Raw genomic sequence first — 70,157 nt, 5'->3', positions numbered from 1 at the left:
TGCTAGTCTACTCTAAGGGATTTTATCAGAGAATTTCCACAAAAGTCTGCAGTATGGCTTGCTTCCACATGCTGAAGTGCTTAGAGGTGCAAGTAAGCTCATAGCGAGGAGACTGCTTGCCGTCTGATAAAGGCTGTCGTGACAATCTTTGTCCTTGCAATGCCAGTACAGGTAATAAACTGTCGCGGAGTGCGTGTATCTGTGGAAATTACCTTCCAGAGTCACACCTATAACACTGCTTGCTTCCTGCTTTATGGTAGCAGATTTCTGACCACGAGATCTTTCAGTTTCCTGTATACGGGTGAAAAAATAGCTCAAGTTAACAGCAGCAGTCGTTTGGAGTGGACTGCTACAAATGAAATACAAAAAAACCCAACTCTTTCTGGAGTCTTCCACTGCACACCCGTATTGTTTGTTCTTCTAAAGCAGCACATGAAATCAGAATGAGAGAAAAACTCTGAAAACTTGAGCAAAGATAAAATGGTGGGGAGGGTTTTTGTTTTCTTTTGGTCTCTTGGATATTCATCTTGAAAGTACAAAAGGTTAGAAGAGTTTAATAGGGGAGTGTTTGGATCACAGCCTCTGCTTCCTTGTCCTGGGGAAGCTGGCGCTGCTTTGGCAAGTCTTGGCTTTCCTTCATTCGTGTGAGAGAGCTGTTAGATATGACACACAGCCATTACATTTTCTTAGGCTCCTAGGCAGATTTCTGTACAGGATATTGCGTTTGCTGCTCTGTCACCTTCTCACCACTTGCTGAGCGGTCGCTCCTCAGAGCTGTCACTGTGTCTTTGAGGTCATCGTGGCGGGAGCAGGACGGACAGTCCCCCTTGGCTAGGTCTTGGTCCATCCCTGCCTTCTGGAGAGAAACCTAATAAAGGAAAACAGTAGCTTGTCTGTGAAATAAGACCCAAAGCAAGAACAAGAAGCTCCAATAATAAATTTGTAATTAAACCCCTAGTCTTTGGGACATTCCAAACGAGATCCTGTGCCTTGCCTCTCTCCTTAGCATTTCACCGAGCTTACTCCCCTCCCAGTGTACTTACGCTTTTGCTTTTGGTACTTTAACAGCAGGCAGTGTAGGCCCTCCCCTACTCTACTCACACAGTTTTGTGCTAATAAAGCTGTAGGGTGTGTATTTGCCACCGAGTTTCTTGTTTTCTGTCAAGATCTGGGCTCCGTGGCATCATGCCTGGCTGCCTGCCATGGAAGTGCATTTGGTAGGACCGGGTTGCTCCCGCGCTGCGGCACAGCCTTAGGTGTCGCCACAGTTCTGGTGGTCACTGCACTAAGACTGGCCTCGGTTCTCATGTTGCGATGTGGTTGCTGCGTTTAACCCCAGAAACGTCTCTTGAGACAAACAGCAAGACTGGCTGCCTAAATACGGAATGCACGGAAGGTTTTTCTAAGTTGACGTCTTCTGATGCACCCAGAGTGATCTCTTTGTTACTGCAAAGGACATGGAGTTGTCAGGTTACTGCAGCGGCCTTGCCCAGATCTCTAATAAAAGGTCTCAACTTCCTTTAGTGGTCTTCTCTCTAACACCAGTCAGTTGCACTTTATTCTTACGTTTCATTTTGTAGTAAAGCATCTGGCAAGTGCATACTCTGATGTGGATACTTCATTGCAGAGGCTCCTACAAGCCTTGGAAGCGTGGAATCCTCTTTCTGCTTCTCTCAAGCACTTGTAGCATGTCCCTGGCAGAGTTCTCAGCAGAGCTTTTATGTAGGTTTGTAAAGAGGTTTTCTTTCGGTTTCATTGCTCCTTTACCCATAATGGGAAATTGGAGATGGAAGAAACTTGTGGTGCTTGCATCACCCTGTACCTCTGCCAAAGGCTGTCTGCTTTCCAGTACCCCAGTTTGTCTGCTTCTGCCCAACTCTGTCTGTACCTATTAATGAAGTAAGTGCCATTCCACTCAGAAGCATTGATTAAAATGTGAATAACGTGTACCTGTCTGTTACAGGCACAATTACTGTTTTTTATTGTTTTTTTCTTCCCTTTAGGTGGATTCACAGCAGAGCCTAGAGTTACCCCAGTGGTATCCCGTTATAAAGCAAGAAGAAGAAACTGAACCTCAGCCACCCTCCTTTTTCCATCCCAGGTAACTGAATTTCCTGTGCAGAACTCAGCATCGTATGCACGGGTTAAATTCTTTTAACTATTTAAAGATGATTTCAACTGAAAAAAAAAGTGTTTGCAACCTGAACTGGTAGGAAGAATAATTGAACCCTAACTTTTTATCCTTTTCTTAGTGTAAATATTAATGAATTGCTTATGAGTGAATTATTGGTACAGGACTTGAGCTGTGATGTATGAGTGTTCTTCAGTAGGAAATAAAATTGAAATGTAATTACAATTTCCTTTCTCAGAGTAGAAATGGCAGAAGCTAATTTTTAATCTTTCCTATTGTAATGTAACTCATGTCTGTGAAAGGCTGCATAGGGCCTATTTACCATGAGTGCAACTTAATTTTCTTTTAAAAAAACTTGCAAAAACTGTCTGAGGACTTTATCCCACGCTGAAACAATGACTGCAGCTGAATTGTTGGTTGATTAGTTTCCTGGTTTTAGAAACCAAGTGCATGTTCTTCACATGGTGTGCACTTTGTATTCTGCATCAACCACAGAAACAGTCTTTGTTGAAGTACCTCTTACCCCGCATCCCTGCGGGGCAGTGCATTTAGTTTGTATGGGTGAGATCAGGCTCTTCTGACGGCAGCATGCAGCAAAGCGACACAAATACACACTAGCTCCATGCGGACACGTGAATGGTAGAACATTTCTGATGGTCCCTGTTTGCTCTTTCTATTGGTGCCCCCTTCAGAACCAGGAGGAAGGAAAGTGGTGAAGGCAGCTGTGTTGACTCCAACATCGTGACAGTAATTCTCTTGGCACTGACCTTAACAGATCTGGCAGTTTTTCCTTCTGTACTAGACGAAAGTGAAGTGGCTAGGTTAGGGAAATAGGGACAAATTCTGCTAGAAGTCAGGAGCTGTGAAAATCCAGACAGATTTGTAAATGTACGTGAGGAAAAAAGGTCGTCCGATGCTGGTCGCAGGTCTGCCCTGGCACAGCCAGCACACAGCTTTGCTGTTTAAAGAGCAGTTTGCTCATTCCCACTGCACTGATCCCTTCCACCATTCTCCATTGTTAATACGAGGATAATGAAAATGCTAGAGTCTGGATCTGGTGCCATTCTAATTTCACTCTTTGCATTTAAATGAAGACTTCAAATGATTTTTGTATGATTTTTTTAATCTGTCATGTTTGAAAAATCTGGTTTTTGCTGGCCGTAAAACTGTATCTAGATGATCTAGTCAGTAAAGATGAAGTAGGTCATTATTTTCTTTTGTGGAGGAAAAAATTTGAAAGGATATGCTTATTTTTCATTGGAACTTTTACTGTTTGAAATCAGATTAAATTAAACTTACTGCTCTCATTCATCATTTGTTACACGTTTTCATGCTTGATTGTACTGTTCTACTGTTGCAGTTACTACCTTTATATGTGTGATAAAGTGGTTGCCCCAAATGTGTCCCTTGCATCACAATACAAGGACGTTGCAAAAACAGCAGTCAAAGCTTCAGAAGTAATTAAATCTTCACCTGGACAGCCAGAGAAAAAGCTCAGTAGCGGAAAGCACAAAAAAGTTGCCTCCTATCCAGAGCTTTCTCTTGAAGAACAGGAAAAAATTGACTTGAAAACTAGCATGGAACAGCATAAACGTTTAGGTGAGTGGATAAACTATAAAGAAAATTATGTTGAAATGTTTTCAGTTTTTATAGGATATAATTTTGGAAAGCTCAACACCAACCCAGTATTTTCTGATCGTTTCCACTTCAGTTTTCCAAAAATCATTTTGACCTTTTCTTAATCTTCAGTTCCCTTTGCATTTTTTTCACTGTAAGCTTAGTTTCCTGTGATTTTTGTGCTGTGTTCTTCTGTTATCTCTAGATCCACCTGTGTCAACTCATTCTGCAAGAGGTGGAAAATCCGAGCGCATTTCTACCAAAAGCACTAGAGACTCTAGACGCATTGAAATAGGTAATGTGAGAACCTTGTCCCCCACTCTCATGAAAGACATCAGCTGTGAAGACGACAAGGGAAGGATCATGGAAGAAGTAATGAAAACCTACATCAAACAGCAAGAAAAACTAAATACTATTTTGCGGAGGAAACAGCAGCTTCAAATGGTACAGTGCCAGTCTGAATGCCTTTAATTTTTGCCTACAGAAAACTAATGTTAGATTTTTGGTTCTAGAATCAATCTCACGGGTGACTTTCATGTAGAAATGCCAGAACACACAGTTTTCCACCAGCTTGAATCCAGACAGCAAATATTTAACATCCTGTGTAATTAGGTTGGAGTTCATTAATAATTGATGTGCTTTCAGTTTGTAACTACTGTGTTCGAGGAGCTCCTTTTATGTTATCCATATGAAAACTACCTTAAAGTGTTTTCCAAACATTTAAGTATTTTGGCAAATACAGTTTAAGTCCTCTAAAAATTTCTCAATTTTTAGGATTTTAAAGATGCAGACGTCAATATCCTAGGAACGATGTTATCACTGTCATGTGTAACAAGAATACCACCTTCCTATTTCTATTTGATAAACTTTGTCTTTAGGGGATTTTATTGATCTTTTTTAATAATGGATGACATTAGAAATTGATGTTCATTTGTGATTTTGCCTCGTTTATATTTTCTGTAATAACTTAGGTAAGTACTGTCTTTGCTGCTTACATTCATAACCCAGACCTGATTTTTTTTTTTAACATCAATCTCAGAATTGGTCAGCTCAGACCAATGGGTCTCAGGGCTGCTCCTTTTAAGGTGTTCTGTTGGAGGTAAAGCGTAGAGAGAAGTTGAAATATATATGTGTATTTTGGTATTTTTCAAAAGGTCTTAATGTTAACAGAAAAAGAAACCAAACTGTTTCTGGAAGCTTGGTGTACTTGAAAATATAAATAATGCTGTTATATTGAATGGAGTGCTTGCTACAAAATTCCTTGCCAGCACTGATAAGTAGATAAGTACCACTACCAGGCTGTTACCTTAACATAAATGTGCTCTTTTTGGCCTCGTTGTTTCTAGATACACATTTAAATTACAAGACCAGTGTTTTGCTTCCCTGGTGTTAGAACCAAGGTGTATGTAATCCTGATCTGTCTCCACAGGAAGTGGAAATGTTAAGCAACTCTAAAGCTATGAAGGAGCTAACTGAGGAACAGCAGAATTTACAAAAAGAACTTGAATCTTTGCAAACTGAGCATGCTCAAAGAATGGAAGAATTTTATTTTGAACAGAGGGACTTGGAGAAGAAACTGGACCAAGTGATGAAGCAGAAGTGTACCTGTGACACCAATTTAGAAAAAGACAAAGAAGCGGAATATGCGGCACAGGTGAGAAGCGTATCAGTAAACTGCAAAGTTATTGCTCATCCAATGTAAGGTTTCATCTTCTCCATATCTTCTGATGCCGTAGACTAACTCCAAAATAAGGGACAATGGCAGCCTGTTTATTTCCCTGTCCCTTGACTGAAACTGAGGCAGAATGCAACTTAAGAAACACTTCACCTGTCAGGTGCTGCATGGTTCCATTTCAGATACTTGCATGATATTGCTGGTGAAATAATTAATCTTAAACATAAGATCTACAATGTTTTCTTTTAAAACAAATCATGTTTTTAATGTATGTAGGCTTGTCCATGTTACAGAATTAAGCATTATTAGTCTCGTTCTAGAAATAAGCTGTTAATCTTTTTCTTCTTTTTATTGGGGTGGAGAGTGGGGGAAGTACCAAACCTCTTGACTGCTTTTGTGTCAGGTTAGTAGCATACCTTGCTGCTCTTTGTGTTCCTTGGTGGTACCATCTTCTGCACCATCTCATGAAACCCCTTCTGTGCTCCATCGAAGTATTTGATCAAGAATTCTCTTTTGGAAATTTTGGGGGGATTTTTTTTCTCCCTATTCCTGCCTCTTGGGTTCAAATATCGTAACCTATGGAGGTATTTTTTTCTTTCACCTTCTTTTTGACTTCTACTATTGCTTCTTTATGATGGAGGTCACACATGTCATTCCAATAGGAAAAATCCATCAAATGTCCAAGACATTTGGCCCTTTCCAAAATTTGTTGCAGTTATGATTAAATGTGTAGCGAAGTTCTTTGTACTGTCACAGAAAACATAGTATTTTAAAACAAAGAAAGTCTAAAACTTAAGCTCAGTAAAACTTTGTGGTCATTTGATCATAGTTTTATCTGTTCTTATTGTCTCAGAATAAGAAACAGGCTGTACTTGAGTGACTGGTTTTGGTATTTTTAGGGAGTAGGGCAGTGACTAGCATCATAAATCCTTCTCATGAATTTAATTTCTTGACATCCCGCTCCACAGATTCCTAGCCTTTGCTGCCAGAACTAATCCTCTCTGACTAAGGTCTGATTTACCAAACATCTGGTACAAGCCCTATTACTACAAGTAACAACATGTTCTAATTTATGAAGATAATCGTGCATAGTGTGTTTTGTATGGCTTGTGTAGTCGACGTTCTTTAGAGGATAAAGAACAGATTATTCCCCAAGAAGATATATCGATTGTTTCTTTTGATGTTGGAATACTAAATATGTTCCTTCCATGAACGTATGCTTGGTTATTAGTTGTATAACTATCTGGAGCATATCATTTTACTCTTTTTTTCCATTTATCACATCTATATTTTGGACCTCAGGTTCCAAGCAAAAGTCAGAAGCATCTGAGTTAAACAGAGGTCCTGGCAACAGTTAATTTTCCAGACCTGTCTATACAGCACTGAAAACAGCTTTAATCTGATGTCTTCCTGAAGCCAGTTGCCCCTTTCTCTCTGAGAACTGTGGCCTGAGAAGAACCCTCTTTGTACATTAAATGAAATTAATGAAAATAGGGGGGTTGGAATTTGGGTAAATGTTTGCTTTTCTGTCTAGCCCTGCCTGAAGATGTACTAAGTGTTTTCTCCTCCTTTTTTTTACTCCTTTGTTGACTTGCCTAGTTTAATTGCTGCTTTACCCTGTCAATCACAACAGGGCAGTATAACCAGTACTGAAGCCTTTCCTTGCAGCTGGAAACCAAAGCTCAACCAGAGACCTGCTTATGTAGTACGTGCTGGGACATGCAGGCACTGGGCTTTACTGTGCTGCACCGGTCTACATAATCAAAGCAGTGGAGTCAGAAGATACATGTTAGTAGGCTAGTGCTGTCTAAGAACTACTTAAATATTTCTGATTATATTAGGAACCATTTAAATGGTTCTGATTATACAAGTGAAGGTTCATGTCCATGGAGCAGTATGTTTCTCTAAAATCTGCACAGCAGGTTCTTTGCCCAGGATGTTGTATAGCGATCAGCAAACACCAGGGTTCCTGTATGCTCCTCCTTTTTTCATTCTCATGAGCTGTTTTTATTTTATTTTATTTTATTTTATTTTATTTTATTTTATTTTATTTTTTATTTTATTTTATTTTATTATTTTATTCTGTTTGTTTGTTTTGTTTTTGTTTTTTTGTTTTTCAGTGAGATGTACATGCAGTGATTATTTAGATAGATACCCGTCATCATCGATGCAGATGGAGTTTTTAGATTCAGCGAGGTCTTTTCATAAGAAACAAACATGTAAATGAGTGGTAGAGGAGATAACTGGTTTCTAGCCTCCCTGTTGTAACTGAGGGTAGTATACATATAAGCAACTTGACATGAACTTTTTGTCACACTTGAAAAATTCCTTAGACTTTTCCAGATCTCACTGTAAAGAAGTTTTGATGGGAAAGAACCCACCCCAATAAATTCAAAGTAGTTTCTTAATTATTTAAATCTAGGTGCAATATTTATACGTATATAAACAAAATGTGGTTAATTTTTAAAAATTACTTTGTCTCATATATATGTAACAGAAATAGCCTTTCTGCAGTGGCTGGTATCACTTCGTCTACTTAAGTCTTTCTGATGGTCTGGCAATTTTCATGTTTATGGTACACCAAAGATGAAAAACGTATTTAATTTTCTGCATTGAAACACAAAATATTTCATAAGAAATCCAGGAGAGGCTCGTGTTTATATTTGAACACACATAAATGTGGTTATGTTCAGGATTTTCTGCATCTCATTTCTCTTTCATTTATGCTAAAGAATACCAAAAGCAGTGTTGGTAGTTTTTGTGTGTGCTAGAAATGCATTAAGGCTTTGAAAAAAAAAAGTAATATTTTGTAAGGTAAGAGAAGTTAGCTTGGGAAGTGGAAAAGTGCTATTTATTTGGGGATTTGTCAAACATCCGATGCAGACATCATCACGGTCTTCCTAACATATTATTGATATGGGCTGATGTGGCAGTTCATCTAACTAGAATTTATATGTATTTAAAAATCAGTGTCTTCCATTTTTTTGATTATAATATAATGTTTATGGAACTTTCCTTATTGGTGTCATTTGCTACTGGTGTAGTAGGTGTAGCATAATTCTTGATAACTGTAGAAAATGTACTGATAAATAACGATGAAAAATATATTTATCTGATTGATAGGGTGGTCATCAGTGGGGTCTTGAATGACTGATGTTTACAAATATGTTTTCTAAAATTAAATGTCTGTCTTCTCTTTTACAGCTAGCAGAACTGAGACAGAGATTGGATCATGCAGAGGCAGATAGACAAGAGCTTCAGGATGAACTGAGGCAAGAACGAGAGGCAAGGGAAAAGTTAGAGATGATGATAAAAGAATTGAAGCTACAGATCTTGAAATCTTCAAAAAATGGAAAAGGAAAATAGAAATTCAAAGAGGAAGCATGACTGTGTCTTTCAAACAGGGTGTTTTGTTTTTTAACGAATTGTCAGCTGTTTCTGTGTGATAAGAGAATGTATTCTCTACAGGTTTCTATTTGCCAGACAAGTCCAGATGAAAATATACATATATATAAATAGATAGGTATACATTTTTAGATTTTCCTAACTAATGAAAATCTGCATTTATTTGTACTGGTGTTTCTCAAACTACGAAAAAAAAAGAAACTTATGATTCAGAGTGACCAGTTTCTGTTTATTTCTAATGCAGTCTTGAGGACCCTATACCTTTTAACATTGTCTGTTAAAATATATTTGGTGATCTTTATTTTAGTATCAGTTGCGCATCCAGTTATAAAAAAATAAAAATTTAAAAATCCTGATTTCTTCAAGGCCAAGAATAGTTTGGGTTTCAGTGAGAATTTTGTGTTTTCTAGTTGGAGAAAGTAAAGGCAGCTTTTCATCTGTAAGGTAATACTCAAAATCACCATGACAATAGATGGATGATCATCAGAAGTGATTTGCCAGCATGAGTTTTTCCCATAATTTTGTTACGTGAAATCAAGCTGATCTTTTCAGTATGTTCTATTTAACAATTCATTCACTCTAAAGCATTTTACAGTCATCATTTGGTTACCATGCTAGAAGAAGAAAACATTAGGCTTTTTTTCATAAATTAAAAAAAAAACAGAATCAGAAATGAAATCTTCTGAAATGTAAAAATCACATTTTCTTTTATTGTCTATGATACTGCAGGTAAAGCAGACTGTTTACGAGGGCTTGTAGTGACAGGAGAAAGGGCAATGGTTTAAAAATGAGAGAAAGTAGATTTAGATAGGATATAAGAAAGATTTTTTTTTAATGAGACACTGGAACACGTTGCCCAGGGAAGTTGTGGGTGCCCCATCATTAGAAGCATTCAAAGTTAGGTTAAACAAAAAAAATTTTAAAATGAAATAAAAAAAAAAAAAAGAAAATAAAAAAGTATTGGTTTGTTTGGTACCCCAAGCCTCCATACTTTGAGCTTCTTGCTAACTAGTGGATTTTTCTTTCATCACATAAAACAGGCCTTAACTGACATGATGATAATTGCTTAGAAAAATCAAATTCTAAGATATGGCACTTTGAAAATCATTTTGATAGTTTCTACATTTGAATGGCATGGTAATGTTACCATGAATTAAGAAATACAGCATGTTCGTTGAGCTATAACATTTAAAAATGTGTAATTGTACAGAATTTCTGTTTTATGTATATATAACATTTACTTGAGTACTTCAGAAGTCTGATTCCTGGTAGATTCAATGCATGACTACAGATTAAGATGAAGTACTTCTTTGCACTTCTTTCCAAAAAGTTTGATATAGCTGACAGGTGTTAGCTGATTATGTCGATGGCTAGAAATGTCTTAGCAGTTTTGTTATTTCACTACATAATTTTAAACTGTGCTTTAGCTCCTGTTACATTTTTTAAGGTACTTAGGTTTATAACTCTCTTAATAATTCAGTTAGTACTGGTGAAACCACTAGTAAAAGCCTACTAGCATCGATTTTTATTCTGAACTAGTGAAACTGAAAACTTCTAGTTCTTCCTTATCTCTTTTAGTGGTATAATAGGATTGAATATCATAGAGAAAGATAAAATTGCACACATCTTTAAACTGAATGAAAAATTAGGTGATGTCATGGAGTCATAGAATAATTCTTTTATAGCTGTATATAATTTTGTCTATGGACTCTATGTCATATTTACACTGATAATCAAGGCAGGTTAGGTGAAAAAATATGAAACACTTTTCTTTGACAATGTTAATCAGAAAAGAGGATCCAGATTACATTTTTCCCTTCTTCCTCAACTCCATCTCCAAATTATTACTTAAAGAAAAAAAAAGAAAAGACTGTCTTTACAGCATAGTGATGGTTTGGAACAAAATGATTATAAATTATTCTTCTTGTACGTTCACCACTTGCTTTAAGAATTTAAGAGTTTAAGAATGTTTTATTTTAATAACCACCAAGAACATGGTTGTAGGGGGAGTGGGCAAGGATGTCGGTAAAAGCGTGATTATTAGGCATGGCAGCTTGAAGTTGGGTTAGCTAAACTGATAAATAAGGAAACACCATCCTGGGGAATGACAAAGTTTCTTCTGGGTATTATCAGAGGATCAAAAGAGACCGTTTGGAGCTGCTTCTCAGTATCAGTGTTTTGAACCAAACTTGTTCAGTTGTCAGCGTAGAGAAGGCCACACGGCAGGGCTGGAGTAACGGATTTACCGCAGTATTTATAGCTTAGCTGTCGAATGTATGGCATCCTCACGGGGTTAGTATACCAGAGTACTGTATATTCACTTTTCATTAAGGTCTTGTCTACGTTACGTGACTTCTGCTCCAATTTCCCATTTTGCCACTGGTTGCAGTGGGGGACCAGTACAGCCGGGGGTCCGTGCCTCGGGCAGCGCTTCCACCGCGTGCCAACCAGGCTCGCTGGCTCCTGCTGTAGACCAATAAAATGCTGGTGGCCGTAGTTTGTACTAAAATGTCCACTGCTGCAAAAACTCGAGCAGCTTATAGCAGTTCTAGCAATTCCAGCTGCAGGTAAGGCCTCCTAATACTTCAAAAACATCTGGCTGAAAAAGCTAATTGAGCATTTATTAAAATGACTTAAAAAGTAGCTTTGTAAATATTCAATTTAGTTAATCTGAGGTTAGGATGCATTTTAAATTATTGTAATCCTCTTAAAATTCTTAAATATTACTTTCAGGTTCTTTACATAACATAAATAATTTTCATATGTGTAGACTTAATTTTATACTGATTTTAAGTAATAATGTATACATAAATGTGCCATAGATTTTGTGTCTTCAGTCTTTGAAAGATAGTTTTTTAGTAAATTGTAAATAATACGATGCAAGTTCCAGAACAAATATATGTTGACCTTTTTTCACTACCTTATGCTAGTTAATACTGAGCGGTTTATTTTACAACCCAATATAGGAACGTGGATTGAACGCTTAAGGGCCTTCACTTAAGTGCACACCTAATGGTAGAAATGAATTCTGTCACTAGGTGCTTGCTTTTAGCCATGGCATGCTCATTGTATGTATTATTGTTTGTTCTGCCTTCAGGTTTTGGTTGCCGACCATTTAGGCAGGATGTTGTTTTCTCAGATAGTTGTGACATTAAGTCTTTAGGGAAAAAAAAAAAAATCCTGGAATTGTTCACAATTTTAAATCTTCACTATTAAACACCTAGACTGAAATCAAAGTTGCTTAGCGCACCTTTTGGAACAAAGTAGGATTCAGGCTGAAATAGCTAAATTGCTCCTGCGCTTTTTGAAAAGAACTTTCACAAGCTTTGTGTGCTCTGATGAGCAAGAGAATATAAGCATTGAGAGAAATTTTGCCAGTCTGAAAGCACCCTCATTCCTGGTGTAGCCATGTGTCCCTAGACAAAAGAGATTTTATCTAAAGTCTCCAAACTTGAGTCCGTCTGTGTTTTAGTTTTTGTAAAGCATATTGTTTAGCTTGAGAATCTAGGTGAATGTAGTTATGTTTCACATCCTTCAACTAATTTTATTCTATATTTAATATATTAATAGCCTAGGTGTAAAACCGTTTGTATATAGTAAAGGCATAATGCAATTAGTGAAGTAGGAAAAGTGGAGTGGGAGCATAAAGCTACCGGTGGCCTGAAAAAATACGGCTTGGTCCATATTTTAGAAGTCACAACTGTTTATTCATACATTCTTGATTTATACTGGGGGTTGGATAGCTATAATGTGTTAAGGAATTTTTGGAAAACTTTCCTAGCATTAGTTGTGAAGTTGGCCTTGAAATGCTGTCACGGTCAGCTTCCTAGAATTCACTTGTTTGTAGAGTATATATTTTGACTGTCAGCAAAGATAACAACTTTGTATTTTTTCTGCACTTAATTCATGTAATTGATCCACACAGCAGAGTTTTCTATAATATGGTGACGTCAACAAACGACATAATTACACCTACCTGCTAATCTGTGCTTGAACTGTATCAGTAGTTTTATTTAAGCTGTCAACAGCAAGCAGCAAGAAGCTGCAAATGTTGATCTTTTTGCTCATTTGTAGTGGGAGAAGTGTTCATCAGTGTTTTCATTACAGAAAGCTTGTAGAATTTTCTGTTTATTGCACATCTATCTCAAAAGATCCTTTTTTTTATTTAGCTTTTGTGAAAGCAGTCATTGCATGACAAGTTCACTGTGTGTCTCTATTATTTAGATTTTTCCATTATTTAGATTTTTTTTTTTCCCAGAGTTAGTGGTTCAGTTGGGAAATGCTTGAAAAATGAGTTTTAAGCACTTCATCAAGCACAGCAAATGGTTAAAATTTTGTATTTGGAAAATTGATTATATGTAACAATACCAACTGATTTTCTTTTCTTCGAATATAGATACCTCACTTAAAGGAAAGCACAGTTATACTGTATTTAAAATAATTCTAGGAAGTAATAAAAAGTTGGTCTAAAATATTTTGTTGCAGTTACGTTGCTTTCTGTGATGGACAAAACCTGTTCTTGTGTTTTCATACTTGCTCTCAGAAGTATTTATGGATGTTGACATGCCAATACGATTATCTGAAATTCCAGAAAGTGGTTGCAAAACACCAGTCTGTTTAGCTCAAGGCGACAGGTTGGATGACTATTCCGAAACCATAGTAAAAGCCTGTGAAAATAATCAGTGCATTCAACAATTTTTAATACTTTGCCAATGATGTACAGTCTTACTGCTAGCGTTGCTGTGGTTGCATTACATGACACACAAAACTGTCCTCTACCTCACGTGAGATTAACAGATATTTTATATGGTTTTAGTAAACAAGAGGCTTCTATCTGGTCACTTAGTTTACAAATTTTGAATTATATTTATTGAAACATGACATACTGTGCTCTTAGCTTATACCTCAATTGTATTTTGTGCTGTTATCCATTTTCATGCCGTGTAAATACATGTACAGATTGTGGACTCAAAAACGAATAAAAAAACTGTAATGTCACAGCACTTGTCTTTGTAGTGTTTTTGTACACGGAAATACAAATGTGACTTTTTGAAGGTGTTTAACAATGGTGCTTTTTTTAGAGAGGACAGTCTGCCTTGCTTTGATTACAATAAATTAAGACCTGATTACACCGAAGCTTTGTTAGCAGAACTCCCACAGCCTGCAGCAGCTCCCCACTTTTCTAAAGAGCATTTTTAGCAAAATCTACAAGATCTACAAGGTCTCCCTCACAGTGAGTCCATTTCCTAAGCCTCACATGGCTCCTTGAAGATACCGACAGTAACATTTCTCTATCTTGACATGGAGTTGGTGTTTGTATGTGTAAATACAACCACTTGTGTATTTGGCATGTTCTCCGGTGCACAGCTTTTGTTGCTGCTTAACTACTCCAGCAATGTTTGAGTCGTTCACACCTCTCCTTATTAGATTGGTAATGAAGAAAATAACACACATCACCGTACAAAATGCTGAGATGTAGAACCATTTAAAATCAGAAATGATAATTATATTTTATCTGCTGAAAAATATTTTCGTTTACTGCTGATGCAAACTCTGCCCTACAGTGTCTCTAAGGAGTTCCCAGGTTTTGTAAAACCCACAGGATGATGTGGTTTCAAATCAGGAGATGATGCTGTGATCTGTCGAACACAATCGTGCCTTCCAAGAAGTGGAACAATACTAGTTCCACTCGAGAGGTGACACATTTATCTCCTGAATAACAAATGAGCAAACATATTTTGAGGGAAAGATTAAATCCAGCTAGAACCAACCCCTAGACAACGTGGAGATGGCACTCGGACATAAATAACAGCAGTAAGCATCAAGGAAGTCATGAAACGTGAACATGAAATGACAAGGAGCGTAGGCAACAATAAAATGCAAAAGTAAACGTTAAATTTGTGTTTATTATAAAAGCTACTCTTCACAGGTGATTTCCAGCCCGGTAGTGCTGTTTAGGTAGTAACTACGGTGTTCATATGAAGCTGTGATAAAACAAAGCTGTGGCCTTGTGTCCCTGAATTGTGATGCTCAGGAATGTGAAAAATAAGGCTCTGCACGGTCTTGTTTGTTGTTTTTACTTTATTTGCTAAGGAATGGGGAAAACAGCATTGGATGAAGAGCAGGATATATTTAATTCACCACTTACTAATCCTGGAGCGTGGTTTCCATTATTTCTGTTTCATTAACAGCCACAGGAATGGATCAAAGTCACTGCTCTGCATTTTTCACCAGACCTTTCCCCTGCCCGATGCAGTGCTGGAGGCACTCCGCTAGTGGTCTCCCCAGGCACGTTTTTTTTTCTGTGTGAATCCAAACCCTCTGCGAAATCAGAAGCTGTGGTGGACACGCGGGGATGAAATTTCATTCGGGATGTGTCGGTGTTCAATAGCATAAATGTGTTTGCAAAAATACAAAGTGAAAACGGGAGAATAGCATGACTGCGTGTTTGTGCAGATACAGGATGCTCTGCGATGTTTTCCTCTTGACATTTGGAAATGGGCTGTTCTTTGTTTCATGAGGTGGGCTAAAAGTTACACCCGCAATGAATCCGAGTAAAAAGCCAACTATTCTAAATGCTATCACTTAAAAACGGAAATAAGGTGGCTGCCAAAAGCAAACTTAAGACTCTGAGAGTGTTAATTAAGACTTTTGAAACCTCAGGCACGAGAGAACGAAGAGATGGGTCTTTTATGTTTTGCAGTTACTGAAAACATCAGAAAAGAAACAAGACTGATTGTGTGCATTTACTGCAGGAGTGCTGGTGGCTCTGGGGAGACAATCAGTTCCATCTCTCGGGTAACTCTGTCCACAACGTTTCTTGCCTTATTTTTCCATGAAGAGACAGAAGTGTGATCATTTGTCTTCAGCTCAAAAACACTGCTTCGATTTTTATCTTGAGCCTGAATTTTCAGCAGCCAGGCTGCCTGCACGTGAATAAAGTAGCCTGTTTTGTCATCTGAGCACTGTCAGAGGCAATTCTGCATCCCCTGTCCGCATCCTCCTCCTCCTCCAGCTCCCTGCGATGAGCTGGCAGAAGTTGGGGCTCCCCCCTTGCTCCTCCCATGCGCTGTGGGGCTGGAGGCAGCTCTGACCCCTCCCAGGGAGGGAGCTGGGCAGAGGCAGCCCGATGTGTGCTCGGGGACCTCTTCCCACCAAAGTCCAGTCCCTCCCGCTCCCAGCTGGCGGCAGGTCCCAGCAGCACGCATCCTGCCCTGCCTCGCACAGCTCCGCAGCCGCCTCTGCCAAAGCTTTGCCTCTGCTCTCGGGTCCAGCTCCTCGTGAGACCAGGGCGTCATCGACATGGTGGCCACCTGCCTGCACCTGGCTGGATTTGTCTGCAGTTTCATAGGGTGGATCGGGGTGGTGGTGGCGACCGCCACCAACGACTGGGTGGTGACGTGTGGCTACACCATTACCACCTGCAGGAAAATGGACGAGCTGGGGTCCAAGGGGCTGTGGGCAGACTGCGTCATGGCGACAGGCCTCTATCACTGCAAGCCCCTCGTGGACATCCTCATCTTGCCAGGTACGTGTCCCCTCCGTGCCCTCGTCCCTCCTGCCCCGAGGCTCTGCTCCATGCAGTTCTGCCGTGGGGTGAAGTGCTGGCGAAGCTCCTTCTACTTCATCAGCCCGGGAGATGGTCCATTAAGTATGCTAAGGAATTTGAGTGATAGCCCTTAACATGATACCCATTAAGTTCTACCTGGTTTTAATCGTGCCTAGGTATGATGTGTTATCTCTGGCTATTAAAACCCACTTAATGCTATCAATCATTGCCCTTAATAAACACTCGCTGTTCCTTTCACATCTCATTTCCAAGTTGTATTGTAAAACATGTATAGTATATTGAAATCTAAGAGAGGATTTTTGAGTTTCGCTTTGAGATGATGATGAACTGTTACAAATGTTAAGGATCAATTCCTTGAAATGATTTTAAGTATAATGAATCTTTTGGCATCTATTATTAATGCTGCTATGGCTTTTTATCTTCTGAAAGATTGTAATTGGTCTTGACAGTCTTGTGCTTCAGATATGTTCTACCACAAGACAGAGGTTTTACACAGTAAAGAGATATAACTGCACTTAATTTGTCATGATACTTTCTAATCATATAGTAATTTTCATCTAGTTTACTGCAAAGCAAACATTAAGCAAGGTGTTTCATCAGTGTTAGTACATCTTTTGAGCTAACTAAACCTGTCTTTGTGTGATCCTATCCCTGTAAGTTCAGTTAATTATTTTACCTAATGATTTAACTTATTTAAATTACTGGTAACTCTGTGGTGTTTCTTTGTTCTGCTACATTTTAGATTACACCTCATTAAGAATTTCAGAGGTGCCCCTTCCAAAGCTGACAGGGCAGAAATAACTGTTCCTTGTAGTTGTCATTTATTTTTCCTTATTCATTTGTTTAAATAATTTCACAGCTGTTAGAAAGATTATTTCTGAAATACTCTCTAATTTAATGCCTAGTCAGTATTACATAGTGTTTGGCAATTTTGAAACTCTCAGACCAGCTCCTATTTTTCCTTTCTGTGCATGTTTAGTTATATTTTAGTAGATTTACCTTCCTTATAGCCGCTATTGTTCAGCATGATCCAGCACATAAGAGAAAGAAAAAGCTTGCCCAGAAAAAACAGTATTGAATTAAATTTAATAAATGAGTAAATAAGTCTTTCATCAAAAGAAAGCAATGTTTCTTTTCAGCAGAAACAGATCACAAAGCAAGATTCTTCTGCTTGTAACTCATCTGAGACCCATAGCTGTCCACGAGAGAAATTCATCCTGCTCTGCCTGCTCGCTGAATTGTATTTAGAGTCTTTCATTGACTGAGACAAGTCCTTAAACTGGTGTGTTTGTGTGCATGTTTGATTGAGATCGATTACACAGAAACCACACTGGGCATTGCCATCTTCTTTGTTTTCTCATTTTCTGCCCTTAACCCCTTAGAGAACTTTTTTTGTTCAGTTTCCTGCTGAAAAATCAATGAAATGTTTGTTATACCTGGGCTCTGCCTTTTCGGGAAGAGTGAAATCCTCATTGCTGCTCTCTTATCCATATGTTGGTGGGATTTGCTTGAGGCCCTCATTTGCTGCTGTTCTTTGAGGCATCACAAAAACACCGTGTCTGCTTGTGGCAGCTTCATCTTGTTAACAGGAGGGGAAAGAGAGCCAGCACTGTCACTCCATGAGGGCTGTCCCGAGAGCTATACGTACTCAGAACTCAGTATGTTCTGACATGGTCCCTTACAGACCGGTAGAAATAGCCTGCCGTGAACAGCCCCTGTTGTCCCTCATGGCCTTGTGCTGTCTGCTGCTGCTGCAGGGGACAGGAAGGGCGCGGTGGTGACTGATGGAAGGCCAGGGGGAACCCGTGATGTCCAGAGGGGCCCAGATGAATAGTTTGGCTTTGGCTGTGAGAGGTCAAATAACTCTACAAAATGCAGTTATTTCTCTTCCTCTGTCTGTGCCAGTGGCCAGCTGGACTCCCGGTGCATGACCCTCATTGCTGTTCCTCCTTCTGCCCAGTCCTCAGCTTCCCCTGGTGGCAGCATCTCACAAACCTGTGTGTTTCAGTGGTGGGTCTTCAGCTCTGCAGCCTACCTGACTGCAAACCTCGTCTGGTGGTAGCAAGCTGATCTCCGAGTCTTTAAATTCTAGTTATTTAATCAAGGCTGAAGAGATTCAGGAAAACTCCTTCCTCTCTGTTTCCTTTGCTGTCCCTTCCCCTATTTCCCAGCTCCATGATCTTACTGTGAAGGCTTTGTGTTTTCCGGGCAGTGCTCCTTACGCCAAGGAAAATTTTGCGCTTGAACACCCTGTTCATGCACTAACCATGGTACTGTGGGCTCACTGTCAATATTTATTCACACAATGGCTTGAACCCGTCTCCAATACTCCATGCACGTGTTCTGAGCTCATCAGGCAGAAACCTTCACCCGAAGTTTTCCTCTTCTTGAGCCGAATAATCAAAACCCCATTTCCTTGCCTCGCCAACAGGGTACGTCCAAGCGTGTCGAGCACTGATGATCGCCGCCTCCGTCCTGGGCCTTCCTGCCATCTTCCTGCTGATAACGGTCTTGCCCTGCATCCGCATGGGCCACGAGCCCGGAGCCGCCAAGTACCGCCGCTCCCAGCTGGGAGGAATCCTCATCATCCTCCTGGGTAAGGCGCGCGTGGTGCCGCCTGGTGCCACCTCCAAGCCTCCAAGCGGGCCGGGTTAGGCTGGGCTGGGCCTCACGTGCTCCAACCAAAGGCATGAGCAAGGGGAGCACCGGGCAGAGTTAGCTGAGACATGTGGGAGGAGAAACCCACGAGTCAGGGGGTGCTCTTCTGTGGGGACATCATGGGGGAGAGCATGGATGTGTCCCCCCCGCCTCCTGCCAGGCTCGCCCCCGGCCTCCGAGTTCCCCAGGGAATTTCTTCCTGTCCTCGGGGCCCGTGGAGGACATTGTTTGGAGCAGCTCAGACTGTGGAGCTCATTGTCCTCCACGCAACACCTGCATGTTCTTGAGGCCTCGTCATCTCAGCAACAGGCTGCGGTGCCTTGTTTTTACCCGTTTGTTTGGCAGAGGAGGAGGGGAGAGGGAAAGTGGCCTCTTTGTGTGGCTCTGCTGCTCGCTGGCAGCCAGCGCTGACATCATCCTCGTCTTTTCTTCTTCTTCTCCTTATTTTTTTCAAGTGGGCACCACATATAGATGCCATGAAAGAGGTATTCGGTGCTGCAGCTTGGGGAGCTGCTGCCTGCGTGTACCCAGGTGGGGAAGAGCCCATGAGGCAGGCAGTGGTGAGAAGCATTTAGGAGAAGTCAGTATGTCGGAAATCCAAGGGAAAGCACAGAGAGAGTGAAACCAAGGTGCCCTTTTGGTTGCCACAGCTGGAAATCCTACCACCAGCTGGACAGAGCCTGTTCAGGACATCCTGGTCAGGAGCAGCCACTCCGGAGAGCTGTGGGAACACGGCCCTGATCCCTATCCTGAAACCTTGAGTCACAGATTTGGTCTTGGCAGAGAAAGAAAGTGTTTTTTTTCTTGTTGTGAATGAAATTTTAGAGATGGAGGAGTCTGCTCTGCCTGACATCTTAGTCCTGGGAAGTGGGGGAGTGCCAGCAGAGCTTCATTTTGTAGCAGACAACTGTGAATTTTTGGTTTTGGTTAAGGAGAACTGTGCTGTAGATCAGCCCCATTTAGCATGGCTGCAGATGTGGAGCGGAGAGCATTGCCCCAAATTCTGCTTTGCTGAAGGACAGCAACAGGGTTACAGCAGCAGGGCAGCAGGTTTGCGGGACCAGCTGTTGTGCCAAACAAATTGCAGTGATAATATTGAGTTATACAGGAACAACTGGTGGTTTTTGGGGTCTGGTGTGCCACCTCCTGCCCTGGTCCTGTCATGATGTAACACAGGTGGGGAGAACAGACATAAGAGGAGGAGAGGGAAGACATAAGAGAAGGAGAGGAGCTGCAGTGCCCCACAAGCTGGACGAGCAGAAGTGAGGCCACCAGCACACCAGGCTCAGTCGTGCAGCTCCTCTCTGGCTCAGAACGTGCTTTCCCACTAAGCAGATTCTATGAGAATGGCAAGTGTGTATTTACAGAGACTCACTTTACAGGGATTTGCTCACACCACTGATGTACTGCGTGAGCTGGGCAGGGGCAGCCCCAGGTCCTGGGAGCTGGGCACCACACTACCCTGTCTGCACCATCCAAAGGAGTTTTAGTCACAGTTGCAATAATGCTCTTTTTGTCAGGTTACAGATAAAGAATTAATGTGTTCCTTTTGCTCTTAAACGTTTCAAAAAACATAACCAGCCTAAACCCATATTTATTTTTACAAACACTTTTTTTTTTTTTTTTTTCCAGTCTGATTAGCAAGACAATCTCTTTGGAAGGAGAGTAATGTACAGAGCTTGGTGACTTTGACATTATTTAAGCTGATTAATGATCTGTTGTTTGAAAAACGAGGTGTTACCATTCCAGAGCATTTAATAAGTATGAATATCAGGCCTCAAAACACATAATACTTACTTAAAAGTCACTAAGTGCTGGAATGTTCTTGTTTACTCTCTGGCCTCTGAACCCTCACTTGTGGTTTTCAGTGTTTGCTCCCCAACCTGAAGGGCTCCAGCCTTTTCCTCTAAGTCAAACCCAGCTCCCAGAGGTCTGCAAAAAGAAAGCAAATCCAAAACCACTCACAAACGTAGCAGATATATTGAGAGTGGGGATGTGATCATGGAAGTTGGCCTCACGGTAAAACATCGCTGGTTGCTCAGGGAGGGGATGGCAGTTTATCACTGAAATCGTTAAAAAGGAAAAAAAGGAAAGAAGGGGTTGAAACAGTGTGGAAACAAACAAAAAAAGAAGAGTTGAAAACTTGCCAGGAAAACCATGGGCTCAGATATTCCATTGATTTTTCTGTCCACTGATAATAGCAGGCTGCAAAGTGCAACATGTGTGCACACCCTCCTATCCTGCCTGCTGATGTATTTATGTCTTTGCTTGATCCTATCTGACCAAGAGAATTGATTTATTGCTGAAAACAACCATCAGCAGTGGTTTGCTCTGAGCTGGTATGAAAACATTTCATACGCTAATGTTGATGGAAAAACCCGGGCCCATCCTGCGTTGTTGATACTAATTCAGGGGACCCCGTGCTGGTACCCAAGCGGTGATTTTCCTAGGGGAAGTGAGGGATCTGAGAGACTGAAAACCAGATGGAAAATATGTGAGTTATTGGGAATTACCACCACAAAGTGACATTGTTAGCTATTTTGAACTAAATAAATTGTATTAATAGGTTCTTCTTGACATGGCTTTTGCTCAGAGGACTCTATCCCAAGAAAACCAAGGTTTGAAAGCATTTTTTTCTTTTTTCTTCTGGGAGGCTGTGGACATTAAAAGACCTTTGTAAACCACACTGTTCCCCCTAGAAGAAATCACAGAATCATTGAACCACTTAGGCTGGAAAAGACCTTCAAGATTATCAAGTCCAACCAATTAATCGCTTTACACTGCAACACTCAAACTGTGGCTTGAGCTTCAAAACTTGCTGCGTTCCCAGGTGGGCAGGTGGCTCGGGTAGGAGGGAAAGCTGGCATCAGAGCAAATACGTAGACCTGCGTGTGGTCCACTGAAAACTGCTGTGCTGTGCACAGGGTAAAATGGCTTTGCAATTTGGAGGCCAGACCATGAACTCCAGCACTCTCAGTGGATACCGTGCTGTTCTGTGATGTTGTTTAGCTGGAATGAGATTTATTTGTACAACCACCGATATCAAGATAAAAAGACTGCCTTTCAAAGAGAAACAAAAAATCACATATCCATTATTTCATTCTGCAAGACCAACTGCTTTGGAAAAGAAATCTTGACTTTGAGTTGGCAACTCAGGATAATTAAATTTAGCCGTGAAAGAGAAGCATTCTTTCTTCTGCAGATAACTTGTAACTTACTGTTAGGAAAATTGGCAGGGACTCACTGTCCCGTGAGCTGGGGCTGTCGTGCTCTATCCTCCCCACTTTCTGTCCATGTGTGCCTCCATCAGCTAGTTAAACCATGCATACAATGCCCAATGTTAAGAGATTCAGCTCAATGGATTGAGCAAGAGCATTGCCAAAAAAGACTCAGGCCTGCTGGCAGCCTGGGATGTGGCCCCATGGGCTGATGGCAATGGGTGACCCCAGTAGATAAAAGCTTTCATGGGGCTCGAGCTGCAGAAAGGAGGCAAGCTTTTCAGTGTGCATGTGCTTCTGATTCCAGCTAACCTAGCTGGCCTAATGAAAAGTATTCCTTCTGTTTGCAGGCCTTCTCTTATTTTCTGCTGGACTGTGTCGACAACAACAGCTGTGCTATCTGTACTCATTCTTTTTTAGGGAGAGGCAGAGTCCCTCAGCATTAGCACAAAGGAGAAGCAGCAACAGTTCCTACTCAAACAGCTCCTCCTCATAGGGAGCCTGTCATAAAGTGCACTGAAACATGCCCTACAATGCCTTTTGCAATTCTTTTGGGTTCCTTGGCAAAACAGCTTTTCTTCAGTCTTTCTCTGCGATACTAATCTGAAATTTGTGCCCAGCACCTGAATGAAATACCGCAGTTCCAGGCCATCCTTTTCACACCTCGGAGGAGGATTTACCGTGCCCAATCCAGGCGGAGCAATGAAACCCAGCGCAGTCTCAGGGCAATCCTCCTCCTGGCAACTGGGATCACTGGTAACTGACAGCAGCTGGTAGCCTCCAGAGGCAGAGAGGCCAAACCAACCCCTGCAGAGCCCTTGGCTGGTGTTTCAGCTTCCTAGTATTGTCAGCATTAAAATAACGTGCTTTCACATGTGGCTGATCCATATGCACAAGAGCTGCTATTGTCTGAGCATCCCTGAGAGCTCTTCTCAGCCCTGTGCAAGTGTTTTCTTCGGTCCCGTCTCGGGGGGAGGGCTGGAAAAGATAAGGCTCTTATATTCTATGGACATAAATATATATATATATTTACTGCTGACAGAAAAAGAAGAGATGATTGTGTCTTTTTGGACAACAAAGACGCTTTTTGTCCGGAGCCCATCAGAATGCTTTGCAGATTCTCATCTGATACATTTTTGTTCTAAAGCACTGAGGCTCAGGAGCTGGGAGCAGGACTGATCCCCATGCAGAACAGCTCTTCTCCCTTCCTTGCCTTCTCCAAAAATTCCATCCAAAGCCACAGGGTCCTTGCTTTGAGAAGGCCCAAAATTATTGCTGGCTTTATTAGCATCCTCCGATGTTCTCCTCTTTTCCATAAGAAAATATTTTTTCTCATAATAACTGCAGCTATTGGGGATGGGTTTTCTGCTATACCGGCCAGGAGCTATGGTTTGTTCTCCACTCTAACTAAACAATTTTATTTTTTCTCTCACCCCTTTTTTTTCCCCTCTTGCAACCTTAACTTTTTGACACCGCCCCCAGATATCTTTTAACGCGGTCGGTGGAAATCTGTACCGCTGCCACAGTCCTGTTATTGTTTTGCTCTGATTCTCTGATAGCCACAAGGATGGAGTCCTGCACAGCTTGTCCCGGAGGCAAGTAAATATTGATGGATTAATTCTTGTCAGATGTACCGGCCATAAAGGAGTATTGTTTTATTTAAGACCTGCTCCTGTGAGCTGGTTAACACAGGCGCTCCTGTTGCACACGGGGGCTTTGCAGGGTGGAGGAAGGACCCTTGGTGAGAGCGAGGAGCGGTGTGAGACGAGCAGGATGCAGGGCACGTATTTCCTCCATGCTCTGAGCACACCACACACGGAAAGCTCTGTGCTCTCCAGCCTGGCTGCCTGAAAAGTCCTGAATTTGAACACTTCACTGTCCGGAGGGCATCTCAGCTGCCACCTGCCCAGCAGTCTTCCTGCTTCTCACGTAAAAATCTGAGCAAAACTTGAAGCTTGAAGTCCTCAGTCATTTTTTGACCTGCTTTGTAGACTCTGGATAAAGTCCCTTCTGTTCATTTCAATAGGTTTCTGGGAAGCCTTGGGGGGTTTGTCAGATTGTTTGACAAGAGAAATTTTCCATAGGGAAGTAGAATTTTCCTTCCAGATTTGGGAGATGTTTCCTTCTCCATAAAACAAACAAACAAACAAAAAACCAACACCCTGCATGCTTCTTCTTTTATTCCTGCCCATTTTCTGCCTGTATTTTGTGAACCCTGCCCTGTCTTGCTAAGCACTGGGATATTTTGTAAATGTTTGTGGCCATTCAGTTAGAGCAACTGCAGTGATGCTGACAGACGTGGGCTGAAGCTGTAGCACATGAGTTCATGCAGAAATAGTGATTTAGAGGAGTTAACTCTGAGCTCCACATTTTACTCCCTTATCAACATGTTTGGCTTTTTGTGGTCCTAAATCTGCAGCTCCTCAGATCATCAGCATCAGGGCTGACTTTCCCTCCTCACCCCGTTCCCTTGTTCTGGGGAAGAAATCCATTTCCCCTGTAATGTACCAGGTTGTGTCAAGCAGCAGTGTCTTTTCTTGTTCATTGATGTCAGGGGGAGACTGCTGTTCCCTCTCAACCTCTCCCCAGCTCAGGCCTCCCCACGCTGCCTCCTGCTCTGGGAGCACCCAGCCCAAGAGCGATGCTGAGTGCCCCCATGGGGACTGCACAGGCAGGGGGCCAGGCTTCCTCTCTGTGCTGTGGGGCCAAAACAGGACGCAGGAGGTTAAAGCCAAGCTGCTGCACGCAGGACATCAGCTGCACCTTGTGGGTCCGTCTCGGGATGCCAGGGGCTGACAGATGCTCGCTGGGTGCCCCTGGTGTGCCCGCAGTCAGCATGGGGCCGAGGCCCGCAGTGACTCTCCCCTCCTGTCTCCCCAGCCATGTGCGGCGTCGTGGCCACCATCTGGTTCCCCGTCTGCGCCCACCGCGAGACCACCATCATGAGCTTCGGCTACTCGCTGTACACGGGCTGGATCGGCTCTGCCCTCTGCCTCTTCGGTGGCTGCGTCATCGTCTGCTGCTCGGGGGACGCCCAGACCTTCGGCGAAAACCGCTTCTACTACGCCTCGGGCTCCAGCTCCCCGACCCACGCTAAGAGCGCCCACGTGTGAGGGTCCCCGGCACCTCCACGGCCGCCGCCGGGCGCGTTGGCTGCTGGCACTGCGTGCACTGCGCTCGCTTCTCCTGGCAGGCGCCGCTGCCAGGCCCCCGGGGGAAGACCTTAGAAAAGCAGCCCCACTGCCCGGTGGTGCCAAGTGTTCCCGTCCCCACCTGCGTTGTCCCAACCCTTCTCTAGAAAGGACACCCCGGCCAACCCAACCCCTCCCTCCTGCCTGTTTCGTCCTCACCACATGCCCCATCTTCCTGCAGCCGGGATGGTTTGGGGTCTTCAGGTGGGGTTTAGGGGCTTTATTTTACTGCCTAGCTCACCTGGTTATAGGAGAGTTTAAAGCAACAAAACAGACACGAGAGAGACCCTTCCCTGCTGTTGAGAGGCCTCCAGCAGCTCTTTGCTTTCCCCCTTTCAAGGTCACTGCTTTGGCAAGGTTCGGGTGGGAGGGCAGGGAGGAAGGCTGCATCCCTCCAGCCAGGCAAATGTTTCTCTTTCGGAAGAGTAGGGAAGTTTTTCTGCCTTTCTCTGTAAATACTTTTGTACGGATTTGATCATTTTAGTAACAGTATTTCCTGCACTCCCCCGGTCATCAGTATGAAGGAAGCAGAACCCAAAGTCCTAACCACATGGTAAATAACAGTGCCTCTGTACATAGTTTCAAATGACTTTGAGGGCTCTAATCTCTGCATTCTCATTCTTTTCTTTTCTTTTCTTTTCTTTTCTTTTTTTTCCTTCTCTTTTTTTTTCTTTCCTTTGTACAGATCTGTTACTAAAAAAAGTATTTTTACATTTAAAAAAAATCTTTGCTTTTGTCCCACAAGTTTGTGTTCTGTCTTGCATCATTAAATAGCACGTTTTTAACTCAACGTAATGCACCTGTTACAGCACAATTCTGGTGAGTACTGATGATGCCTTTGTACTTTAAGTGAAATACTGTACAATAAATAACAGAGTATCTGCAAACGCTGCCTTCTCTTTTTCCTTCCTTCCCGTGTGTTTCCGTAGCTGGCTTTTCCATGACAAAGGTTTCCCAACAATTTTGAAGTTTTTTTTTTTTTTTTTTTTTTTTTTTTTTTTTTAAGCAATTCAGGACGAAAGATTTTGCTGTGGAGTTAAGTGTTAAGTTTTAAGCCCCTCTTTTTTTGGGGGAACATCTAAAACTCGAGTAGCCCCCTGTATGGTACCGACTGCTGCCTTGCACATTCGTTCTTTCAATGTTCCCAAGAGTGGCTTGCACCAGGGTAAGGATTTGCTGTACTCTTCACATCTGGGAGAGTTAGAAACCCACTGGCGCGATGGAGGTACAGCCCCAGCACTGCCTGAGCATGGTGAAGTCCACAAGTCATGATGCTCTGAGCTAAAATAAGAGTCTGATCTGTGCTCATCACTCTCTTTGATTAAAACTGTAAGATGGAGATCTAGCTCTGTCCTTACTAGAGGCTGTGGCAATTTAATTACGTTGATACCAAATCCCATCTGTTCCCAGGGACGTTAACTCGGTTCAAACAACTGGTGTGAGCTGGGCTTCAGGCCCAGGGAAAGAGCAATGGCCAGGGGCTGCTGCGTGGAGCAGGAGAGGAGGAGAGCTCCGACCTAGTGCTTTGGGGCGGAGGGCAAGAATTTGAAAACAAGGCTGCAGGTTGAGCCATGGTGGACTGGGGTCTGTCTGCTCATCTTGGTCTGCTTCGGTTGGAGAACCCCACCATTTCCACAGGCAAGGATGCTGCAGCTCCATGCCTCACCCTGCCAGCTGCGAAGCCAGGACAAGGAGCATTTAAAAGGAGAGGAGGAGGAGGACGGCAGTGGAAGTATCTGCCTTGGAGCCTGGGCAGCCTTGAGCACGGCCTCTCCTGCCCGCGGTGCCCTGCGGCACACACAATGTGTGTGCCAGCCGTGGGACACTTGTGGCCATTACATCAGGGGCAGGGCACAGTCGGTTGTTGTGTGCGCCGCGGGGACGCCGTCAGTGCTGCCATTGATGTGTGGGTGCCACGGGCCGGGGCAGCGCGGGGACGTGCCAGCTTGTGCAGGCGGCCGGGATTGTGGATTGTGCGCCCGTTAACCCCGGGGCTGGCGGCGAGGGAGCCCTCGGATCAGGAACCCGCTGCGACATTGCCCTGTAAATGGAGGGGAAAGCTCAGAAAGTCCTGCTGGTGCAGCAGGAGGAGGGAGGATGGGCCGAGTGGTGTCAGAGGGCTTGTTTCCCAGCACACTGTTGGTAGTGCAATGAGGCTGTGCTGGTGCAGGACCCTTTGGGGAGTGAGCCCTTCCAGGCAGCACTTGTGTTTTTTATTATTATTATTATTATTTGTTATGTTTTGGGCTGCAACTTGGCACCTTTGGGCATGCAGAGCTGGGGACACACTGCCACACACAACCCCAGTGGGGCTGGCAGTGGCACTCATCTCCCTGCCCTCCCCGTGCCCTGCCCATGGTCACTGGGTACCTGCAGCTGATACCAAATCCAGCCCCTGAAAGGCTCCGGGCAAGCTGCTCAGAGGAAGGAAGATGCTTTATTTCAGGGAGTGGAGGAAAATAAGCAAAGCAAAACAATCCCAGAGCAGCCGCAGCGAAGATGTAAATCCGCAACCCGCAGCGTGCAGAACGAGGAGGTGCCAAGTGTGGGATGGGATCGGTGCTGGCGTGGCAGAGGGGAGATTTTGGAATAAGCACAAAGAACACTGAACTCCTCAGGTTTTTAAAGGATCACAGCTGAGATACCTGCTTCCCACCCTTCCGAAACACCCCCCTGCCCCAGGGCACTCTGGATTACAAGTGGGGCAGGGCTGGGCTGGCTGTAACTCCTGATGGCTTTGGGTGCTCATTGCACTCAAGACCCCAAATCGAGTCAGATAGAACCTGAATGCAAAGACCTGCTCCGTGCCATGCCCTGTGGTCACCCTGGCTCGGGGCTGGTGCTCCCCAACCACCACATGGATCCCTCCCTGGGTCAGCACCCACTGCCTCCACCAGGGCCGGGGTGAGTCCCGTCACCATCTGGGCAGCAGTGTCGCCAGATATCAGGAGGGAGCCCATGTGGGATGCTGTGCACCCAGGGGTGGGGTGGCCGTCTGTGCAGGGGTGGTGGTGGTGCCGTGATGTCCCGGGGTCCCCAGGTGAAGACGAGTGCTGGCAGCACCGTGAGCAGCTGGGATAATGCTGGTGCCCCCAGGATGAAGGAACCTTGTGGGGCTTCGCACTGTGGTAGTCAACCTGCAGTCATTGGCTCTCAGTTTTTTCTTTTTTTTTTTTTTCTTTTTTTCTTTTTTTTTTCCATAACAGTGCAAGTAAATACCAAAGTCAGCCCGTTGAAGTGGATTTTCTACAAAGGAAGTTTTGAAGCATTTAAGGCAAGATTTGTTCACCTATAATTTCAATTTAGCATTGAAAAAATATTGGACGCTCAGATACTGATCAGCTTAACAAAGTTTATGTGGGAAAAATCCTTTTTGTTTTTTTGGTCTAGTCTTTCATTTAAAAGATTTACATTACTATGGAAGTTGATGCTAAGATACATTTGTCTCTGAATTCCTTTAAAAATCCATTAGTTCCTCTTTGTTTTTTTTTGTTTGTTTGTTTGTTTTGTTTTGTTTTAATGTAAAGGCACACAATAAAGCTTTATGCATTTATTAAAATATACAGATTTTGGTAAATTTAGATTTTTTCTTAGTATCTCGATAATATATATATATATATATAATATGTATATTTCTCAACAACACAATCATCTGAAAATAAAAGTCACTCCATAACATATCTGCATATTTTTTTCTTCCTCATGACACACTACAAGACCCCATTGTACAGTGCACCAATGGGCTGTTGGAAACCACAAAAATAAATAAATAAATAAATAAAAAATAACAAACTCCTTTAACAAATACACCGATTTTATACCAGAACCGCGGAGAACTGTTACACCAGAAAGTACCATCTGCAAGAAAGCAAGATCTACATCAGAAAGACCGAACAAAACGAGAGGAGTGAGGACCATTTACAAGCCGGATCCGTGATGCCCGAGGGGGCTCGGGGCGTGATTTCTCTGCGGCGCGGAGGCTGCTGGCGTGCTGGGCCACGGTGTGAGAAGGTCTCTGGAGGGACCGAGGGCTGACCAGCCAGTGTGGGAGGCGTGAGGTATTTCTGCTCCACATGCCCCGGGCCCCAAGCAGGGTGGCCGGGTGCTGAGTGGGGCCGTGGCGGTGCTGGCGCTGCTCTGCCCGTGCTTTCCCACTGCGTGGAAGCCCCCTGGGTGCCCACCCGCACCTTGGACACCGCACGTCCTTTCCTGGTGGTCCTGGGGATGCGGTGCAGCCGTCCTGCCCGGCTTCCCAGGGAGGGGTGGGGACATGGAAGGGGTGGGGAAGGGTGAAGGGCTGCAGGGGAGCTCCAGCAGCCCCCCTCAATGCGTTGATCCAATGGAGCAGTGCCTACAGACACCAGGAGCAAGGATCAGGCCCTCGCTGGATGATACCCGAGCAGACACGACGACAGACACTGGTACTGGAAACTGCTCTGTAGCAGGAGATTAAGGCTGTGAAAGGAACAAGAGGCTTCGACTCCACAGGGTACTTGGGCACGTGTTTGCGGGCTGGCAAATGCCTAAATGCCGTGCGGAAGCGGGACGAGGACGACCACCCCATGGTTTGGTAGGAGAGCTGGTAGGAAATTAGCTTCAGTCATTCTCCCAGCAGAGCTAAAGCCAGACCTGTGAGGGGCCGTCCCCCTGGGGCATCTCTAAGGCATCCTTGAGGAGAGCAGTGGAGCACAAGTGACCTATGTGAGGGCTCAGCACCGCCAGGGACTGAGCACAGGGTGGTCTCCCGAGTGGGTTAGCAGAGCACATCGCAACGGCTTTTGGGCAGGAGCTGCTTGGGGTTTCTGCTTGTAGAAGTCTGGCAGGGGTGGGTAGCAGGAGGGGATGCCAGAGCAAAGCTTAAAGGTCCCTTTACCAAATCTTTGCTCCCCTTCTGAAGCCCTCCCATGGCTTGTCCGGGATGCTGCAGGTTACAAATTGCAGAAGTGGAGGTTGTTATCCACTGGGAAAGGGGCTGTCACTGGCAGCCGCCTGGGACAGGAGCTGCAGGTGGGGCACTTCTGTATCCATGGCCAGAGCCCCTGCTGGCAGCACTGCAAGGGGACAGGAGCAGGATGGGGCCATGCTCTGGCTGTACCGGAGGGTTTAATGGTGAGAAACGTCTGTCTGCTGAGTGCCTCTGCCCCGTAAGCCACCGCCTCCTTCTGTTTTGTGGGGCAGGAGCAGCCGTGGGGCACGGATGTGCCCTGAAGCAAGGGGCCAGAACGAGCACTGAGAGGTGCCCAGCACTGTTAGGGAAGGGAATGACAGGACGGTCATTTTGTGAAAGATACCAAGCGGTGGGCACAGCGTCCAGCCTCGGTGACACCGCCTGTGGGACTCGATGCCCGCTTGCACAAGGTGGGCTAAGGCAGGAGTGGGTCACAGCCCGCGGTGTGACCAGAAATAGGACCAAGCTCTTGGGCGCTTCTGGGATTTCAAGATTTGTTGGAGGCTGTCTAGAGAGGAGCAACACGTGGATTAGCTTTTAATCCCAGTATTTGGGACCTTTGGGTTCAGGGTCTGGGGACAGATACAAGGGCAGCCCTGCTGCATGCACTGAGCACCTTAGCTCCAGCACGGGCCATGTAGTGGGGCTGACATCCCGCTCCAAGCTTCTTCTGGGGTGAGGCTTGTCCATCGCTTCCTACCTGCCTGCCCCTCTAGCTAAGCTATCACTGCTGGGCAGTTCAAGGAAAAAAAGGAAAACCACATGTGCTAAGAAAGTGCCAAATATGCAAGAGCAGCTTCACACCACTGCGGACATCGTGTGAATATTCCCTGGGGAAAACCCCATCTCATCCCCCCGCGCAGCTCCTTCCAGCCCTCAGAGCCCTCCTGGTTTGGCACATCTCCCCTCAGCACCGCCTGGGGCTCGGTGGGCACCGGGGCTCCCATGTTCCCCGGAGCACGGCCCAGGACACCCTTGGGTGGGCTTGGTTCGGGGTCGGCGGTGGTCACAGAGCGTGTCCCGAGGACCGGAGGTGACAGGGCAGCGGCAGGGGACGGGATGGGGCAGGGGAGCTGCGGGGCCCATTCCTGGCCGGCCGGGCAGCGCGGTGTCCCCCTGCCCATCCCACTACTCGGGCGAGTAGTCCAGCTCGTCGTTAGCGATCAGGGCCTCCGAGGGCGGTTTGTGCCTGCCTTTGCTTTTCGATCTGCTACTGGTCCGATGGCTTTCCTTTGCTCCTGCCATTTGCTGGTATGAGAAGCCCTTGTCCTCGGCGGGGCCCCAGCCCGGGTAGCTCTCACCCTCGGTGGCGTAGGAGAAGCCGTCGTCCACGGAGAAGGGGTCGACGTCCACGTCGTAGCGCTGGTAGGTGCTCTGGTGCAGGGCCTCCTCGCGGGCACTGATCTCCAACGTGCTGTTCCACATCCCGTAGCCGAAGTAAATGAGCAGACCTGGGGCGGGTGAGAGCAAGAGGCTGGAGGGGAGGCCGGTGCCGTGCCCTCACTCTCCCAGCCCAGGCCCCACAAAGCTGCTCCTGCCCCCAAAGCCCATGCCAACATCCAGCCCCGTGCGCCACCAGCCCGGCTCCAGCCAACGAGGGCTAAACCTAAGTAAAAGCGCCTGTGCTGTTAAGCTTGTGTGTGTTTTCATGGATGTCTGGTCTTTGAAACCACAGAGTGTGTGTTGTCCTGCTCTCAGCTGTGACCGGAGAGCTGTGTGCTTTAAACATCAGCTGGGACGGCTGCTTCACCATGTGATTGTGCCATCTGCAGCCTTGGTGGGAAAGCAGCTCCGGGCAGGCTTCCCCCTGCCTCCTGCGTGCTGAAAGCCAGCGTTTCCCTCCTGTCATCCTCCAGGCCATCCTTTTCCCTCTGGAGTTTTCCTATGCTCTGTCTCTCTGCTGGTGGTACCCGCAGCCCTGCGTGCCCTAGGGTGGTCAGGCTGAGAACATCTGGTACTCAAACAGCTCCTAAATCCTGTCCTCCCCTTCCCAGAGTCTCATTTCACATCATCCCTCTGGCCCTGCCTCATCTCACCTGCCTGCTTCCTACAGGAAGGCTGGCGGGGTCCTTCACACGTCAGCCGTGTGGCTTAATTGACTTGCTGCCACTGCTGACAGCTGGAGAGGTGTTGGATGTGCCCACAGGGGAAAGGATTAATCACAGAGGATTAACTCAAAGCTTTGAAGTGAAAGGGACAGGTGGAAGGGCTTTCCCTCGCTCTGCAGCTTCACCTATTGCCTGGGAGGGCCAAAAAAGCACTGAGTGTGTCCAGCCCAAAGGCTGCTTGCGGCAGCTTACTGCCAGCGGCTCGGCTTGGGGCCAGGGGATGCTCAGAGATGGAGCTTTGCTGTGGGACCTCAGGAAGGAGGCTGCCTGCCTTCCCTGTCCTCCTCCTGCAGCAAAAGGGGAATGGCAAAGTGGAGGAAAAAAGGAGGTAGCAACTTCCCCCCAAAGGATGGGAACCCTGAGACTGCTCCAAACTCTCTGAGATGCCACAGGGAGGCCCGAGGTCTGTTCACGTAATTGCCTGGCTGTCCCTGCCCTTATGGGAGACAGCAGCTGCCTCCGACCTCTGTGGGTGCTCATATGGCTACTATTTCTCCCTAAAGAGCCCTTGGCTTTGATATTTCCTCCTTGCTTCAGTTCTCTGTATTCCAGATGTAGGAGCCTTCAAGGGAAGCTATGAGAGCCGCTCTTTTTCTCATGGGTTTTTGGAGGATGTGAATTGAAATGTAAAGCAAACGAAGCTATGGACATGCCAGGCTGCTGGCTACCTGCCAGGAGGCCTAAATTTGGCCAAAAAGGTCTACAAGAGAGCATTGCATGTCCTGAGAGCCCCCTGCTGCAAAGTGAGTGGCTCAGACCAAGACCCAGAAGCTGGAGCCCACCATCCCGTGGCCCTGCCATTGCCAGGGCTGTTGGGGTTGGGCAGCTCTGGGTTTTGGAAACACAATGCTGAGATCTTAGTGTGGGCTGCTGAAAGAGCTCAAGTGGGTGAAATAGCAAGAAAGCAGGCAGATTTCTGTAGGAAACCTGCCTGGGAGGCAATTTCCAAAACCCACCTACTTTGCATCAGAATGCTCATCAAAATAGTCACCTTTGCATGAAGCAGTTTACTTCCATCAAACTGACATTTTTCTGGAGGTGTAATTTTCCAGTTAGCTGTAGTCTGGGGGCTTGATTAACTGAGGTTTCTAAGATCTTCAGGTGTTACATGGGGCAAATGCAAAGGACCCAGCTGCAAGGCATCAGCCTAAGCACTGATTGGCAAAGTTGCTATTAACGCCCTTTCAAAACAGGCTCAGTTAAAAATAAACAAAATCAAATAAACAAATCTGGGACTCACCCACAAAACACCAGACGGCAAATCGGATCCATGTGACTGTGGAGAGCTTCAGCATGAGATAGATATTCACCAGCATGGCGAAGGCGGGGACAAAGGGGAGGCAAGGCGCCATGTAGGGCAGCTTCTTGGGGTTTTCTGGCTGCTGCAGGATCACAAAAACCAGCACGACGATGAGCAGGATCATCAGCACGACGAGGAGGACAGCCCACCAGCTCTGCTCGTAGATGTAGTCAGCCCCGAAAATGATGAAGGAGCAGAAGATGAACATCAGGACGAAGAGCAGGAGCACGCAGGTGGTGACCGTGTGGCCGGTGGCTGCTGTGGGGCGATCCATCTTCCCCGGCAGCCCCAGGTGGATCCGCATGGTGTAGTAGCGAGGGCCGATCAGCTTCTTCAGCTTGATGAGGTAGATGTTCTCAGACTCGTCTGCCTCGATCCCCGAGGTCATGTCGACCGTGCCGTAATTGGGGTGATTCACGCTGTAGGCAGATTTATCGGATTTCCCGATGAGCATCTCGTTGTCCCCCAGCGATGGCAGGTTTTTTGCCCCACAAGTGTTGGTCGGTGGGCCCGCGAACTCTTCTCCCTCGCTCCCTGGGGAGCAAGCCTCCTTCTCACAGTCGGCCAGGATGCCCTCCTTCTTCTTGGTGTGCTCCTCCGAGAGGAATTTGACGAAGCCGTCGATGTCACTCTCGGGCTGGTAGCGGAGGAGCAGAACACAGACGGAGACCAGCGTGTAGGCGAGCAGCGTGCCGATGGACATCATTTCTATCAGGTCCCGCAGGCTGACCAGCAAGGATAGCAGTGCCGCGAGGAACCCAGAGACGATACAAGCCACCACTGGAGTTTCTGTGTAGGAACTGACGTGGGACAGAAACCTGGGGCACGAAAACAGTTGCAGAAGGTTAAAATTGCACATTGCAGTGGCTCCCTGTCACAATAACCCATACCTGGCTGGGAAGGCACAGGGGCAGGCTCTAAGCTGAAATCACTTCAGCTTTTTTTGGAGCTTGGACTCTGGACAGCCAAGGACTGGGAATACTGCAGAGGCTGAGGCTGGAATTAGATCTAGCTCCAACTGACCCTACAATCTGAAATAGACACTGGCAAATTCAGATAAGTGCCAAGTTTTTGTGAAAATAGGCTTCTTCCCTTTGCAAGAAACTCTTTTATTAAATGCTCATCCTTTTGTGTAGACCTCTCCTGATTTTAGTTTGGTGTGTGCCCAGCTCCCCAGGCCCTGAGTCTGTGCATGCTCTTGTGCTCCCTGCAGTGACAGCTCCAGGCTGTCAGGGCACAGGACATCCCCTGTCCCCCCAGCACACTTCCCCTCCAGGTCCCATAAATAAATGCCAGTGCGGGTGTGACTGACCTGAAGAGCAGCCCATCGCCGGCCATGGCGTAAATGACTCTTGGCATCGGGAAGAGGGACCCCAACAGGCTGACAGTCAGCCCAGCCACAGACCCGATGGCAACGATGAACTTGGCCGCGTAGAAGCCACGGGCCACAAACATTTCCATCAGCGGGGACTCGGTGTCGATGGCATCGTACGGCACCATCAGTGTGAGGATGATGCTCACCTGGAAAAGGAGAGGAGCAGATGTCTCAGATCCCACCAAAGAAAGGGCCCTTGTTCAAGGGCTGAATGGGCACGCTGGCTCATGGGGAGAGGAGCTGAGCAGGTGCTCAGCAGGCACTATGAGCAGGTCTGCGGCAGGGACATGCTATGTGTGTATATATATGCACATATAGCTAGTACTTACGGACACATATGCTGTCAAGCATGCGACGAGCGAGGCCGTGATGGCATACGGGATGGAGGTGTTGGGACTCTTTGCTTCCTCTCCTGTGGTGGCGATGATGTCAAAGCCGATGAAGGCATAGAAACACGTTGCGGCCCCCTTGAGCACCTGTGTGAAAGACCAGGGGACTTGAGCAAAATCAACGGTTGGGCAAAACCATTCTGAACACATTCTGTCTGTGCTGCTCTGGGAAGAACTGGGGAGTGGAGTTAGGGCTGTATGAGGGCACTGAACATGCTGTGGACCACCAGGTCCAGCCAATCTCTGGGAGTTCAGAGATTCTCTATGAAAAACAGGACTAGGATCGGACATGGTGTCTCTTCTCATACTGAGTGCTTTAACAAAGGAGCTTGGTTTGGGGGGTGCATACTTGCAGCCAGGTTTCCCCACTGGGGGAATGACCGTGGGATCAGCCATATCCCAGTGGTCTGGTCTAGGAAAGAGATTTCAGTGTGCATCCTGAGTCGCTCAAAGCACCTGCAGCCCATTCGTAGTGCCCCACAGACCTCTGCCTGCGCAGTGCCCAGATCTGCTGGGACATCCCGGCAGTGACAGGTGAGGAGACTGACCAATATTCCACACCAAAACATTTTATATTAGTAGGGATTTGTAGTGTGTTGACACACTCCTTAGCAAGACTTCTCATGGGACAGCAAGATCTGCTAGCAGAGGAAGCAGAACAGAACACGAACAGTCAGATGTGTGCTGCTCTCCAAACAACCTCTGCTTTGCTTGGAAGCTGCAGACAGGTTGGAACACTTGGATGAGGAATTATTTGTACTGTTTAGTTATTTTATTTTATTATCTTTTTTTTTTTTTTAATGTACTGTATTAGAAGAACATTTATAGGAAACAAAGGAAGCAGGCTAAGGACTGCTTAGCTGTAAGAAGAGAGTTACTTTGCAGTTTCAAAACCCTTACATGCATCTTGCTAGCTGGATACTGTGTGCCCATCACCTCTCTATCTCAGTTGTTTAGTGATGGACTACACAGGAAAATTCACCTCTTGCAGGGGACTACCTCTAATTAACTTTTCAAAGTATTCCTGTGCTTCTGGGAATCTCATGCTTGTGCTGTGGTGGATTACCTTTTGCAACCAATTTTGGAGAGAGACAGCCACCTGAAAATCATGGGAAGACCCTATTGATTTTGATAGTGTTTTGGATGTATCTCTTTTAAAACTATGTATTTTTGCCAGGAGATATTTGGTGGGTTGAATTAGAGCAAAACAGCTATTGTATGTTTTTTTTGTTGTTGTTGTTGTTTGTTTGTTTGTTTGTTTTTATTTGATTCCTATTGTATGGCACACAAAACCAAGCGCAATACAAAGGTAAATTCAACCTCTGCTCTCAAATGGGCCTCGGTGCTCTTCTCCTCACGGCCATGCTCTGGCAGAGAAATACTGACTTATCGAAGGGCAGTGAAGGGACTGCATGGCAGCCTGGGACCCTTTCAGTAATCAAGATTCTTGGTTTATTTTACTTTCTTGCTTATTTTTCTGCACAAAACCCCAGTGGAGTCGAGCAGTGTAAATCTGAGAAATTATCCTGGGCTTAGGCCAGCTGAGATATTTTCAGTCTCTGTTCATCCTTGGATAAAAACCAGTGCAAGCAAGCTAAAAAAGCCAAATATGTCCAAATTCTCAGTGAGCTCTGAGGGAACATCCATAAAATAAGCACTGGCAGGTGGCATTATGAAGTGCTCAAAACAAATGCTCAAGAACATTGTTGTTGAAAACCAGCCAACGTAAGTATCTCCCCCTCCGCAGAGGCTGAGCTAGCTCCTCCTGAGCGCCCTTCCTTGATCGGCCACCGCATCGTGCTGTAGTGAGCCTGATGATTAGTGGCATTTCCTGGGCTCCACTTACACAAGCAATGTGGGGGAAGAGCAGGGTTAATTCTAAGAGATGGCAGGAGACACGGGCAAAGCATCACAGTATCCCTTGGGTCTGGTGGAGCAAGGAGGGCTCCAAGCCTGCATGGCTGGAGGCTGGAGGTCTCTGGCTGAAGCACAGGTGGGTTTAGTGGGGCCAAGACCTGGGGAGTGAGGTGGAAGCAGGGTCCATGTCCTACGAGCAAAGCTGAGGGAGTGGAAGGGGAGTAGCACCACGTAGGTGCTGTGTGCCCCACAGGACTTACCCCTGGCCACCCAAATGGCAGAAATTGCCCTTCAGACCAGTTGTCAGCTTTGACGAAGAAGAGTCCAGCAATCATGATGAAGATCCAGACTGCCAGGTTAATGACGTTGAGCACGTTGTTCAGCCCCACCGAGTTCTTTACTCCCATGGCCACGATGATGGTGACAATGACAGCAATGACCAGAGCAAGAAGGTCAGGGTAAGACTCCTCTCCTTTCCCTGGGTAAGAGAAAAGAGGTGTGTAACTCTCATCACAGCTGCAGAAAGCAACTCTAGAAAAAGGGGGGAGGGGGAGGGGGGGGCGCTTTAGAAATGCTTTTCAGACCCTGAGGTTTTGCAGAACTCCTTGATCTCACTACAAAGATGGTCTCCAGGTGGCTCTGCCTCTATGAAGTAGAGCTCTTTTATTAAACTGATAAATCCTGATGCCTCCACACACAGTTAGGAGCTTGGGGAGGGCAGCAAACAAATTATCAGGTCCCAGCTTGCACAATGTGTTATCTGCCAATTAAAATTAATTAAAAAACAATCAAATATCAAATTTTCATTATGGAATTATGGGACTGCTGTTGTTACTGGTAGGAGCCATGGACTGTTACTGGTCATATGGGACCATCTCAGCACCGAGCTTCTGCAGGCCAGTTCAACAACTACTTCCTAAGAGGCTCTGTGTGTGCTTCAACAGGACCAAGCTGAGTGCTTGTCCTGGGAAAAGCTCACATTAGCCTCTGGCATAGGACTAATTTTTCTAGGTGTTTATTCTGCTAAATGCGGGCTCAGTTCAAAGAGGCTCAAAGCACTGGGATCACATATCCCTGCCCCCCAAAACCCTGCCCATGAACCAGATGCAAAGGCAAAGTACCAGAGGCAGACAGATGGTAAATAATGAATGAAACCTAATATCTATGTCTGACTTCTGACATGCTTCCGATTACTTTTCAGGCCCTAATTAATGGAAGAAGCACGGCAAGGCGCGCATGCCTCCAGCCTGGTTCTCACCCAGCCCATTCAATGTCCCGACGCTGTTGATCATCCATCGGCTGATGGTGTGGTTGGCCAGCGAGTCAAACATGCTGCTGAGGGCACTGGCGCCCGCGGCCGTGCCGATCAGGTACTCCAGGATGAGGTTCCAGCCGATGAAGAACGCTACGAATTCGCCCACCGTCACGTAGCTGTAGGTGTACGCAGAGCCCGTGGTCTTGGGGACCCGCACACCGAACTCAGCGTAGCAAACACCTGTTTAGAAAAAAATATGAAGTAACATAAGGGAAACGTGATGGGGAAAAGGAAAGAGACCCATGTGCCTGGGGGTGCCAGGAGGTATCCAGGCCTGCAGTCAGCCTCAGAACCCAGAGACACTGCAGTGCACCATGATGACTCCCCCTCCCCAGTCTCTGGGCTTCCAAAGCATCCCATTTCCTACTAAAATTAAGTTACGGTGGATATTTTTTGAGGACACAAATCAAACCACCCAACCATTTACAACCTGTTGCAGAAGAGCCCTCTCACAGGTCCGTGCCTCATTTCTGTGCCATTGAAGCAGTGCCTGCAGTGCTCTGGGGAGAGCTTTGTCTTTTCATCCACAGCCCTCCCTGCAGCAAGATCTCACTGCTGTGTGTTTCCCCGGCACAGCCAGCTGCAGCCCCTCATAGGCACACCATGATGCTGGGGGAAATTCATCCCCAGGGAGCAGAACCGGGCAGTGCTGGTGGTGTTATCCTGGCGGCTCTGTTTTCATACAGTAGCTGTTCTGGTGACAGACTTCTCTTCTTCCTCATCCCATAGTGGCAGTGTACAATGATTTTTGCCATTTTTTTCCTGAGATTTTTTCCCAGCAATGGTTCCTTCAAATGTATTATTTGTGGCACAAATATACCAACAAGCTCCCAGCACTTGAAGATGCAGGAGCCACCATAGCCCTGGGGCTCACAGGAGAATGGAGGCTGCAGTGAGACCTGCTGGAGGATGGACTATGAGCATCTTCACAGTAGTGCGGGGTATTTAACTGGAACAATTTGGGAGAAGATTTTGGTGGACTTCAGTACTCACCAAACTCCTTGTGTACTTACCATGTCAGGATAGTTTTCAATAAAAAACTGACCCTGATGCACTTCTGTCTTAAAACAACCAGCAGATTTTATTTAGAAGTTATGGATGGGCTTAGTCAGAAATTCACAGAACATTAGTCAGGTTAAGTGCTGGGAGGCCACACCGCCTGTCCTGCTCAGGCCTTGCTGCCACTGCCTCCCTGCTCAGCACAGTGCCACACACCTTAACAGCTTTGGGATGTTATTATCATTGTGTAAACACGTACTAATTACTGAGTTCTCTCTCAACCACCATTCTCTGTTCTGAAGATAATAATTGCTTCAAGTTTGCAATCAGTTCAGTAGATAAAGAGGAATGAATAATTTATAAAAAGTTTGTGAGCTTGCTGCTCTGGCTGTAAGTGCAATTATTACACAGCGCAGACACAAAATTATTGGATCCCTAAGCTTAATTTGGGTGTGTTTGTTGTCCTGTTATTGGGGCTTTGTACACTCCATTCTCTGTTTAGCTTGCACGCACGATGCTGGCTGTGCTTTTCAATGGGACTCTTCAAAAGCTGATTTCTGTAAAGCTGGCCCAACTGCAGGAGCAACAAGATGTACTGATCAACTCGCCCCACGCAGTCATTATTCAAAGCTGATTAAAAATGCATGAACTCTGCAAAGGTAAGACATTCACAGATAACTGCAGGCCTGAATGATTTATGAAACAGGTGCTCTGATGGGGACAAGTATCTAGTTTCTTTCTTTGATGGCCTTAAAATCATATAATCTTTCTTGGTGGCAGCTCTACTTTTAGCCAATGACAAGATAAGGCCTAAAGAGGATTGTTATTGATGCAGAATGATAGCGGCAAAGCAGAGACATTAATATGTATAAAATGTTTGAGTCTTCAATTACACTACAAGGATCCCAAAATAGAAGAGTAATCTTTCTCTGTGCATTGGGTACCGCAACATGTTGGCTATATCTGCATTAGGTATCAGCCTACATTAAGAAAATAAACTAATTTTTATCACAGCATGTGGTACCAGCCCAGGGGACACAAGATGCAATCTCTGCCTCCCATCCCACTGCCACTGACCGTGCCAGCTGGCATTAATCAAACCACTTTGGGATGCTACAGGTCTTCCAGCAGAAGAGGGGTTCACAGCACTTCCCTCTCTGTGTACTGCTTAAAAAAGAAGATAATATAGTAATTTATTAGGGAGCAGATTTTGTCTCAGTAATCCCTGCTCTATCCGTAGTGTAACAGTGATAATAAAACTGAAATTAAATGTGAAACCATGAATAGGGCTGTAATTAACCTGTCCTGTACCTGAGAGAGCGAAGGGAAGTGAGGGCAGAGCCCAAACCCTTGCAGCATGAGGAGCTGTGCTTGGTCCCTGTGGGAAACCATCCTCCAGGAAAACCACAAGAAAACAGCAGTCATGCAAACAGCCTGCAAAAGCAGCCTTAAGTAACACCATCGAGTTCAGTGGCAATCCAGTTCACAAAAATGATCCCCAAATCTTCATGGGACTGGGGCCTCGCAACACTGCTGGGAAGCTCCAAACTCCGTCTCCAAGCCCTTGCTGGGTATCACTTGCCAAAAACGCGCTGCTGTTACAAACAACAGCAGCGCCAGTGATGAGGCGAGGAAGCAGCCAAGGAGACTATGAAAACACCGCATCCTTGGGAAAACACTTTCCCAGGGCTACACAAGCAAGGGGAGATGAAAGCGGAGCCGGGAACGGCACAGCCATGGGCTGCAGGGCCAGCAGGAGCCCCCTGCCGCGGGGCAGGACCCACGGCTTGGGGGAAAAAGCCCCGTTTTGGAGGGCGGTGTGTTTGCTCAGAGGAGACCTGCCCAGGCTCACCAGGTTGCTCTGCTTGCCCTGGGTTCGCATCACGAAATGGGCGGCGGGGAATGATAAAGGCACGACAGTCTTGAAAAGCAGAGCTGGGTCATTCCCGTCTGGTATTCAAATCCTCTGCCACTGACTCAGGGTTTTCTGCTCAGCCCGCACGCAAAAGCAGGACGCCAGACTGACCCAGCAGGGAGAGCGGGGACATCACATCATCGCGTTAGCGCTGATCTGGAAAGGACAAACGCCAGCAGGACTGGCTTCATGTGGAAACCGCAGCTCGGGCCATATGCTCAGCTGGGGTCACAGGAGGCGATGGAATTCACTGACTTTTCACTAAAATATATAATTCCTCCCTCTCTGCAAATTGCTCTGTTTGTTTGTCTTTTTGGAAACTCAAAGAGAGATCCTGAGTGAATAGGAGCCAACAAAATCAGCTCCAAAATTAGTTGAGGGGTTGTTTAACCGCCAGTAACATCCACAACAAGAGAAGGTGGCCCCGGTGCTGCACAAGCCGCCAACGTCCTTCCCATTAAAGCAGAGCTCCCACAGGCTCCAGTCCTGTGCCGTGGCCGTGTTCTGCCCTGACCACACACAGCAAAGCTCTCTCTGGTGTCTTTAAGTGCCCTGAGCACAGGATACATCCTGCGGGAAGCCATCAGTGGGTCATTGCCCCTCTGAAGGTCATGGGTGTCCCCAAGACGATGAGACCCAGCACCAGCCACCAGCCCATGGCAGCACGTGAAGGAGCCTCCATCCCCCTGGAGCAGCCAGCAGGTGCTCGGGGCAGTGCCTCACGCAGAAAACCCGCCCGCACCACTCACCTGACAAGATGGAGGCGACGGCGGCGATGATGAAGGAAACGATGACACCGGGCCCCGCCATCTCCTTGGCCACCAGGCCAGACACCACGTACATGCCGGTGCCCACGCAGCTGCCGACGCCGAGGGAGATGAGGTCGAGGGTGGTGAGGACCTTGGCCAGACGGGCTCCCTGGCCGGCGGCCGTCCCCGTGCCCTCCAGCATCGACTCCACGGGCTTGGTGCGCAGGACGCGGGCGCGCAGGGCATGGCCCGCGGCCCCCCAGGGCACCCGCCGTGGGTCCAGGCGCGAGACCAGGCTGCTCATGGCTGCGGCTGGGCCTGGGCTCGGTGCAGGTGCTCCCGGCTGGATCCGTGCTCAGAGCTGCGGCCGCATCCCGGCGCCCTGGTTCCTCCCGCTTTGGCGGCCCGGCTGCAAGAAAGAGAAAAGGCCCTCGTAATGTGGTTTTTTAGATGAAATAACGAAGGAAGAGGGGTTGTCCCAGGTTGGGACAGGTCAATACGGGGCCCTGAGCCACTAGCTGACTGGGCTCCAGCCCTGGGGGAGCTTTGCGAAGAGAAGAGATGGGCTTTTGGAATAGTGGCAAGAAACTTTGGGGTCTTGCTTCTGCACAGCCGAAGGAAGCCCAGAGAGAAGCAAGGCAGCAGCACCGCAGCCGCTGCAGTCATCTTTTAATACCTCAGCATTATGCTGCCTGAGCCCATCTGCTCTAAATGGCCATTATGTCTTCCAAATCATAAGATCGTCTTCTAAATCATGAAATATCTTGTGCTTTTTCATCTTCAGTCATATTCTCAAGCACTGTTCAGACACTGCCCTTTCTCTGCCCTCTCTTTCTCTTGTTTTTTAACAAACTGCATAGTTCTCAGGCGAGCAGAAATGACTTCCCAGTGACATGTGATGACTTCTTGACTTTGAGCAAAATAATCAGAATTGACAATCTCTGCATACTAAAACAAGGAAAAGGAAAAATAGTTTATTTAAGATGAATTGTAGCCTGTCAGTTTCCTTCCTGTTAATGCAGAAATCTTTTTTTTTTTTTTTTTTTTAATTCTTATTACCTCAAAGACAAAACAATTATTTTTTCCATCTTTACGTCCAAAACAAATTACATTGTGTCTACCAGGCAGCCTTGTCTTGCTGGAGTTTATTAAATAAAGTACAGCATTAGTTTCATGTTTTGGCTGATCACAGTTCAAATTGTGCTGATTCTTACTTTGAGTTACCACAAGCTGAAAGGATCCATGTTCTAGCTAAGAATAATAATAATGAAAAATAGATACCACTCTTGATCAAATGTGCATCTTTGGGATGAGAATAAAAAAATGGGTTTGGCTGCTTCTGGGCCGTGTGCCCACCTCTGGGGCTGCATTTTAGTCAGGGGGAATGAATTCCTATAACCAAAGTGATCTCCACCTCAAATTCATTCTTCTTTTCTCCAGAGCTGTCACACAGCATCTCTAAAGTATGGGCTGGAAAAGAAGTTTTGCTGCGCTTCACTTGGCCATATCCTATCCTTTATTTATTTCTTTTCCTTAGTGTGTCTTTATGGATGCTCCCAGTTGAGTTGGAAGGACTCAGGTCACTAAGCTTAAGTTTGCAACAAATGGACCTCAGCTAACCAGGGAATTGGGCAAAAGTGTCTGTTTTTTGAACTGCTGCAACCGAGACACCCTGATCTCTGTGCAATTTCCTCCTGCAGTTTTCATGGAAAGAAAACCTCAAAAACAGCAGAAATTAAATCACTTCATAACTGCATTTATATTTGATCAAAGTGATCACCGGAAACTATTCCAGGCGTTTAAGCGAGATCAGCATATTGCTGCTTGGGAACATCCTCTCACCCCACCTGCAGCCATAAAACATATCTCATGGATGGACAAGGTTTACCTGGGGCAGAGACAGCTCATTTCTGCCCTGCTCCGCTGACACCTCGAAAGACAGAGCGAAGCAGCCGGCAGCCAGGGAGAGCTTTTTGGCGAGGCCGATGTGCAGGCACTGCTCGGCGATTGCATTCATCCATTCCATGGCTATGCAAATTGTGAAGACTTGAGAGACTGGTTTAAATCCACAGCCAGGAGGAGAGTGCGTTTTTCCTTGTGGCTGCTGTCTGCTCTCCTCGTTACACGCACGGAGGCTGAGGGGAGGCTGAGGGAAGGCTGAGGGGAGGCTGCAGCAGCGCTGGCGCAGCAGCGAGGGCCAGCTCGGCTCTGCTCGCACTGCTGCCACCGTGCTCGTTAGCAACCACTGTTTGTACCACAACACTCTTCTTCATTAGGGTAAATTAACTAAAACAGCAATCAAGTCAGAAGAAGAGGCCTTGCAGTTTACAGGCGTGCATCCTTCTAAGCGTCTGGTTCGGCGCTGAAATTTTCCTGACCTAAACCTGCTGTCCTCATCATCCCCAGCTCAGCCTCGCTGCCCTCTGGATGGCTCATTTTTGCCTCTCTGTTAATTATTCCCCTCCACCCAGGGGGCCCCTGGGGTGTCCCTAAGCAAGGTCCTCTGCTGAATAATGTCAGGAATACAAGGAACAGAATGTCGATGGTGATAAATTAGAAACCAGAGCTCCTGTTGGCGTATCGATGGGGAGCCAGTCGGGGGCACTCATTAAGATGAATGTCAGAGCCAGAGCAAAGTTACCTCTTCACCCTGGGCATGGAGGTGCCTTGGTGCTCAGTGAGACGGGGAAAGAAATCTGGAGAATCAGGAACATCCCGATGCCCTCTCCGATGACAGCATTCTCAGCCCCCTGCCCACCCCATGCAGGGGCTGCATGCTGCAGCATCACCCGCAGGGACGGCAGCGCAGGAGGCTGCCGCTGGCAGCAAACCGCTGCAACCCGAGATGCAGGAGAAAAGGAGAGAGGAAAAGCCTTGCTATCCTCGCTTCCCTGCCCCCTTTGTTGTTTATCTTTTTTCTTCTAATTACCAGGCTGGTATCCGTGAGGCGGAGTGGTGGGAGCAGACACGAGATGCTCATTCCCATTCCAGCCCCTACAGCGGGGAGAGAAATGACGTCAGTGTCGGGCGGCCGTGGACCAGAGGGATGCGTCTGCTGGGCTGCTCGTCACGCTGCTGTTTTCATCGCCAGCGCAGTCGGGTTTGGAGTTTTGTGCGCTTGTTTTTACAGCCTCGGGCCCCAGCCGGGCTGCCCCTGCCACAACTGGTGCTGCCGCTGCTCGCAGCCTGCTGCCATGGCTGGGGAGAGCCCGGCACAGAGCCAAGTGCTCAGGCTGCTCCCCGTCGCCCCTCACATCGTCCACCTTCAGCATTTGCTCTCTGCCTTTGCAGATAATTTGTGGTTTGTTTTGTTTTTTAACTCTCTCCATTTTTTACCTCTATTCCAGCAACTCGAGTGGAGCTGTGGTTATTTAAAACTAAAATTCTCGCTAAATAAAAATAGCAATGTATTTTAGGTTTAAGACTCAATTTGTGTTGTATCTACTAAAAAAACAGTTTTTTTTTCTTTTTTTTTTTTTTTCTTTTCCATGTATCTTCAGAGCAAAATGGAATTGGAGGGGTCAAACCACATTTTTTCTGCGCTACTTTCATCTGTGTTATTTTAGGTGCTTTACTAATGTTAATGTTGCTGCAAGATGGCCAAAGACCATTATCTTCTTTTGAAAAGTAAGCACAATAAAAGGGGAGTTATTTAACTTGGCCAAAGGCATAAGGCAAGGGTGTCACATGTCCAGGAGCAGACCCAGGAGTCCTTAAACTTTGTATTCCTCTCTCTAGTACAAGAAAGTGTCAAACTAGAACGGCCTCCTTCATGCCTTGCAGCCAGTGGGTCCCACTTTGAAAGCTAATTAGCTAATTCAGTATTTGGACATCTATGCCATTTGTGCCCTTGTTTGCTACCTTTTTTTTGGACAGGTAGCAGTGCCTGTGCATGGTGCAGAGCAGCACAGGACCAAGAGCAGGGCGCTTATGGTAGACACAGCCATCTGTGATGCAGTGCTGTAAGTAATGCAATATGCATGAAGGGCTCCATTTGTGTTTGCAAAAAGCTATTTAACCAACAGGAGAAAAAAAGAGAGAGAGGGAATTATGGAGAAAGAGGTTTAATCAATTTGCACATTTCTAAAAAGGTCTAGTTTGTCACTGTTGCCTTGAGATGGCAAAGTAAAAGCCTTGAAAAACATAATGATGCTACTAATGCAGGGAAATGACAAATCAATAGATGGGTGAGCTGAGCAGAAGATGGGGAACCAGGAACTTCTTGGGACTATGCTGGCAGGCTCCCTCTATGAGCACGATGAGACCACATGAACTAACTAAATTTGTTTCTCCCTCAGTTAAATGCAGAAAGCAGCTGCCTTCCAGAAGTGCATGAGTGGTTAATTCAGTCGGGTTTTCTAAGGAAGCTGCAGAGAAACCACACTAAAACTGACTGATGCTCCTCTAGCCAGACCTTGTTGTGTTTGTGTGTTGTATGTGCCTTGGGTGATCTGCAAAAGGACACCTGCGGTGCCATGCACATTTAAACCACCGTTTGCCGCAGCTGCCTGACTTTGCATTCAAAACCCAGAAGCTCGAGGCTCTCAGATACGACCTGCCCCATCACAAACCATGGGACAGTCGAAGAAATGAGACCCTTGAAGGAAGCTGTTCTTGCGGGCTGGGGGCACAGTCTGAGGCTGTCCCACAGGGACCTCCAAAATTCAGGCATTAAAGCTCTGTGAAGGGGACACCCAGGACCCGAGGCACCCATCTCTAACACCAGCACATACTTTGCAGCCTCTGGTTCTAGCCACAGTTGTTCCTAACGGCTGTGGGGGCACCTTTTTGGGGACCACAGCGAGCAGCCCGGTCTTGGTGCCGTGGGGGTATTGCCTCATGTTTGCATCTCCATGCCTTCTGCTTTGGGGTTATACTTTCAGTAATTACTGCTTGGGCAAGATACATGACTTCTGTAACACATCCCACTGCCTAGAGGACCAGGGCTGCCTTTCTATCAGTGAATAGCCTAGACCTGGGTTACCAGACAGGCTTTTCTAGAACAACATTAATTTTAAAAATGTCTTTGCTTTAATAACATGCAGGAGGAAGCCGTAGTAATTACTTGGTTACACTTTCTTTTTCTTCCTCTGCAGATCCATACTTTTGTGCCATAGAATGAAAGTCATTACGGTTTGCTCCAGGCCAGCCATGAGAGCTTTCTTCATTTGACATAATTCACAGACTGAGTTACTTATTAATGTGTGAGCCTCTCTAAACAAAATGGATTTTTACTGTTGCAAAGGCTGGCTGATGCATCATCATGACAACTTATTTCATTTCAGGATATCGTTTTGAATTTCAGTGGCAAAAATACAAATTACATTTTTCACTAAAGTACTGATGTAACACTAAGGTTTGTTGTCCAAACCAGAAAAAAATAATGATCTGTGTATCATATGCGGGATCTGAAAATCCACTTTCTTTAAGTCTCTACTTCTATTTTGAAGATTGCTGTTTTTATAGAGATTCCTTTTTTCCCCACTAAGAAACTGTTTCTTTCCTCCCGATTCTCACCAGCAGTTTTTGTGGCTCTCTGCAAAGCCCTTCCATGCAATAAATTAGCAGGACTCTGAACTGGCCTTCTGCGCTGTAAACACATCAGGCTTACACGCATGATGCAGCTCTTGCTGGCTTTCAAATGCATTTCTCTTTTGTATGTGCACAGGGCCTCATTAATTAGTTATCGTGTTCCATCAGCAGTTATACAAGTGTAATTGATTATGCCTCACTGCCCTGTTTCCATGATTTTGTCTATTAGCTAATTAATGCAGGAGAGGTTCTCAGAGAAATGCATTCCCCAGAAGGAGCTGGAAAGAGGCATTCTTCAGTCCAGAGCCTCCTGAAGCCCCCAGAAGCAGCAGCAGCAGCAGTGGATGCAAATCAGCAGGGTTTTTCCATGTGGAAAAGGCAGCCGAGAGCTTGCAGGGCCATTTGGGTGGTTGTAGCCCATGCCACTAAATTCCTCAACAGAAGTGTGAGGTAGATTCAACGCACATCTAAGGAAGTGAATAGCAGCTCCTGCTGCTTCTATTACACATTTGGCTGCTTATTATTATTATTCGCTGGGACAAAAAATCCCTGCCTTCCATGAGTAATCCTCCTGCATTTCAACAGAACTGATTACATGAGTAATGTGAACACAAGTTGATCAAAGAAGATGATTTATAAGAGATTTTCTGTGTTTAGTCATTTATCATCATAAGTCAGGCAAACTCACTGCAACACCTAAGCAGTGTGTGGTGTGAGTAATACCTTGTGCTGTAGCATGAGTGCTTTTTGACATTTCCCAACAAGTGAATTATGAATGTGCAACTGAGGCTACATCAGCATATTGGATGTTACTTATGGAGCAGGATTAAATGAAGAATTATGTGTTCTTAAAAATGCTAATAGCTCAAAAATTAGGGTGTTATAGTACTCCTGAGTAATGCACACAAACTGCCTGGAGATGTCCTTGAGTAGCAAGGGAATCAACATGAGCAAACACGGTTATGTCTAGCTTAAAATTTGGTTGCCATTGAAGCCCTGCTAGTTAACTGTGTGCTTTGTCTCAGCCTCCCTTAACACTGGATTGAATAGAGTTGCTGAAATATTATTGCTGTGGTCATTAAGACCTGGTTCAATAATGCTCTTGGGCACATGCTTAAAGCAAAGATTTAATCATGCTGCTGCTGGTGGAACGTGCCCAGATGTGCAAGCAGCCTCTAAACACAAGGGGGTGGCTCCAGCCTCAGGTTTGAGTGTGTGCTGAAGGACTTTGCCAAGAAAGACCCAGCCAGCAATGGGGAGGTGAGGACCCACAGGAGGAGCTGATCAAAGCACCGACTTACATCCCAGTCACTGACAACTGTGGGCAGCAAGTCAGCGGCTACTGAGGGCCAGCACTCAAACCCTGTTCACCTGTGGATCAAGCATATTTCTGTTTTTGTTTGTTCATTTGTGTGTTTTGTTCATTTGTTTGTGTGTGTGTTTTTTTTTGTTTTTTTGTTTTTTTTTTTTAATGTGTTTACATTAAGTTTCGACAGGCATCCCCCTATAGACACTTGTGGCATAACAGCAGGAACTCTTCCAGCAATAATCCTTCTCCCTATAAGCAGCAAACCGCTTGCCCCTCTAACTCTGTACTCCCAAAATTACGATGCTGCATTTGAAAAACCTGCTCTCTGTTTGTTCACCTGCCAGGTAGATTCAATTTATTGTATGATGTTGTTCAGTAAATTATTGATACGGCCATCATGCAGAGGAACAGAAACAATAGAATCACGTGTGGTGTGGCTCCACCCCACTGTTTTTGTTTCCTAAGTGCCTGGGCTTCTCTCTGACAGTTTTATTGCAGGGAAAGGATAGTTTTCTCCTAGGGACGTTCCAGTGAGGTGACAGCAAGGGATCGGCTGTGGTGGCAGCCTCAGCACCAGCTGGAGCACCCAGCCCCGGCTGAGCTCCTTGATGATGACCGTGGAGCCTAGGGCTGCTATCTGATGAGCCACAGGAGATATACACAAGAAGAAAAATTGCTCAGTACTCAAAGGCAGTTTCCAGTAGACAACCATAACTTTGCTACATCTCATTGATTTCAAATGAAAAAGAAAAAAAAAAAAAAAGTGATGATTTTCTGTGGCTCATGGATCTAAGCTGGAATCTGCTCCAATTACATAGTGGGTGGTTTAATGACTTCAGCAACTACCCTGGGCTGAGACAAGACTCTGGCCAGGATTTCATCTGTAGGAATCAGCTTAAAATGCTTCCTATATTTCTTGACAGGACCCTTTTGCACCCTAGATCTACTGTCTCTCACAAAAATTACAGGCTTGGGCGCAAACATGTCATTATGCTTTATAGAGAGAGCCAAACAACAACATGCTGGTTCAACATACACATTATGAAGGTCTTAATAGCTTAGGTGCTCTGAAGGCAAAGTTTTAACTGTTTGCAAGCTAAGAAGTCTGAGGGACTAAGCATATCCTAGTACAGACTACTCTGTTACCATCATAACCATTTTTTCCATTAAGAGCCTGGACCTATATTTATGTCTTTATAAGCTCATGCCATCCCATGTTTACAAGCTACAGGTCTTCACAGGAAAGATATTAATTTACTCAATGAAAGGTGGTCCTATTCTCATTGAATTTTCTGGAAAAACCCCTCATGTCTTCAAGGAAAGATGGATGAAATCTTTTTATATGTACATGATCTCAGAACCGAGCAGACTGTCTTGTGCTTCAAAAAGGAAGCAGTGCCAAGTCAGCCTATACATATATCCTTTAAAATATTTTAGATTGGGATCCTTGTTGATACAATCCCATCTGAGACTCTGGAATTTCATAAAGAATTAATTTTTATCATTTTCACATGATCCTAAAAAATTATCTAGAGAAGGCTAAGTTATGTCTTCTCTTAGGAGTCAAGACTGACTCCCCAAGGAAAATTATTTGTTTTAAATTGCCACTTTACTGCAATGTGCACAAAGAAAGGGATTCCATTTAGGGTGAGTTAATTAATGAAGCAAGTTGAAAAAATAAATAAATTGAGGTGTTCAAAATACAAGTTGGTCACTCCTTTTTTCTGCTCTCAATACATGGCCACTAAACTCCCCCAGGAATGTTGTACTTGTCAGGAGGGGAGGCTGGGCCACCTGGGAGCAGAGCTGTACGTCCCAGTGCCTGACTGGGGGAATGAGGGATCAAAGGCACCATTAAGTCCACCGAGTTCATTTTGTCTGAATTAGCCATTAGCTTCCATGCAATTAATCCTGCAGGGAGCCAAATGACTTGCTTTGGCTAAGTTGCATCATTTGGGAGAACGTCAAGTCTTGACATAAACAGATGGAGAGTCCAGCAGGTTTTCTGATAGCTCCTTCATCAGGTCATCAGCCCTCCACTGTTTAAAAATGAGAGCCCTCACTTAAATCAGAATGTTTTGGCTTTAGCGTCTCAGCACTAATTCATGCCGTGCCTTTCTTTGACAGATGGAGAAGTAACTCAGTGCCTGGTAATTTCTTTCTGTAAAGGCTCTTAGATTTGTGAATCAAGTCACCTCCCACCCACTTTTTTAATGAATTGAATTGACCAGGTGCTGTAGTTCTTCCATTATAAGACCTTTTCTCCAGTCCTTTCAAGCTTTGGCTTTTCTTCCTTTTTTTGAACTCCAATTTTAATGTCATTTTTGTTAATATCTACTGCATCCAAGCAGTCTCTATTGCCAAAGGCAGAGGTAAAATTTCCTTGCCATATCTTTCCTTGCTGAACAGCAGCTTTACGAGACCTTTTTGGCCTCAGTTCTGTTCAACTGCTCATATTTTTTTTTTAACTTTATCTAAATCAATACGTATTGTACGTATTGCCTCCTTTCTATCTTCTCAGATATTTACTGTACAGTTGACTTTCCTTTGAGCGGACCCAAGCTGCTTCATCTGCATCATTTACCTCTCATCACTCTCTGTTTTACTTTGACAGATGAAAATGGGGAACAGCACTCGGGCCTCGCTTCCCCTCAAGAACCCCTTACTTCCCTGCTGTCACGCAACACGGATTCCCCATGGAGCTTAATGTTTTAAGAACAGCCAATTAGTCGGTTTAATCTAGGTAACTGCTCGCTCTAGCATTGCTTTTGGCTTGTTTTTTTTTTTTTTTTTTTTTTTTTTTTGTTTTTTGTTTTTTGTTTTTTGTTTTGTTTTGTTTTGTTTTGTTTACAATGTGTTGTTCAACTATGGCAAGTCATATGTCTTGTGTGTACCGATAAAAGGAGTATATGTAAATATCTGTAGCAATCAGACTTTCAATCTCATGACAGCTTTTGGGCAATTAAACAAACGCCTTGGCATGCTAAAATGTACTTACCTACTACTTAGGGGCACTGGGAGGATTAATTAGTTAATTTGCTAGATTAAATCAGACGCAGCCCTTTTGAGCTGAGAGTCTTCTCTGGGGCTGTCAGGAGTAACGTTGCTTCCCAGCCCTCCCCAGAGCCCGTGCTGGTTTCGGAAGCCCTGTATTAGGGCTCCGTATGCACGGGCTGTCGCGGGAAGGCACTAACTCGGTCTGTCTAAACTAGCATTTAATAGGCCACGAAACCCGAGCACGGAAGCGATTCCGAGAAAGGCGATCAGGCTTTTCCATGAGGCGATGCACAAGGACACCCAACGGGGGCTGCAGGGCGCCTCCAAACCCCCCTGTGCCATGGACAAACAGCGGCCGGGGGGGCTGGGGTACGAAGGATGCCCAGCTCCAGCACCGGGCCCCGACTCGGAGCCACTTCTGCCGGCGGGGCTCCAGCACCGGGGACAGCGCTCGGTCCCCACGCCGGGCCCCGGGGCTCCGCATCCCCCCGGGCCACCCCGGGGCTGTTCAGCCCCTCTCTCCCTTTCTTTTCCCACCGTTCCCTACCATCCCCATACCATCAGCCCCCCCGGCCCGGTGATGCCCCAGCATCTCCGGGAGCGCTCCGCACCTCCGGGGCTCTGCAGAGGAGCCGGGACCTCAAGAGGAGCCCCCCCCCCGGCGGGGGGCAGCGCGGTGCACCTTCACTCTTTCCCCCCCTCCCCCCCGGCACTCTCCATCCCCTCTCCCTGTCCCCCCACCCCCGGCCTTGCGGGCACTCACCGGAGGCTCCGGGGGCCGGCGGGGGCGGCTGCGCTGCTGCAGGCGGCGGGGGGGGCGCTGGGCACCGGCGGCTCCGGCTCCCGGCCGCGCACGCAGGGCGGAGGGAGGGATGGAGGAGGGATGGAGGGAGGAGGAAGGGATGGAGGAGGGATGGAAGGAGGAGGGAGGGAGGGATGGAGGAGGGCGGTGCAGCTCCTCAATTATTCAGCGCTTCCCCCTCTCCGCTCTCTCCCCGCCCCGGCAATACCACTAGACGGGTCAAAAAGACCTTCCCCCCCCTGCTGCCCCCCTGCCCAAGTGTCCTGAAGGCTGCCCTTGGCCTTCCCCGAGTGGCCCTGCTGTTGTTTTTTACCCCCCGGAGGACGGGTTTTGGCACCCCGTGGGGAAGCTCCCCCTTCGCTTTCTCCTGGAGCCGCACGCCGAGATTTGGGTGCTGATGCTGTAATCCCGGAACAGGCAGAATTAGGGCTGAAAGAAAATGCCTCATGCATTGCAGCCTGCCACATCCAGCCCTCTGCCTGGGAGGAGTTAGCAGGTGCAGGGCATATTTTATAACCCTGGCTGCTTTTCGAGGATGGCTGCGTGATTATTTCCTATTTTCCCTTTGCATTTTTATTTCTCGACTCTTGCTATTTGTTTCCCTCCAGAAGTGCTCCCTCTCTGCATCCATATTCTTACTGTTCCGACATCAAACCCAAAATGTTTTTCTCTCCAGTCATGTCTGTGGAGGATCAGATTTCAGTCTCCATTACGGCGTCATGCTATAACTCCTAGTGCGACCCATTCCCAGGTGCACACTGTGCCTTGAAGCTGTTCGCTCTTTTAGCACTGAAATAAATGTCTGCTGGTAAATATTAGGAGTGATCCTTCAGCTTTGGTCCAGCTTGGGAAGCCAGTGCCTGCCTAACGTGAACGACCCCGACAGGAACCACATCAATGTGGGGTCCTTGTGGGGGCCTGCAAAGAAACGACACACAGATAAACCTTGCTAGGATGTGCATGGTCCTGGCTTCGGGTGGGATCGTGGCTCATGTGTCATCTCCAATTTCCTGTCCACCCCTGATTTCTGTGGTACTTTTTGTGGCTTTCCAGATGAGTGCCATCATTTTCCCAGTTTCTTACCAGGCTCCTTCCTCTCTTCAGCTTGGCTTTGCCTCCCTTTCTGCAAAGCAGTCTTCTTGCAGCCACTCTCTTCCCCGAGGAGAGCAGAAACAAGCCGCTCCCAGGCTATCCCGGCCGGCAGGAGCTGTCACTACAGAACCACCGATGCTCTGCTCCCTTTCTGCTGCTCCAGCCAGAACAGGTCAGAAAAAGCCTCTCTGGAGCCCAGTGCAGCCACCTGGTTACCATCCTCACAACTAGCAGCTTTGAAAACCCCAGATTTGTTCTTTTCCTTATTCTTCGATTGCCCATAAGCAACACTCGGAGCTGCAGCTGCTCTCCCCTCTGTTCCCCGTGCTTCCCATTTGGTTGTTGTCTCTCTTCTCACTCACTTGTTTCCCCCAGCTGCTTTTGCTCTGTTTGTGGGCACCAAACACAGCTGTGGGTATCTGACCTTAGGAGCATCCCTGCCTTCCACCTTTCCTCCTGCTCTGGCAGACTTGGTTGTACATAGTCTCCCTGTCCCCGTTACAGCCCAGCCTTGGTCTATTTTTTATATCTCTGCTTCTCTTTTATCCCGTGGTACTTACAGTCAGCTACCCGAAACAACCTGCCCTCACCTTGAGCAATAAAAGGAGTAAATGTCTTGTCTGAGGCTCACTTAAAGCTCTTCCTCATTATTCCTTTCCCTGTTCTCATGAATTTTGTAACTTCCAGTCTCGCAGGAAGATGAATTTCTACAGCTGCCTCTCTAATGGTGCTCTTCCTTTTGATTAAATGCATCTGTCACCTGGATAACCACTGGGGGAGGCCTCAGTTCCCTCTAGAGAAGCCCCACCAGTGAGAGCAACCTCACATTTGGGTGAAATTTCCCATAACAGCCAAGCACGTGACAATACCCTCGTGGCAGAATTTCCTCTGTCCCCAGGCACCGAGTAGTTTCTGTTCAAAAAATAAATAAATCTGCTAATTTTTCCCAAATATCAAGTGTCTGTCTGACCAGTCATTCAAATCCTTAACCCTGTTGTGAACTTGACTCAGGCCTTGGCCCCAGTGGCACCCTACAGCAAGGACCCCCCAGGTACCAGCTCATTGTCTCAGCAGCACCACACGGGGCCTTTCCAGTTTCGTGGGACATAACTTGCTTTTCCTGTGACTCTGAGTAAGCACAGGCAGAAGCCACCCCATCGATTTTCTTTCTTCCTTTTACTAAAATGTTTATTTACCTCTCTCCCAGTCCCCTCGTACTTATCTCCCCCATGACTAATTAATTAAACTTTTAAAATACCGCATTTCCTGCAGCTCTCTGGGCTGTTTCTTTGTTTACGGATCTTTCTAACTTTTGGACAATCAACAGACTCTTGGCCTGCTGGGCTCTAAGTCCCCCCTCGGCTCTCAGCATCCTCACCTCCCGGCCTGCTTTCCCTTCATGAAACCTCCTCAGAGAGGACAGGCTCACCTCTGATCCCTTTATTTTTCTGCAGTGTTGTTTCTGACAATATTTTGCCATCATCACACACAACTGATGATCTCAGGAGAGATCGCTTGGGTTCCCCTTGGATTTACAGCGTGCACCCAGCCCACGTGCTTGGTCACCCCATCACATTTTGGCAGTAATCTCACACCATGTCCGGAGGAAATGTTTGCAGGATGCGTGGGGAAATCCCACGGACAAGGTACTGGGAGGTGCTGGGACCTCCACCCGCTCGCCCTGCGTGCCCAACAGCTCCTGTCCACGCTCCGGTTTGCTCCGTGGCGTGACGAGATGTCACCCGGGCACCCGCCGCAAGGCTCAGCTGGCGTACCTCTGAGCAGCGACCAGATGGAGCCCTGCGGCAGGGCCGGTATTTTTAGAAACGTGGCCAGGACGCTTGGCCCCTTTTTTCCTTGCTTTCGCATCACTAGAAAACTCAATGAGTCCCCTGCAGGGGTCAAAGTGATTCGGGCATTACTGTGGGAGGATAAGAAGAGGGATTAATCCTGATGTCTCGTCTCCTGCGGATGGCTGGGGGTATGTGAGTACCCGCGTGAGGAAGGGCAGTCCTGACTGCAGACTAGGAGACCTCGCTGGGGCTCTGCCACAGGTTTTCTGGGTGAATTTCCTCGTTCCTTGCAGTCCCAAGACTGGAAAATGATGGTGAAAATACTGCCTGGTCCCAGCTTGTGTCTTGTGTGCTCAGAGGGTGATTTCTTTGGGTCAGGGACTGTCTCTGGGTGCTTGAACGTGCTGAAGCTGGTCAGATCCTGACCTCACTGCCATTCAGCTGGGCGGATGTAGGTGAGCCCCATGGGATGCAGGCTGAACCTGCCTCATCCCCGGCCCCATCAAGTGTCCCCCAGATGTGTAGGGACACAGCTGGGCAGGGAGGGAGCGCAGCACCCCTGGGGTGCTGCTGTTCGCGTTACCTGTCTGCAGCTGGGCTGGGCAGAGGCTAGATTTCTGTTTAGGGCCGTGGAAAGTTAATCCATCCTGCTAGGAGGCATCCTGGACAGGTTAAAAGAAAACCACAGCACGGATGTTTCTCCTACACCTGCACCAGGGTGCTTCCCTGTGGTGTGGGAGGGGACCTCTGCCAAGATTTCTCCCAGATGCTTTCCTTCTCCCCACCGGGCCGAGTGGAGGAGATGAGCGATGCACCCATCGGACACGATACTGATTTGTGTAGAGCTGGAGTGGCTGAGCATGAAAGAAATCACTGTCAGAGCCGTATGTGATCATACAGCCCCAGTCCCAGTGTTATCCGTGGCCCCTCCTGTCACTACGGGGTGCCAGCGGGGCATGCAGGAGAAGTGATGCTTTTGTCTGCACCATCACATCCCCAGAGGTGACCCACCAGCACCCAGCATCTCCCACCAGCACCGAAACGGCTGCATTAACCTCGGCCGTGGGGGACAAAGGTCGACGTGATGGGGGCTGCATGGGGACGGGGACAGCAGTAGGGACCTCGGGGACGGGGAGCAGGAGGGAAGCGGCTCCTGGTGGCGCTCCCCTTCCCGCTGCAGATGTGCCCTGGGGAGGCTGGATAAAGCCGCCAGCGAGAGGGATTAAATGGTTCAGTGTTTGCTGGCTGCTGCGCTGTTTAAAGGACCACACACTATTTTTTTTTTCCTATGAACAACAAAACCAGGCAGAAGCATCTGCTGCCCTCCAGTTTCCTTCAGCCTGCGGTTTGATGCTAGTGCTCCGGGCGTTGTGTAGCTGATGGGAGCAGTGTTTCCCCCCGGGTCACACCACGAGGAGACGGAGACATCGCTGAGCACCAGCTCCCACTGGCCTGCAGGAACCTTTAGCTCTTCTGGATTTCAGGGCGGGCAGGTGATGGCAGGACTTGGCCTAATTTTCTGACTTTTTTTTCAGATTTGTAGACAAATCAGAACCCTCACAGTTTATAGATCTTGCATCTTATTATGTAGCCAGGACAGTAATTCATTTTAGATAGCATTAATTTGGATCCTCTCCTAATGGGCCTCTCCCAATCCACTTTGGATTCACTGCCTGGTCTTCTCTGTGGGGGCAGCCACGCCAAGAGGCAGACAAATAGATGGTCAGACCGGCAGCACCTTGGGCAAGCAGCTCAACACTTTAGAAAACTGCTTTCTTGGGGGTTCTTGGGGGTTTTTGGTGCTTCTGACAGTCGAGGGCTGTCAAGAGCCCCTGTCACTCTCACCTGTGCTCCAGCGGCAGGCCACAGAGTTTGTTTTGGGGTTGCACACAAATATCTTGCTCCCTACTGCTGGGAGTGCCAGGATACAAGTAGTGGGGCATTTACCTGCCATGTTTTGCCCAGAGACTGAGCCAGTTCTGCCTGAATTAAGGAAAAAGAAATAATAATAATAATAATAATAATAATAAAGTGCATGCTTCCTCCCAAACCGGCTGCTTGATTTATCCATCTTGTTATTAACAACGGGCAAGGTTTTGCCCACACCAGGGTTCGCAGAGGCTGGTGTTTGCGCCACTGCCCTTGCTTTGCATGCAGATGAGAGGGTTCATTGTCTGCTGTTTGTTTTGCACAAGAAGTGTAAAGCCCTCGAGCAGGCAGCGAAAAGCTGCGTGCCCAGCATAGCAGCTGCTGGGATGGGCAGGGAGGGACGGGTCTGTGGGTACCCCACTGGCTGGCACTCAGCACCATTAAATGTTCAGCAGGAGGGTGCTCAGGAGCTGGTGGCTCTGCAGGAAAGAGAGGAGTGCATTGATCTGATCATTTGCTGTCATCGGCGTTCCCATTGATCCGCCGTTCCCTGATGGTTTCGTACTGCTGACGGCAAAGGGCGGTGCTCGGGAAGGGCTGGCACCGCGGGTCAATGCATTATCTGCAGGAAACCACGGTTTTCTCTGGGCTAAATGCAATTTCTCCAGCAGATGAAGCTCAGCCAAGGTATTTCAGATAGGTCATTTCAGGTCTGTTCCAACTTCAGATTCTGATTTTGTGTCTTGGCTGAAGGACAATGGGCCAAAGCCTGCCCCTCTCAAGTCCCCGCGGATTTAATATCGTAATGCAGCCTTGGCTGAGCACTGCCCCAAAGAGAAGTGAGGCACCTATTGAATTACCTGCACACATTACTCCAAATCTCCTGCTCAGGAACAGGCAGAGCCTGGCACAGCTCAGCTTTCAGGAGAGCCTGATAAGATCATAGCCCATGGTAGCGCAGTATCAGGTTTTAATTTGGTATTCTTCACATCATTGTCAGTGATCAGGGTGCCGGCTCGTTTAGGAGCTGCTGCCGGGATCTGGAGCCCTGCAGATCCCCGAGCCTGCGGCAGGAGCTCCAACTGGTGACTGGAAACACTTTTCAGTCCCCTGCCAGCCTGATGCATCTATTTTCCAGATGTGTTGCTGCTGTGCCCAATCTGAGCATCTTCCAGGTGCTGATGAGCACCTCCCCATCCCATCCCATCCCATCCCATCCCATCCCATCCCATCCCATCCCATCCCATCCCATCCCATCCCATCCCATCCCATCCCATCCCACGGGCAGGAAGGTTCATCCCATAGGCGATGCTGGCCCTGGGTCGGCGGGTGCCATGCTGGGGTCTGAGCTGAACCTGCATCTCTGGGGGGCATCTTTCAATGAGAGTAGCCCAAAGAAGCTTTAAAAGTCATGCAAGATGGGCCAGATGGCTTAGAATTGAGATTGGGTTTTAGGTTAGTTTGTGTATCTTCTAGTAACTTAAAATAGCCTCCTTTCGGTGTGTTGAGGCAAATGAGACAAGACATTAATATGCACATCGTGGAGTAAATAGATTTCAAGCAAGCTTCTGCAGCACTGGGGGAGGATATTAGGATGGGGTGTTTTTCATCACTGATGTGCCAGCTAGTATGCAGAAAGCTCCTGTTCTTACAATATAGGGAGAGGGTTGGAAAATTGAGGAACAAATGAGTTCTTCCATTAGTACACAGACAGAAAAAAAAAAAAGGTTAATCTAGAGTGCAAACCAGATAAAAGTATTGCTCAAATTCAATTAGAATAAACACTAAAACTTGCACATTCTGGGGAATGGTTTCTGAAGTGGCCCAAGTATAGACATGATGTAGATCTTGAATTCTTGTGGACAGTACACAAATGAAATGCTCTTTGCATTGACTCATTTTGTATTTCTTTTTACTGTTATTTTCCTGGCCCTTAAATTTGCACACTCAAGAAGACTGGCTTTTAGAAATTACATTGCCTGGAAAAATCCACTGGGCTTTTCTGCAGAGGAGTTAATGGCTTTTATGAAAAGGTTTACCTAATCTGGGCTGATGTTTTCAGTCTCATGAAACCAGCGCTGAGCAGAGCTGGAAGCGAGTGTTTAAAGATGCGGTTGGTGCCGTCTCCTTCCTGCAAAGCACACGGGAAAATGAAGGGTTTTACTCTGCTTCTGGGTACAGCAGAAGTAGATTTCGATTAAAAACCAGGAGTGAGTAATTTCTTAATGTGTCCAGACAGTAAGAGAGAGATGAACACCTCAGTTGGACAAGCCAGATTAATCTCAGGTGTGCCCTCACTGCCAACATGAAGCATTGTCAGCCCGGCTTCTGTTCAAACATACCCTGATAAAAACTAGGCAATATCCGATGTATATTTACCTTCTTGATTTACAAGAACAGAGATCAGAAAGGTGCCTGAAGCAGATGATTCAACCTTTTTCCTCCCAGCTTACCCAACTGCCGGCCAGGCAGGGAAGGAGAGGGAAAGCCCCCCTCACCGGTGGGGCTGTACGCCTGCAGCAGTCCTCAAAACCCCATGCTGGAGATAATGTTCACAGCCCTGATCCACCTCATTTTCTCGCCCTCATCTACAACCCTCTTGTTCAGGTGTTGCCTTTGACATGGCACGCAGAACATACAATATTTGAGCTGCATTTCTGTGACCTGCAGAGCCCCTGGAGGGACGGGCGAGGAGGGGCAGCTGGAGGTCCCCGAACCCTCCCATGGGGACAACAAGGACAGCAGGCACCCCAACCAGGGTCAGGGCACTCTTTGGGCAAACAGCACATGTTGGGGGCTTGGTGGGGTGTACAAAGCTAACAGTGGGCAGGTTTTACCATACAGGAGCATGAGCAAGCAAGCAAACTGACCTAGACATCGGAGGTGTTGTGTTGCACTACAAAGGGAAGGAGGAAAATCCCTCTGCTTCGTCTTCGTCAGCATCTCCACCATATGCAGCATCACAAGCAATTAGAATATGCTGATTCTTCATTATTTTCACACCAGCGTAATACAAACGGGTTTAATGCCAGTCTCTTGTTGCCATCCTTTTGCACAGGCTGACACGGAGCCAGGGGGGGCTGCCCTGCAGTGGGGATGTTCTGCAGCCCGGATAACCGGGGTTGTGCCACCACATCCCTGCTCCTGGGAACCTTCCTGGTGGCGAGCCTCAAGCTGAGGGGCTGGGGAAAGCTGTTTTGTACTTCATGGAAGTGGCACAGTTAGTGGTTGACCCATGAGCTACTCCTGGTGTCATCCCAGGGGACAGCCGGGACCTGCCCAGCATTCGCTGCTACCCAATGCCCAAGGGGAAGATTGTGCAGGGAAAAAAAGTAGCACTGGTGGCAGCTGGAGAGGTTAAAAGCAATATATATATAAATATATTTATTTGGTAGCAGATCTGTGGTATAAGGAGAAATTAAAACTGGTTGTCCATTAACGAGTTTACTTTGCTGATACAGGTTTATTTGGAGTTCAAGATCTGGCTGCTAATTTTAGCATTACTGGATTTCCTGGAGTATTTTTATTACACAGATAGGAGCAGGGAGAGTTGTGCATCACACACATTTGCTGTAGGATAGCACACACTATGGTGTGTAATAATTATTAAGCCTCCCAGTCCTCTGTCCCAGTCAAAACCAGGACAAGCCTGGAGAAGGGGATGCAGGAGGATGCTGTGTGCTGTGCCTCTCTGCTTCCACCTTCTGCTCTGGAAATGTCTGTGTTTATCAGAGGAATGCCCCTTCCCTGATGGGCACTGGTCTGGAGGTGCGTTATGCTTCGACACAGCTCATGAGGAGAACGGCTGGTTGCCTGTCAGTGGCTCGTCCCAGGTCACTGACATTGGTTTGTGTTTTCTTTTTTTTTTTTTTTTAAATTAAGCAAGAAACGCCATGGTTTTGTTGATGCAGAACAAGTAACAGTTCATTCGCAGCTCCCCAGATGAAGCTAAATTGCTCTGAATAAATTGAACATTAAAGCAGCATCTGAACAAACCCAGCTTTCTGCTGGATTGCTACGTCCTGCTTGGAAACGCAGACCTTCAGCATGAGAGGTTTCTTAGATATCAGCATGCGGCTCCTGCCCACCCTACAAAGGCCCCATTCATAATGCTTGTCTGAGTCAATCCTTCATTTTTTCAGGGCTTTATATGATTTATAAGGCATTATTTCCTGCAGGCAGTGGGTTGCCTGTGCATTTGCATGGAAGATGCTGGGGAAAAGCCTGTGACCCTTCCCAGGCGCAGTAATGCCAGTCGGTCTCACCGTGCGACAACCCGGGTCTGTATGGAGGCAAACAAATGGGCACTTAAATTGAAGGGTGATTTGGCATTGTGCAGTTAGAGATGTTCCCTTATGGTAATTAATTATCTGAAGGCAGGCGGCAGGGGACGGGCAGGAGGGGCAGTGATGGCTGGGACCTCTCCGGTGCCTCTCTGCAGGGGAAGAAGCATGGATACCCCTGGGGAGGGAGGAAATTTGTACCCAACACTAGCACAGAAAGCCAGAGCTGCACCCTCCCTAGGGAAATGTGTAATTGTGTCTCCTCGGCAGGGAGGGCTGCCGGGTCTTATGTATCTCTCTGCGGGTGCCACGTGGCCAAGTCTGGCAGCAGAGCCACACGCGCTTAAATCAGGGCTGGGTTTGCCCTGCTTGCTCTGTTTATTGCTGCCCTTTTCTGACATTGCTCCCCACTGATGCTGTAGTTCTCAGTCAGGATGTAACTGCAGGGCTGTGCATTGTAATCCCGCGTAATTCCAGCCCTGCCCCCCCCGGCCATCCCGTGCAGCCCACCTTCACACCCCCTCGCCCCTGCAGAAGCACACTGATGTGCTGTCACATGAAGCTGTGAGGGCACCTTGCTCTCCTCCTGTCCGTCCTCCTGCTATTATTTTTACCACTCCACCTCGAGGCCCATTGCTGCGGGGATGGCCTCTGCCCCAGCACTCCCTGCCGAGGGGGGCAGGGGGGTCCCGAGGGCCGCCCCCCTCCCACCATCGCAGCAGAAGTGACTCAGCCCTGCAATTTCGGGGCTCTTGGTGCAGGCTGGAGGAGGATGAGTCACGGGAGGCGCAGGCTGCTCAGCTGGCAGCAATCACCCGACGGTTCAGGCGTGCTGAAGGTCCGTGGCCTCCTACAGCAAACCCTCCCACCCACGGCGTTGGCTGCGCTGGGTAAATGCCGCACGTGGCGGCTGAGCTGAGAGGTCCAAATTATCATCAGGTTGATTGTGGTTGAGAATAATAAGGAAAAAAAAAATATATCTTCTTGCCTAATTAAAAGGACTGGGGAAAATGGTTCTCTGTTAACAAAACCCTTGTCAGCATTCTGCTGCAAAGGCATGGGGGTGTTTGCAGAAACACTTACTGTGTCCCAGCACCCAGCCATTTCACAAATGAAGCCAGTGAAATGGGATTTGGCCTGATCACTGCTTGTAGGAGACATTATTTATTTATTTATTTATTTATTTATTTATTTATTTATTTTTTCCCCAGTGTCACCATTGGTTCCCAGTTCATAGTGTATTGAGTCTACTTGCTCCTCCCTCATTCAGCTGGGTGCTGTGTCCTCCTTCACATCCTCTTCATCACGTCAGGTTGCTGCACCCCAGACATGGTGCAACTCAGTGCCAATAACCCTCTCCTGGATAGATTGCTGCTACAGAGGCCCTATCAAGCAAAAGACACCCGGGGATTGCTTTGTTTTCCATTGTGCTTGGCTCATTACCCCCTTCTGTACAGGAGATGGGCTGTGACTCAGAAGGCAACCCCTGGGTGAGCTGCCCGTAAACCATCAGCGACGAAAACTGATTTTTGTACACTAATAAAGAACCAGAGTTGTCATCAGCTTTGTATCAGGTTGGTTTACAAACAGATGCTTGGCTGCTGACAGGGAATGATCACTGTCCTGTGCCCATGCTTAAGTGAGCACCAAGAGGCTCTGGTGTGGAGGAGCACAGGACGGAGAAGAATTGCTCAATACTGGTGTTGTACACCCATAAACAAAATAGGTTACTTTGGTCCCCTGATAAACCTCTGCTGTGGGGTTGGGCAGGCAGCAGACATGCACAAAACCCTCCTTTTTCATGATGACAATGCCAAAAGACAGGTGCCTACATGGGAGTGATACTGGTTGGAAGGCCACAAGGTGGTCGAGGTGTTCTCCTGCTTTTCACCCTGACCTAACCTAGCAAAGACAGAGGGAAAAATGCCTGTGAGCTCCTGCCCCAAAGCCCTGGCTGCAGGCAGGGGGAGGAAGCCCAGGTTGCACGGATGGATGTAAATGTACCTGGTGGGTTTTTCCAGAGCAGGATCAGGATGAGACCCCCTCACTCTGAGCCGAGGTGGGCTTTGGCTCAGAGGAGCCCGAGGGAGCATTGCCATGAACTCTGCCAGGCTTTGCCTCAGGGCCCCTCTTCGTGTCTCTGCTTTTGTAGCTCACAGGTAAGTGATGTCTTTTTGTATAGACTTCATTTCCTGCAGCTTCTTGAGTAGAAAGGCAGTTGTGCTTGTAGACATCTTCCCCATAACATCTTTCTCCCTATGGAAAAGATAGTTGTAGAAAAAAACATTTTAGATGTTACTCAGCTTTTGACTGAAGACTTTGTTGTATCCATTACGGACAGTACAAAGGAATGTTGCAAGCATAATCATTGGCATTTTGAGCAAGGGTAAAAGTTTAAAATACATGGCACAGAGTGAATAAAAACAAACCAAGAGCGGTCCTGCTGTCAGGTGTCCAGTGTGCGCAGGAGAGAGGCGAGAGCCGCGGTGGATGCAGCGTGTCGCTGGCAGCTTTCTCTTGCTGGGTCTGTAAATACTTGTCCAAAGCCCAGAAAAATCCAGGGGCTCCTACTGTGTTCCTTGACCTTGGGATTAAGCAGGATGTAAAACAGGAGGACGTGGACAGTGATAACATGTTTGGGAAAAGTTATGCAAATGCTGTTAAAGTACGCAGTTTAAAATATTAGCTCTGGCAGAGGAAGACTGCTGAAGTTTCAGTCGAGCGGAACGGATACTCAATAAATTAAAAACTCAGGAGTTGGCTTTAAAGCAATTGCTTTGTAAGCAAATGTTCCCTTTTGTGGTCCGCATGAAATGTGCTCGGGGACAAAATACGGCTCGGCTGCGTTCTCTGGGGGGAGACATTGCCATCACCAAATCCACCTGAAGAAATGGTCATGCTTGCACTTCTGTTGGCATCCAGGAGCTTGACAGAGGTTCAACAGCTCCTTCCATCCTTTTCCGTATGGCAGAAATGTTCCCAGAACAGAGCTGTGACCCATTTGTAACTGTGGGAGGAAAACTGCATCGCTGCTGTCAGGTCAGAGCCCCTCTGCGCCAGCCCAGCACCCACCATGAGCGAGGGCTGACTCACTTTTTGAAATTAAAAGCCTAGTCCAAGAGTTGTTTTTCTGTTTGTTTGTTTGTTTGTTTTTAATAAACCTCACCTTTTTTTTTTTTTTTTTTTTAATGCTGTAAGTATGCATGTCTTTGATGCTTTCAAGGCAAAATCTAGATCACATAACACTATTTTCTGTGACGATTTCAATTATCTAGTAAATCTGCAGTGTTTTTATCCACCATGGCTTCTTTTCCCTGGGAGAAATGAGGTCACAGACTACAAGGAGGAGTTGGCAAAGAGAAGTCATTTTTTGGCAGAAGGAGTAACATCTAATGGCAAGGAGCAAATTTATAAAATTAAATTAATAAACTGTGACCAGTCAGTGCTAAATTGCTTCTGGGCAGGGGAACAACACCGATCCAGTTTTCCTTCCTCTCCCAGCTGCAGCATTTCCAGCAGCTCAAACAGCTTCATTTTTTTTTTTTCTTAATTTGAAATGGGTGCCAGCCCTGAGCTCCCACCCCAGCACCCACTGGAGGAGCTAAGGGAAAAGTAGGTCCACAGCATGTACTAGGGATTGTCCCTAAGACTGCTCTCCTTGTATGAAACCTCCCAAAGCCTGTGGCGTTCTTGAATGACTGAAATGATGTTGGAGCAGGAGGCTGGAGCCTTGTATTGCTGAAGAAAACTGAATTTTGATTAATCCCTGCTCTGCTTTTCTTTTGGCTTGGAAAACAGAAACACACACACACAAAATAATACCAAAGACATTTCTCTTGCAGAAACAATTTATTTGCACTGCATAACAGCAGAGCACTGGGACATGTTTTGTCCCATTTTCAGGTTTTGTGTTACGAAGTACCAATTTCATATGGCTTCTCCTTGCCTGGATCCTTAACACTCGCCTTTCTCTGTGATTTTTGCCAGCAGTGTTTTTCAGCCCAGCCTTCGTGTATCAGAAAGGGGTCACTGTCCTTCTGCTTCCTGGGCAGAGCGGCTTCTCCGACGGTGACCCTGGAGCTTTAGCCGTGGGAGGATGTGAACGGTGGGCTCATCCACCACAGCTCCACAGACCGAAGGAAAATGATGCAGAACTTCTGGAGATACTGCTGAGCTGTTAGTCCAGCTCTCCTCCTCTCCTTGCAGTTACTCTTCTGTTGAGAGCTCTAACACAGAAATTGTTCCTGCCTTCCTTGTCGAATGACGCTGCTCGACCTCCCATCCCTGCTCCGTTCTGTGCTTGATGAGTCCCTCAAGGGCTGTGACACGGCAGAACACCACTGATAAATAAAGCACTGCAATTCCTTTGGTTTTATCCGCCACAGCCCCTGGCTGCTTGCTGTGACCCATGGACGTGAGCTTTGGCAAAGGCTGCGTTGGGCAGACCCCAGCGTGGGGCTGTGGGGAGAGCAAAACTGACGTGGCCAGAAGACAGCAACGTGCAGATCCTGTGGAAGCCCACACACCACACGAGTCCCTAAACTGGCACTAGCAAGAAGCCGAAGAACAGTGGTTTGAGCCCCCCTGGCCTTGGCTGTCCTCTCTCCCGTACAGGTCTCCCTGTACAGACTGAAACATGAACCTCCACTGCTGCATTAAGGAAATTGAGCGCAGCATTACTCATCACAGGAGGTCAGTCCTGGTGCTGCTCAGCTCCAGGAGCCATCTCCCCATGCTTTTGGGCTATGCCAGCAGCACTCCTGGCCAGTCCCACAGGCATCAGCATGGGTCGGAGACCCTGCCCCTTTGTTCTGCAGGTGGAGGGAGTTAATGGCTATGGGCACGGCTCATCCCCTTCCAGCTAGCCACCAGCCAAGGAAAGAGTCCCAGGCATTTTTAATTGATTAGCAGAGAGGCAGCCTGACTGACTTGGCTGTGGGCTTACTGGGAGCCGAGACTTCTGTCAAGATCTGGTCATTTGGAGGCGGTGAATCTTTGCCTCAGTGAGGACTTCTGGATCAGACCCAAAGTAAATCAGTTGAGATGAGTTGAAAAGCAAAACAAAAAAGGCCCGGGGGGCCTGATACAAACCCTGAGCTGTGTATGAAGGGCTATGAAGGCAAACTCTTTATCGTCCTCTTTATTTTGGCGTTCCAGGGGATACAGTGGGCAAATACCGTGGGAATAAAGGAAATACTTTTGTCAACAGAAAATCCACAGATAGTCTCTAAAAGGCAACCCTGCTAACGAATTTGTTGATGGTATGTTCTGCCTTGGGCAGAAACTGCTGAGCATTACGTACAATGCTTAAACTTGATTACTTCGTGTTGTGCAACTCTAATCACTTCTGAGCGTTAATGTAGGCAAATTAGGAACAGGATTAAAATTATTTTGGGGAGTGAAATGCGGTCCTTCTGATGAGGCATAAAATTAGCTGTGTCTCAGCAAAGGCCCAGCTGAACTGTTGTTTACAGGGGCTTCTTTCAGAGTTGTGACATTGATGGATTGAGTCCAGCTTTAATAAAAATATTTTTTTAAAAAAAGACTAGAAGATATTAATTATATGTTCAGAACCTTTAAGTGGTGTTTTGCTTGTGTTGCTTGCTACAAGATAGGGTTTCTTTTCCACTGCTACTTAATTTGTAACAGAGGCAGGAAAGGCTACCTATTCTGTTAGTTAGGAACTTGTGTCCCTTGTTGAGAAAGGTGAAAAATACAGGAATTGAAAACTGACTTGAATAAGGCAGCCGATGTGCAGGCACTCCAGGAGGAGAGCACGAAGGCACATGAACCCTGGGCATGAGATGTGGGATAATGGGAATAAAGCGGTCATGCCTAACCTTGAGGGAAATTCTAAGGCAGAGTATGAACCTCCTCGGTTTTAACTCCCTGCTTCTGACTGATGCACTTGTACAGATAAATGAGCTGGGCTTTTCTTCAGAGAAGCTGTGCAATGCCATTGCTTTATCAGAAACCAGACACCAAAGTTGTAGGAAAGTGTCAAAGCCAGTAACCTTCAGGAGAAAGATGCCTGATTTCATTCAAAATTACCTTCACATTAACTTTCACCAGATAGGGTATGACCAGAATAATGAATCGAGAGCTGAGTCACTGCACACTTGGGCTGGGGTGCCTGAATCACTCCCTGAGTCATGTCTAATCCAGGGTGTTTCTGTGGGAATACCTGCAGCTCACGGCAGCAAAGGGCATTTGGCTGGGGCAGCTGACAGGCCATGCCTTTGGGCTGTGCTGCTGTCCCTGCCGTCCCCAGGAACCTGCCTAAAGCCACAGGCAGCCCCATCCTGCTGTGCTACGACACAAAGCCACCCTACATCCACCCCTCGCCCCCCACAACAAGGGACAGGGCTGGGAGCAGCAACGGGGACAAGGTATACTGATGCCCGTCCTACTGACCGAGGTGCTGCTGGAGGACAACAGGGACGTCCTCTTCCAAATACTCAGAGAACGGCAGGTTTTATATCCACCCTTCTCAGCAAGTTCCCAGCTGAGCATGCTTCTGGCCTGCAGCAGCTCTGTTAATTCCTGCTTTTGTGGTGGTGCCACAGCTCAGCGTGGGACGAGGAGGCGTAGCCTGGGAGGAACGCGTGCCAGCAGCACTAGTGCGCGCTGCTCGGCTGTTGTAGGGAATGGGTAGTTTTCTCAATGGGGTTTGCAATTTTATACTGAAATTTAATGTCTGGAAAATGAACGGTTTGCAGTTTTAATCCAAGTATCTCCGAGCAGGTAAGGTTTGCATTGTAAATGTTGGTAGGGCTGAGCCCTGAGGTAGTTAATGCTTTAGGAACAACTGGAAGAGGCTCACGAGGGACAGCTCAGAGCTTGATCGGGGTCCCTCAGGGAGGGGTGGCTGCCTCCACAGCCAGGCCACCGCAGCCTTGTGGGCAGACACAGGTCCTTCGTGCTGGCTAAGTTCCCATCCAGAGCAGTGAGCTGACATTTCTTGTGAGCCTGAGTGGGCCCACAGGCTGCAGGAGGGTGTTTGCTTGTTTTGTGGTCCCTGCAGGTCGGAGCTACCAGGCATCGGGCTTGGGTAATGCCTTCTGTAGCAGCGTCAGAGCCCACTCAGAGGATTTACGGATGAGCCAAAGGTCTTAGGGCAGTGAGGAACGGAACACGCAGTTCCTGGCATCTTCATCCTCCTCCAAACACACAGCTTATCGTATTTCTTTCAGGCCACGTAGAAATGTTTTATATTCAGGTGGACATTTGATCCTGTCGGCTGCCATCTTTTCATGTGAGTCATTTGCTTTGAGGTTTAGCCTGCAGCTCAGGCTGCAGTGAGGAACAGACACCCTGACGGCCAGGAGGCAAAGGAGCAAAGCCCCTGCCCTGGCGGGTGGCAGTGAGCAGCCCACAGCCTGGCGTGCAGTCCCCCCTCATCACAGCTCCGTGGTAGCACCTACACCTGCTCCAAATCAGCATGTTTGTCAGATGAGAAAAGGGTGTTGGCTGCGGTTATAGCTTTGTTTTATGGATGTTGTCTTGTCTTCCAGTTCTTTGTTGGTGTTTCTTTTCTTTTAATCAAGAGACAACCAGCTAATTCAAAGGGTGAGGAAACCTGCCAGACATAGCACGGTTGGTTTGCTTTCCTTCCGTGTAATCACTTCTCTACTCCTTTTTCATTAAAATGTATTTCCATTTCATCTTCCTAAAAACAAATGCATCTCTTTAAAGACATGCCAAGAAAATGAAAAGATCACTGCAAGGCCACAGCGATGTCAGACATGGGCTCCACTGGCTATTTACGCTGGGACCCGGGGACTGCACTGTCCAGGGGCCGAGCTGGGCTTACAGGGGCTGGCATGCTTTTGGTGGCACCTCACCAGCCCTGTCTGCCACCTGTGTGCCCAGGTTTTAATTGCTGTGTGATGGCCAAGTGATGGCCATGGTGTTTAATACCAAATAATGGAGGTTAGCTAACTTTAGAAAAAGGTTTGCAGGTATAGAGTCTAGCAAAGAAGCTTGCAGTGTGGCTCCATGTGGTCGGTCTTCATGGATTGAGTCTCACCTCTGGGGGGTGGGCTGCTCTGCTTGGCTGC

General features: G+C 46.9%; 3 protein-coding genes across 3 annotated transcripts in view; 2 read left to right on the top strand and 1 right to left on the bottom strand.

Moving 5' to 3' along the window:
• SKIL (SKI like proto-oncogene) overlaps positions 1 to 9,786 on the top strand; it is a 12,325-nt gene extending 2,539 nt beyond the window's left edge. The window contains exons 2-6 of the mRNA XM_035334170.1: positions 2,004 to 2,101; positions 3,492 to 3,730; positions 3,954 to 4,192; positions 5,178 to 5,402; positions 8,628 to 9,786. Of these exons, the coding sequence (XP_035190061.1) occupies positions 2,004 to 2,101; positions 3,492 to 3,730; positions 3,954 to 4,192; positions 5,178 to 5,402; positions 8,628 to 8,789 (963 nt within the window). The 3' untranslated portion in view covers positions 8,790 to 9,786. The remainder of the gene's footprint in view (positions 1 to 2,003; positions 2,102 to 3,491; positions 3,731 to 3,953; positions 4,193 to 5,177; positions 5,403 to 8,627) is intronic.
• Positions 9,787 to 16,130: 6,344 nt separating this feature from the next.
• On the top strand, positions 16,131 to 26,352 carry CLDN11 (claudin 11). The gene is made up of 3 exons (XM_035334486.1): positions 16,131 to 16,356; positions 18,830 to 18,994; positions 25,155 to 26,352. The coding sequence occupies exons 1-3, from the start codon at positions 16,131 to 16,133 to the stop codon at positions 25,385 to 25,387; spliced, it is 624 nt and encodes a 207-aa protein (XP_035190377.1). The 3' UTR covers positions 25,388 to 26,352.
• Positions 26,353 to 31,092: 4,740 nt separating this feature from the next.
• SLC7A14 (solute carrier family 7 member 14) lies at positions 31,093 to 53,284 on the bottom strand. Its single transcript, XM_035334484.1, has 8 exons — positions 53,022 to 53,284; positions 42,421 to 42,829; positions 38,701 to 38,937; positions 37,703 to 37,920; positions 35,526 to 35,672; positions 35,134 to 35,342; positions 33,762 to 34,639; positions 31,093 to 31,864 (listed from the first exon to the last, which is right to left on the bottom strand). Exons 2-8 carry the CDS (start codon positions 42,722 to 42,724, stop codon positions 31,542 to 31,544), a joined length of 2,316 nt encoding a protein of 771 aa, XP_035190375.1. The 5' UTR covers positions 42,725 to 42,829; positions 53,022 to 53,284; the 3' UTR covers positions 31,093 to 31,541.
• Between the last annotated feature and the right edge of the window lie 16,873 nt (positions 53,285 to 70,157).

This window comes from Oxyura jamaicensis, chromosome 9, assembly GCF_011077185.1.
Source record: "Oxyura jamaicensis isolate SHBP4307 breed ruddy duck chromosome 9, BPBGC_Ojam_1.0, whole genome shotgun sequence".
NCBI classification, from domain to species: Eukaryota; Metazoa; Chordata; class Aves; order Anseriformes; family Anatidae; genus Oxyura; species Oxyura jamaicensis.
The sequence above is the reverse complement of the archived record's forward strand: the minus strand, read 5'-3'. Positions and strand labels throughout refer to the sequence as shown.

What these genes read in the sequence shown, in the direction of transcription:
- CLDN11 (XM_035334486.1), top strand. Translation starts at nt 16,131, where the DNA reads ATGGTGGCCACCTGCCTGCACCTGGCTGGATTTGTCTGCAGTTTCATA. An exon ending in GGACATCCTCATCTTGCCAG is followed by an intron (nt 16,357 to 18,829) that starts GTACGTGTCCCC and finishes CCTCGCCAACAG; the next exon opens with GGTACGTCCAAGCGTGTCGA. An exon ending in AATCCTCATCATCCTCCTGG is followed by an intron (nt 18,995 to 25,154) that starts GTAAGGCGCGCG and finishes CTGTCTCCCCAG; the next exon opens with CCATGTGCGGCGTCGTGGCC.
- SLC7A14 (XM_035334484.1), bottom strand. Translation starts at nt 42,724, where the DNA reads ATGAGCAGCCTGGTCTCGCGCCTGGACCCACGGCGGGTGCCCTGGGGG. An exon ending in CGGGACATTGAATGGGCTGG is followed by an intron (nt 37,921 to 38,700) that starts GTGAGAACCAGG and finishes TCTCTTACCCAG; the next exon opens with GGAAAGGAGAGGAGTCTTAC. An exon ending in TGCCGTCTGGTGTTTTGTGG is followed by an intron (nt 31,865 to 33,761) that starts GTGAGTCCCAGA and finishes CACCCGCCCCAG; the next exon opens with GTCTGCTCATTTACTTCGGC.